Source organism: Gorilla gorilla, chromosome 12 (genome assembly GCF_029281585.2).
Source record: "Gorilla gorilla gorilla isolate KB3781 chromosome 12, NHGRI_mGorGor1-v2.1_pri, whole genome shotgun sequence".
Lineage (NCBI taxonomy): Eukaryota > Metazoa > Chordata > Mammalia > Primates > Hominidae > Gorilla > Gorilla gorilla.
In genome coordinates this window covers 32,391,093-32,458,415 of record NC_073236.2, presented here as the reverse complement: position 1 = coordinate 32,458,415, position 67,323 = coordinate 32,391,093, and the positions used below count along the sequence as shown (strand labels likewise).

General features: G+C 39.5%; 1 protein-coding gene across 1 annotated transcript; it reads left to right on the top strand.

The window, feature by feature from the left end:
* Positions 1–9,740: 9,740 nt before the first annotated feature.
* Positions 9,741–62,610, top strand: LOC101134651 (ankyrin repeat domain-containing protein 18B-like). The gene is made up of 16 exons (XM_063695523.1): positions 9,741–9,849; positions 11,262–11,441; positions 12,609–13,532; positions 15,081–15,230; positions 20,064–20,176; positions 22,175–22,304; positions 29,568–29,849; positions 30,446–30,657; positions 32,569–32,791; positions 36,221–36,266; positions 37,437–37,490; positions 38,292–38,410; positions 39,955–40,125; positions 52,362–52,604; positions 57,992–58,164; positions 62,546–62,610. The coding sequence occupies exons 2-11, from the start codon at positions 11,406–11,408 to the stop codon at positions 37,481–37,483; spliced, it is 2,163 nt and encodes a 720-aa protein (XP_063551593.1). The 5' UTR covers positions 9,741–9,849; positions 11,262–11,405; the 3' UTR covers positions 37,484–37,490; positions 38,292–38,410; positions 39,955–40,125; positions 52,362–52,604; positions 57,992–58,164; positions 62,546–62,610.
* The last annotated feature ends 4,713 nt before the right edge of the window (positions 62,611–67,323 follow it).

Sequence of the window (67,323 nt, the reverse complement as noted above, 5' to 3'; positions counted from 1 at the left end):
CCGATGTTCTAACGAGCAAGACTGTGTGTGTAGGTGTATATATAGCTGTGTGTATGTGTGTGTTTGTGGCATCTTTGACTATTAAAAATGAGGAAAGTAATGATTCATTTATAACTGGTAGACACAGTCTTTTAAAATGGTGATTTTGAGACTTTTTGGTGTTAAGGTTTTTAAAACATGATTGCATAGAGGCTACCGACATCATAAGTTGGTTGTTTTTCATTTCAATGCCCTTTTGAAATCTTTAACTATATTGTGATGCTCAGAAATAATATGCAGAATTTTTTATTTGTGCCCCAAAATGGTATGTGAGTGGTTATACACTTTACATACCTTTCTGCCAGTTTGTTTGGTGTATTTTGTATTATATTTTCCAGATGTATCCACATTGATATGATTATCTCTGGTTTAATTCATTTTACACTTTTCATTGTATTCCCTTATACCACTTTACCACATTTAGTTAGACTCTCCTGTTGCTGATAAATGAAGAAAGAAAGAAAGAAAAAAAATAATGTCAGATTAAGTGGGCTTTTCTTTAATCAGTTTGTATCTATTAATATTTACTATATGAGAGTTTAAAGTTGAAAAGTTCAGAATACAAGCATGCACCACCATATTTTATAAATGCCCTTAGAACTGTGACTCATGAGCCTTTAGCCTATGAAGTTAGGACAATTCATTTCTCTGAAGAAGTTTGTTGTGCTGTTCTCAGAAAAGAAAACTGAAAAAAACAAATGATATTGTCTTATTTGACCTCTTGGACATCTTTGAATGAAACTGCAACTCCAGGGATACTCAGATCAAAATTCAGAACTAATGTTTTGAACAATATAGTTTGTGAATGTCCAGTGGATCATGAGCCCTTGATGGGAAAATGACCTTTCAAGTTTCACTTTTGCATTTTTTGCTCTTTTTCTTGACTTGTCTTAAAAGCTTAAATTCAACCGTTTTATTTTTACAGAAACCAGGAATATAACTTTTAAAATTTATGTCTGTCCTGTCTCACGCTGTTGTGTACTCTTCAGATCTTGTGTGAACATAGACTTATGTGGAAACAATTAGGTTTTTTGTTTGTTTGTTTGTGTTTTTGAGACAGAGTCTTGCTCTGTCACCAAGGCTGCAGTGCACTGGCTCAGTCTTGACTCATTACCACCTCTGCCTCTCGGGTTCAAGCAATTCTCCTGCCTCAGCCCCTCGAGTAGCTGATACTACCTGCATGTGCTACCATACCCTGCTAAATTCTCTATTTTTAGTAGAGATGGGGTTTCACCATGTTGGCCAGGCTGCTCTCAAACTCCTGATCTCAGGTGATCTGCCTGCCTCAGATTGCCAGTATGCTGGGATTACAGGCAGGAGCCACTGTGCCAGGTACAAATAAGATTTTTAAGGCTATTATATTTTATACAATTCTTTGGTCTATGTGAATTCTGAAGGTATTCATGCATTGAGGGAAGATCATCTCAGTTTAATGAAAGCAGTTTTTAATGTATATTCATTAAAATTTTTTTGAAGTTTTTGTCTCTAGTACACAGAAACACACAATATTGTCATGGGTATTTGACCTTAATGTGTTTATGCACAAACTTAGTTATTCAAATATTTTCTTATCCCTGAAGAATCCTAATTATTAATAAAAAAATTTCTCATGGAAAACAACATATATAATAGAGATTGTTGAGTGATAAAGTAAATTGCAGTAAATAACAGAAGCTTAGAACAAGTTAAGTAAACTTGTCTGAGTTAATAGCAATTACAGGACTTTTAAAATACATTAGACCATGAGGGAGTAGTGTGTTTGTGGGGTAGAGGACATCATGGTCCTGCTTCAGTGAAGAAAGAACTTTTACACCTTATTACAATTTGTATTACTATTTACATTCTAATAAAACTTTATTTTCAGATATTTTAGATTATGTTTCTACTAGTTGAACCATCAATAGTAAGACTTTTCAAAGATTTGGGAAGTTGTGAGTTGATGATAAATATCTGTATCACCATCCGTGATCAAAAATCAGACAGCAACTACAAGACTTTGGACACGCGAACTTCATAGTTAAAGAAAGGATTAATCTTGGAGCTGTGTTTTTATCAGGGAATTATACTCTTCATTACCTCTGTGAATCGCAGTTATTAGAGTAGAAAGAGAGCAAAGAAGGGAAACAAACATAGAAAATTTTATTCTAGATTACCTCAGTTGGCTTCATGCTACCATAGTTCTGGCTTTTAAAAAGTCATTTTGTGGTCAAATGTACTTTGTGTTTACTCCCTTTATGCAGCCTACAACCAAACAGAATGCTTCTTAGCAAGGCATTTGTATTCTTCCCTTAAGGAAAGCAACATATAAATAACAAAGAGAATGAGGAGAAAGAGTAATTTCATTGAAGTTGGTATTTAACATAAATTTGTGTGCGGGTACCATGATTATATTTAGAATTTTGGGCCTGGAATAGAAAACCAGCTAGACGTCTACAGATTTCCTACTCAAACACAATGTGCCTTTGTTTTATTTTTACATCTCTAATTTTGCAATTATTAGGTACAACTGTATGCAGTGTCACTAAAAATACCTTCCAAAACCAAATATTAAATAATGCCTATGGCTTTCTGTATTATAATGTTGATTTCCCCAATATTAATGGGAACCATTGAGCGTTTGCCTTGTGGTGTCTCCTCAGCTGTATTCACACATTCCATCACCTTGTCTTAATGGATAATCATGCACTATGAGTATGGGTTTTCAGAAGAGCTGTATCATTTAAAGATAACACAGGAGCATCAAATTTAATTCTGCTAGAATACCTGGTCTATTGATTAACTGCATCTAATATGGGGTCTACTTCACATACAAGTTAAATTCAGTGCCCTTAATCAGTCATATGGTCAGGTCAACAGTAATAAATTATGCAATATTTTTTCACCCCTATAGTTTTAATTTCTCTTTCCCCTTATGTCTAGAATTAACATTTTATTTTAGAAAACATGATGATAATCTTCTAGAGTAGTGATGACAAAGTATAAATCCAAAGTTTCTTACCTATGCAAATGACTTGTTTGCTTCTATTTTCTCATGAGCTTGGTAGATCCAGGAAACAGAACTTTTAAAACAAAATCCCCATATGTGGCTGGGCGTGGTGGCTCGTGCCTGTAATCCCAGCACTTTGGGAGGCTGAGGTGGGCAGATAACCTGAGGTTGGGAGTTTGAGACCAGCCTGACCAACATGGAGAAACACATCTCTACTAAAAACACAAAATTAGCTGGCCATGGTGGCACATACCTGTAATTCCAGCTACTCAGGAGGCTGAGGCAGGAGAATCACTTGAACCTGGGAGGCAGCAGTTGTGGTGAGCTGAGATTGCACCACTGCACTTCAGCCTGGGCAGCAAGAGTGAAACTCAAACAACAACAACAACAACAACAACAACAACAACAACAACAGCAACAGCAACAACCACCACAAAACCCAAATGCATTTCCTTGGCACAGTAAAACTGAAACAGAAAAAGTGTAAAGTAAATACAAGTAACTGAAACAGTTTATGTATATTATTTTACTTCTCATTTGATAAAATTTGTAAAGTAATGAGCACAGTGTATTTCTCCAGGGACCCAGATATATACATTTATTCATTCAATAAAAATTCATTCTTATAATGGCCACTGATACTTATATCCTAAATATTTCTGAAAACATCTCCTCAGGCCTGCATCATCTTTGCAACACTGCCTTATATTTTATCTTTGTTCATTGATTTATATGCCTCAGAATTTTATGCTCCTCACAATAATTAATTATCTCTAATGCAAATAGATCTGTGAACCACTCCTGAATACCTATGTCCAAGCATCTTAAAGTTTTATATAAGGATTTCAGAAACTGATTTCTGAGTTGGGCATGGCGGCTCATGTCTATAATCCCAGCACTTTGGGACACTGAGGCAGGTGGATCATTTGAGGTCAGGAGTTCAAGACCAGCCTGGCCAACAAGGCGAAACCCCATCTCTAATAGAATACAAAAATTAGCAGGTGGTAATGGCACATGCCTGTAATCTCAGCTACTTGGGAGGCTGAGGCAGGAGAATTGCTTGAACCTGGGAGGCCGGGTTGCAGTGAGCCAAGATCATGCCACTGCACTCCAGTCTGGGAGACAGAGTAAGACCTTGTCCCAAAAATAGAAAAGAAAAGGAAACTGATTTCTGCCCAAATCTCCATCTGTAGCCCTTTCCCCATCTGCGTTTTTCTCTGGAATTACTGAGCTGCTGGTAATGGCCCCCTCACCATTCCTCTTTTGCAGAGAAATACATACTCTCTGGGAGGCTTCTCTCCCTCTCTTGTTGCTGCCTGGCATGTGCTCACCCTTTCCTGCCCTCTGCCTCACTTAATCTGGCTAACCTTACTCTCTAAGTCTCAGCTCATGCATGATCTTTAGGAAAGCCATCCCTGACAGCTTTTATTTTCCTTCCTTATACCCCATTGCCTAACACTTAGCAGGAACTCAATAAGTAATTATTTAGCAAAATTAAGACTGTTTATACAAAGATGATTCAAAAGATTGTCCTCTACAGTCTAGCAGCAAAGGGGATCGACATGTAAAGACATGATGTGCAGTTCAGGTGGTAAAGTGACACTGGAAAAATTGACAAAGTACTAAGGGACTCCAATGAAGCAGACACCTGTGTCTGTGGAGAAAGATAGCTAGAATCAAGGAAGACTTCACACAGCATTCTGAGCCTTTTTTTTTTCTTTTTCTGTTGTTGGAGACAAGTTCTTACTCTATCACCCAGGGTGGAGTGCGATGGTGTGATCGAGACTCACTGCCACCTCAAACTCCTGGGCTCGAGGGATCTTCTCACCTAAGCTTCTTGAGTAGCTGGGACTACAGGCACATATCACCATACCTGTCCAACTTTTTGTAGAGTCAAGGTTATCTGTGGTTCCCGGGCTGGTCTTAAACTCCTGGCCTTGAGCAATTCTCCCATTTTGGCCTTCCAAAGTGCTGGGATTACAGATGTGAGCTATTATGCCCAGCCTACTTTCTGAGTCTTAAAAGATGAAAATAAATTTTTCAGAATAGTAGGGGAAAACATTTGCGATGTAAAAAATGGGGTGCACACTAATTAAGGTATAAACAACAATAATTTGGCAAATTATTAGTAACTGCCAACTCAATTATTGTCTTGTTAAAAAGATACTGTTATGAAGTATAGTAAAGTGTTACATTGTATATTTTGACTGTATTTCAAAATTTTGTTTTGTTTCTAACAGTTTTGTTGATTTATGTTGGGTGGAACAATTTGTGAGTGACCCTGAGATTTCATATGGCTTGAACCTGGTGATATCTAGTGTCTCCCCAAGTGGTTTGTTGAAGTTTTGGATGATTAGAAGTATTTCTTAAAGAACTAAATATTTCAGTAAACATTAAGCTTCATTGAAACTCTCAAAATATAAAAGACAAAGAAATGTTATTCTCTATTTATTTTTATATAGATTATAGTCTTTATCTAACTGTTCTTAGTTCATTTGAACTAAACCAATGAATTTGTCAACAGAACAAGCCTTACCAGTGGCTTCAAAGGAAGAGCAAGAAAGGCATGAAAGAAGTGAAAAGAAGCAACCACAGGTATATGAAAATTTAAGTTTCTTGTTTAGTATTGGGTTTTGTTTTTTTGCTTTAGTAACAAAGCATAGTCCAAATGACATGACCTTTTAGACTATACCTTTAGAATCCGATAGATCATAATTTTATATTTAATTTTTAAAACATTTTAACCAGTTATGAAACTTAAGATATTCTTACTATCTCTAGTAACTATTAGTTATTCTGGTAATTCTTACTATGTCTAGTAACTCATAGCTGTCTTTACCCTTGGAATTGAGGCAAGACATTTTCAGAATTATCTTGCTCTTGTATTTTTATAACCTTACTCATAATACAGAAGGTAACATGAAATATTGGGTCATATTATTAAGGAATAGAAATTATGAACAGTTTAACAACAATGGCCACTGAGTTAAAGTAGTGTTAAAGGAGTCATCATTGCCAGTGGTTCAAATGTTGCAGTTTTATATTGCTGGTCACCAGTGCCGAGGTTAAAGATTTTTTCTGTTTTGTGGTCACCATTTGACTTCTGTGTCTGTGTTCAGGGAGTGAATGGGGTCATAAAAGTCAACCCAGTTGCCTATTAAGAGAATCCTACCTTGTGGAATGGGACCTTTGGTGTCAGGGTACAAACGATAACTTTATTTTGACGTAAATACATAGTAAATGTTACTAAAATTTTAAAAATCCATCCACTATCACTAGTGGAACTTAAAATATATTAGAAATGGATATAAGCAGATAATCCATCTAGATACATAACACTATCATAGTATATTATTTGAATTAGAATTTAAAATTTTGCTTCCCTTTCTTATTGGTGTTCAGTTTGGCTCTTAATAATTCAGTGTTTGCCTAGTCTCTAGTTAATCTTCAGAAATATACACGTACTGTAGGGGCTCACTTTTTCTGGTATGCTGAGGTAAAATCTTTGTAAGAGAGGAAGATTTTATAATACTACCTATCAGCTTTGAATTCATTTCTGGTAGATTTTACACATAATGCATTAAGTTTAATCCAAACAAATGCTAAGAGTTCAGCTTGCCGGTTCATATTTCTGTCCTATGTTAAGCCAAGGGAAATTATTTTTCACTTTTTAGTTACAATCCCATAATTTAAGAGTGGCAACACATAGATTAAGTTTCACAGTTAAATTTTAATTATTTTCTAGTATTTTTGTTTATACTTGATTAAAGCTAATTTTAAAACATGCACTCTGACAGAAAAGACATCTGAGAAACAAAACAAGCAAATTTGTTTTCCATTTTGCATCTGCCCAAAAAAAAAAAAAAAAAGTCTCAAGAACCAGAACTGGGTAAGAATTGTGATAAAGGGAATAATCTGTCTGTATATTCATGACTTTCTTTAAAATTTATTACAAACAAGTTCAAGCTGAATATTGGTGAAAGTTTTGAAAACTCCAGAATTACTGCTTGCCCTGAGGAAGAGCTCCTACATAGTAACTCTAAAGAGGGAGGAACAAAAAAGGAGTGCCCCCTGATCTGATGAATCAGGTCCCTGATTGTGAGGAGGAAGATGCATCTGGAGGGTCTAACTCTGTGGCATTCCAGGCAGCGCCTGAACAGAGGAAGCCCATGTCAAATGTCTTTTTATTCCATTCTCACTCCAGGTCCCTGAAATACACTTACCAGTCATCTTCTAAGCTTCATTTAAATGAAAATAAATCAGACTATAAAAATGATAGCAAACCAGACACATAGCTTGTTTCTAACATAGATGATGAAAATTTTTGTAATGATACAGAAACCAAAAAATTAAGGAACCCAGTAATTATGATTGAAATGAAAGATGATTAAGAGTTTGACATGCAAATGGCAAAAAATGTAAACCCAGATACCACTAATTGGAAATTGGACATTAGGCATTGGCCTCAGTCTAGAGATCCAGAAAGTCTTTTTGATTTGTTGTTTACCCGCCCCAAAGAAATGAAGCACATGATTCAGATAGAAAGCCACAGTATTTCTGCTGCTACAGATACTTATAAAAACAGAAAACCAATACAGTGTTTATTCCAGCAGCCACTATATGGCAATCCCAGTGCTAACAACTACAGAAGCATGAATCTTGAATTATAAAATGTGAGTTATTCTTTGCCACATAGTGAGAGAACATCAAAAATATAGCTAGAAGACTTATGGGAAGATATTCCAAGGTCACCAACATGGCACATGAATACATATGTAACAAACCTGCATGTTGTGCACAGGTACCAGAACTTAAAGTATAATAATAATAATAATAAAAGAATGAGGTAGGCATGTTACAAGTTGAGTTCCTGGCTTTGGAGAAAAGCAAGTCCAACTTCAAAAAGACAGAGGTTCACTTGCTGCTTCTTTTTCCTCTTTATCAATTATTTGATTTAGTCAAATTTTCTATTCAAGAAAATCTCATGTGCACAGTTACAGTGGGGTTATCTAAATGTGTAATTATGTGTCAAAGTAGATTAGTTCTGCTATCTAAATAATGGTTCTGGAGAATGTTCTCATAATGTTTGTTCATTAATCAACCTATGTCTCACTATCAGTCTTCCAAGTGGCATATGAGCTGGGAAACTAAGTCAGCCATATACCATGTGACCTTCTGAACCAGATCAACATAAAGAAATTGCTAAAGAAACAAGCTCTAGATTCTAGATTCTTTTCTCTGTATTCATTTAGAGATGATTTACATTTATTTAATGATAGAATGGGAATACAATGGGAGGGAAGCAATGACTGAGACAAGCCACAAAAACACGTCTAGCCTTGAGAGTTGCAACAAATATTCCCAGCCAAATGAGTCTGTTTAATGTGTTTTCATGCATGCAAGTTTATCTGCTTAGCTCAAACTGTTTGAGCTTACAGTCCCATCATGGTTATTTCCAATATTTTTGAAAACAAACATATACTTACACATATTTTAAAAAATCACCACTCTGCAATATTTCTGTTGAATCAGATCTTACATTATGTTGTTTAATAAAGTATGGTAAGTTTTGGCATGTATGATTTTTATCATATAAGAAGCATAATTTCTTAGCCAAAAATTTAGCCTTTGACTCTTTAGTAGAAAGTTGAGTTCTGTACATTGTGTTCTAAAGATAGACAAAAATCTAGAGATTTTCTTCTTTCAAAGTAAAAGCAGATGAGGCCTTTTTCCACCCTCTGAGGCATTAAATTGCTTTGCTCAAGTTAGACTTTTAATATATCTGACTAATTTGATAAATTTATCTGGTAATTTATGTAATTCAGCAATATGGAATTGTATCATGTTATATGGTGCCATGAAATGCTAGTGAATGCTACCTCAAGAGCTCTGGATGAAACATTTAATATGTCTTGGTTGGTTTGACTCCCATTATCAGTAGATAATGGGGTTAAAGTAGGTAACTGTACCATACGTTTTCCACCTATAAACTTTTGTGGTAATTGAATGTGAAATCTGGGAAGCATCTTATTTTCCAGAATTCTGCACCAGAAACTCAGCAGTTTCACTCTGCTTCTTTTGTTGAGGCAAATGTTGGTTCCCATAATTCAAATAGAACCTTTACTTTTTTGATATCACAGGATTCAAAAAACAAAAGAGAGATAAAAGGCAGTGGGGAAAAGAGTAGCTCAGTACAGAAAAGGGAAAACTTCTTTACTGTTCCTGAAGGCCTACAAGGTCACATCCTCTTAAACTGGCTATTTCATGTAAAATCCGGGTAGTAAAGACAGAAGACATATGTTATGCCTGTGTCTTTTTATTTCTCTGTTTCTGCCAGCCAGATAGCATAAAAATTTATACCAGATAGCAAAGAGTGGATGGGAATAAAAGCACAAAATGGAGAAGAGCCCTTTTTGAAATTTTAGAAAATTCTTCTATTCCCTCAAACAGAAATGAGCAGATTTGACAAAAATTTCGATGATAAAATAAGAGTATCTTATAATTATAATAATTATGTATAATGATAAAATTAAAGTAAGGACAAAATACTTTTATCATTAAAGTGATAGTTAACCTGAATCAAGTAAAAAAAATCAGGGAAAAAGTTCTTTTTATTGAATAAAATAATAACAATTATTATTCATCTTACTTTTATTAAAGGTCAAAGAAGGAAATAATACAGACAAAAGTGAAAAAATACAACTTTCAGAAAATATATGTGATAGTACATCTTCTGCTGCTGCTGGCAGATTAACCCAACAAAGAAAGATTGGGAAAACGTATCCTCAGCAATTTCCCAAGAAGCTGAAGGAAGAGCATGATAGGTAAGCCTATAGCAGTGTTTTTTTTTTTGGTTTGGTTTTGCGTTTTTTTTGTTTGTTTTTGTTTTTTTGAGATGGAGTTTCTCTCTTGTTGCCCAAGCTGGAGTGCAATGGTGTGATCTCAGCTCACTGCAACCTCTGCCTCCTGGGTTCAAGCAATTCTCCTGACTCAGTCTCCCTAGTAGCTGGGATTACAGGCATGTGCCACCATGCCCGGCTAATTTTTTGTATTTTTAGTAAAAATAGGATTTCACCATGTTAGCCAAGCTGGTCTCGAACTCCTGACTTCAGGTGTTCTGCCCACCTCGGCCTCCCAAAGTGCTGGGTTTACAGGAGTGAGCCACCGTGCCTGGCCGCCTATAGCAGTATTTCACAGGAGATAATTGTCATTGTGCTATAAACTAATTCAAAATTGGAGTAATATTCCTTATGATTGACAAGTTTTATATTTTTACCAGGGGTATTTAGCCCTGCCTGGTAATCAGAAAAATGCAAATTAACATAAAATAAGATATATTTTGTAAAGTCATGCTGATATTTAAAAAGTAATTATTAGTGTTGGCAAATGTGAGGAAAGAGGCATTCTCATACACTGTTGGTATAGGAAATTAGTAAATTATTTCTGAAGGGTAACTTAGTGCTGTGTATCAAAATTTCAAATAGCCTGACATCCCTTTAACTCAACAACTCCACTTCTGGGACTAGATTTCACAGGAAAACATAACTGGTGTAAACATACACACACTTATTAAGGGCATTAATTATATATTACACATAATGAACAATAGGTTAATGAATATATAAAATATATGTAATAAGAAGGTGAATTGAAAGTATTAAGAAAGAATTATAAAAAGTGTGGGGAAACAGATGTTAGACTCTTTAGCCTAGTTTTGGATGACAGTCATCTGCAGATATAGTTTGTGTGAGAGACATCTGAAGGTGGCATCTCACTCTGTAAATCATTTGGAGAAACACCTGCAATATTTCATAAAGATGAAAATTTATTTCTAGTGAACTTGTACGCTTGTCAATAAATAGTAACTTTAAAAATTTAGTTGATTGTAAATGATCTTTTCTAATTAGGGAGTAATTATGACTGTGTGATTTAAAAAGGTAATTTTGAACCTGTAACTTTACTGAATTATCTCCGGTATCCTTTTTTATAATATATATTAGAGTGACTAGTAACAAAAACTTTAGCAGAATATTCTTTCCTTACTACTTTTCAAGTATATGCATTCTTTTGAAGATGTTGAAGTGAGAAATTAAATATCTGAGAACTGCAAAGGAGAAATAATCCAGAACATAGAAATTTTATTAGGATAATAAACAACATCTGCAGAGGTATATCACAGGATGAAGTCTTTATTTTTTAACAAAATGAATTTTAAGATAAATGTCTTTATCTGCAGATGCACCTTAAAACAAGAAAATGAAGAAAAAACAAATGTTAATATGCTGTACAAAAAAATAGAGAAGAATTAGAAAGGAAAGAGAAACAATATAAGAAAGAAGTTGAAGCAAAACAACTTGAACCAACTGTTCAGTCACTAGAGATGAAATCAAAGACTGCAAGAAGTACTCCAAATCGGGTAAATCAATCTTTGGTAAAAATTCTATATTTTAAACTTTATCTTATCACTGTTACTTATAATATCCACTTGATTTAATATATATTGTTTAGGTCTAAAACCAGAAATGTTATCTCATTTTTAAAAATGAATGATGACACTTACAGGTACAATTCTTAATATTTATTATAAATCTTGGCATCCACATAGGATATTATTTTATTACAAAGAGCTTTTGAAAACAATAATATGCCATAATATACACTTAGTGATAACCTATTGATAAAAATTTTGTTCCAGGTAAAATTTTTCCTTGTACTTTCCCCTATTTCATATTGATCACTACACCTAATATTATAAAGAGGAAACAGAAATTATTGCAATCACAAATAATCTCATGATATTCTAAGAAGAGCTCTATAAATTTTATCTTACTTACTATTGGTGTTTTGAAATAAAAGTTTTCTTTAGTATTGATGTATTTACACCACAGAAGTAACTGTGATCTGTTGTAGAACTAGAAGTAGAGTCAGAAGTCCTGGAGAAAATCCTGTGGCTTGCTTATATTTTTAACATTTCTTTTTCAAAATTGTGGTAACTAGATGAGTTCATCAATGAATGTATATAGGAGTGACTAGTATAATGTCTAGTTTATGATTTAGTGAATGTAATTCTTATAACTGACTATAAAAGTGTTAAAAGAGTCAAACTGAAATAGGATGTTATCAGTGAAACAGAACTGTAATAACTCTGGGAAATTTTATCTGTCCAAATACGTGTGAACAAAAGTTCTTACTATAGGGTGGTGTATGGGTTAGATATCAAAGTGTAAATGCAATTTTTTGATATATCTTAATTTAGTCAAATTTGTTAATGCTTTAATTTATGCTTTTGAGTTTGTTGTAATTCAGGGAAAGGCTTTTCCAATTCTGATATTCTTAAAAATTCTCTGGTGTGCGTGTGTGTGTTTACTTTTATAAATTCATTGACTCTAAATACATTTCTGAACTTTCTGGAATTTATGCTCTATAAGGTTCAAAGTTTTGCTTCAACTTTTTCTCCAGGTGGATATCCACTTATGGTAAACTTTTTAGTGTATGGATGTGCAGGTTATTCTTTAACTTCAGAGGTAATCATGATATGTTATTTTATTGAGTACTAGCTAAAACTTTCTTTTGTTTTATTTAGGATTTTCATAATCATGAAGAAATGAAAGGTCTGATGGATGAAAATTGCATTTTGAAGGCAGATATTGCTATACTCAGACAGGAAATATGTACAATGAAAAATGACAACTTGGAAAAAGAAAATAAATATCTTAAGGACATTAAAATTGTTGAAGAAACAAATGCTGCCCTTGAAAACTATATAAAACTCAATGAGGAAATGATAACAGAAACAGCATTCCAGTATCAACAAGAGCTTAATGATCTCAAGGCTGAGAATACAAGTCTCAATGCCGAACTGTTGAAGGAAAAAGAAAGCAAGAAAAGACTGGAAGCTGACATTGAATCTTATCAGTCTAGACTGGCTGCTGCTATAAGTAAACACAGTGAAAGTGTGAAAACAGAAAGAAACCTAAAACTTGCTTTAGAGAGAACACAAGATGTTTCTGTACAAGTAGAAATGAGTTCTGCTATTTCCAAAGTAAAAGATGAGAATGAGTTTCTTACTGAACAACTTTCTGAAACACAAATTAAATTCAGAGCCTTAAAAGATAAGTTCTGTAAGACAAGAGATAGTCTCAGAAAAAAGTCATTGGCTTTAGAAACTGTACAAAACGACCTAAGCCAAACACAGCAGCAAACACAGGAAATGAAAGAGATGTATCAAAATGCAGAAGGTAAAGTGAATAATTCCACTGGAAAGTGGAACTGTGTAGAAGAGAGGATATGTCACCTCCAACGTGAAAATGCGTGGCTTGTAAAGCAACTAGATGACGTTCATCAGAAAGAGGATCATAAAGAGATAGTAACTAATATCCTAAGAGGCTTTATTGAGAGTGGAAAGAAAGACCTCGTGCTAGAAGAGAAAAGTAAGAAGCTAATGAATGAATGTGATCATTTAAAAGAAAGTCTCTTTCAGTATGAGAGAGAGAAAGCAGAAGGAGTAGTAAGTATCAAGGAAGATAAATATTTTCAAACTTCTAGAAAGAAAATTTAAACATTTGGTTCTGGATACATGTTGAACTTAGTTGAATATAAAAATCTAGATAAAAAGTGTGTTTACCATACTGTATAATTCCATTTACATGAAGCATCCAGAAAAGATAAATGTATAGGGACAAAAAGTAGATTAATGTTTGCAAGGGGCTGGGTCTGGAAGCTGGTAGTGACTGCTAATGGGCATGAGGAATCTTACAGAGATGGAAATGCTCTAAAGTTGGATCGTAGAGATGGCTGCACAACTCAGTAAATGTACTAAAAATCTTTTAACTTTAAGTTAAAACAGATACATTCTATAGTATGTAAATTATATTTCAACAAAGCTGTTTTAATAAAAAAAGGAAAAATGTGTTTACTATATCAGCTTAGAAACATGCCTCATTTCTAGGAAATAAAAGATAGAGGTGAGAGATGATTTACTTTGAGAAAAGACATTGTGTCACCTATGAATTTTTATTAGGCACAGAGTCATATTTTAAGGTAGGTAGTTCTGTACTGCTGAAATAGTAATTTTAATGTCTTTATGTTGCCACATGTTAAGATCATAATGTAGTTATAAATGGAAATGTTTACACCTGAAGTATTTTCAAATTAAAATTTAATTAAGTGATTTTCTTCGACACTTAATTCTAGATTCCCCAGATGAATTGAAGTGTATTGCTGTGTCTTGTAATACCTTGCTTTAACTAGCTTTTTATGTATTTTAGTTGGTATAGCTTTGTTATTATTCATATTAATTTAACAAATCTGAAAATATGTCAAATTATGAATTTTTATGACCACGTAATGTTTTAAAGGCATCTACTTGTTATAAAATCATAATTTAGGATAAATGTGGTAAAACTTAGCAAAACTATATTTGGTTTAGTCTTCCCACTGGTATTTATAGTTTACTTTGAATATTTATATTAATAATTAGCTCATAATTTTTATTTCAAGGCTCAATGACTATCATTGGAATATAATTTTGTTCAGTACAAAGATACTTGTAGCTGTCTGTGATTTACGAGTTAGGCATTACATCTCCATTTTCAGACTGAGGGGTGGCAGGCTTCACATACAGTGGGAATGGAGTAATTACAGGAGGGAGTTGTAGGAGCTTTGAAGTCAGAGAGGGAGGTAGAGGCCTTTTTACCTAGGGCCTCAAAGGCCATTGGAATTTTACTTTTATTCTGAGATAGGAATCTGTTGGAAGGATTTGAACAGGTGATTGAATATGTTAGGAACTTTGAGGCTGAGTTGAGCTTCTGAGATGATTGAATGTTGGAATGAATCTGGTGTGTAAGTAAGAGAATACCAATTTGGCAGGAAGACAACATATTCTGCATCCCTCACTGAATTCAGTAATAGATAAAAATGTGTACATGTGATTGAAAGAAGCTGAATTGATATGTGTGGTGATAATTTTCAAAGTAGATATGTTAGAATTAAACATTATTAACATAATTTAATAATAAGGCAATTTATAAAATCAGTAACAAAAATATTTTATCAGGTGGTTGTGAGACAACTTCAACAAGAAGTGGCTGACAGCGTAAAAAAATTAACGACGTTAGAGTCTCCACTGGAAGGTATATCACGTTGTCACATTAATTTGGATGAGACACAGGCCTCAAAGAAGAAATTATTTCAAGTGGAAAGTCAAGTATGTATGGAATTTAACATGTCAACAGTTATTCTGTAGCTAGTTGAATTATATAACATGTTTTAGGATACTAATTTTGGCAGAAGCTTGATTTTTTATTTTCATTATAATGAATGATTTCCATTTTACTATCTTTATAATGTACTTATTTTTTATATTGTGACTTTCATTCTACCATTTTGAAAAACCATTGCATACCTTTTCTCTTACAATATGTACCCTTGGAAAAGTTGAGAATTATACATCATTCCTCATAGAAAATGGACTTTTTTCCTGTTAAACAGTATTTTTAAGTAATTTTTGTATTGCTCTGATGAGGCAGGCCAGATTAAATCAGAGGAGAATGTTTCATGGAATGTTCCAGAAAATTGTCTTATTTCTTCACTTTTGCGAAATGGACACAGAATCTGTGTCTATTTGTTTCACAGATTCTAGCTTAACTTGTACAGAAAGGCCATTATACTATTCTTTGAAATGTGCATGTTTTAGGTTAATTTACAAACTATTTGAAAAGTTAGGCATTTTCTTTATCTATCTTTTATTTAAAATATACTGTAAAACTGTAGAAATATTTAGATTTGATATAGCATGTACATCAAAAGTTAAGAGTTGAGAAAATTATCTTGATCCTGCCTTTGGATTTTAAAAAGATTCACTGAGATGTCATTCACATATCAGACAGTTCAACCATTTAAAATGTACAACTCAGTGTCTATTAGTATGTTCACAGCATTTTCATCACCCTGAAAAGTGACCCCACATCTCCTAGGCATGACTGCAGCCTTCCTCCATGTCCCTCCACCTACCCCTGTTGTAGGCAACCACCGTCTACTTTTGTCTCCATATGTTTGCCTGTTCTGCATATTTCATATACATAGAGTTATACAATATGTAGTCCTTTGTGACTGGCTTTTTCACTTAGCATAATGTTTTCAGAATTCATGCATGTTTTAGCACACATTCGTAGTTTATTTCTTCTTATAGTTAAATGATATTCTATTCCATGGCTATACTGGTTTTCCATTCATTCATCAGTTGATGGACCTTTAGGTTAGTTTCCACTTTTTAGCTATTACGAAAAATGCTGCTGTGAACATTCACTTACAGGTTACTATGTGGACACGGGTTTTTATTTCCCTGCCATTGGACTTTATCCTCAGAGTTAATTGGGCAGATTTCAGCACTTGTCTTGCTCATGCTATCCTTTCTGCCTTCTCAGTTTCTGTTCATCTAGCCTCATTCACTCAGACCTGGCAGACAATTTTTTGTTTTCATGAAGCTTTCTCTGACTGTTCTGTCATTGACCTTATGTGTTAGCAATCGTTGTCTAGTCTGTGCTGAAAAACTTAGTCCTTAATTTTACATGGCTTCTTTTTTATGGAAGATAATTTTCTCTCATTATAAATTTGCTTAATGGGGGAATAATATATAATATGTATGCCACCTATCCTTGCATACATTGAAAATATTTTAGCTTAGAAGTTTGTAGCATACAATTCAATCCTTTATACCATACCAATTATTTCTTCTTTGAGACCTTGACACAGTAAGGTTATATTCTAAATATATTTTTAGCAATTAAATATCAAATCTAACCTAATTGATATTAAATATCAATTAGTCTAATACAGGAGATGCGTTCAATCACGTGTTTATGTTTTTCTCTCTATGAAAAAGAATCTAAATTGGCCTTTTTTCACTATGCAACCATTACTGTGTTTCTGGACTGCTCCCAGTCTGTCAGCTGAACAGTTCTGGGTGCAGCTTGTCTGATGAAGGATAGCACAGCCCCTCAATCTGAGTGCTCAGCAGAGTGCTTGTGAAGGCAGCACCACAGCAACAGTTGCTCAGAGGGAATGGATTCAGGAGCCTTGACTTAGCAATAGAGTCCAGGGTTTTCAGCTCAGTGTCTTTAGCCTGTTTCTGCTGGTCATGTCAGTTATGTACTATTCCATCCAGGAGGTGCTATTTACATTGTAGTACATACATAGTCATTGCCTAATGAGTCATACAGAGAGAAAAGTAAGTTATAAATTATGTCCCCCATTTGCTGCAACTCTCAGTGTTAAGAATGATTCAGTGCAGCTATAGAAGACTACTTCCATTGGCATGCCACCTGCGTAAAATACACAATTTTGTTAAGATATACAATAAAATTATTATGCTAATAGCAAATATTTTATGTAGCTCACTATGTTCCATGTAGTCTTCTAAGTGCTTCATGTTAGTCCCCAGTTAAACACCTGGTTTTGGAAGGCTGAGGCAGGAGGATTGCTTGAGCCCAGGAGTTTGAGACCAGCCAGAGCAATATAATGAGACCCTGTCTCTAAAAAAAAAAAAAAAAATTTTTTTTAAACACTTAGCTGAGACATGGTGGTGCATGCCTGTAGTCCCAGCTACATTGGGAGGCTGTGGTAGGAGGGTCGTTTGAGCTTGGAATATTGAGGCTGCAGTGAGCAGTGATCAAGCCACTGCACTCCAGCCTAGGTAGCAGAGGGAGACTCTGTCTCATAAATAAAACATGCTGTATAGATTCCCATAGAAGTGAGTTAGATATCAGACATAGAATTATTAGCCACTTTGATGTCTACCTTGGGAGTAAAACATATAATAAGCGGCAGCTTTAAACCGTCTCAATCCATAGCCTCTAACTTCTCGAGAAGGTTCTTATTTCATGAATTTCTAAGCAAGGGACTACCTGGATTAAGACATTTGGTAGACACCATTTTGAGATGAAGAATCTTGAATGGGCAGAAGGGAGATCTCTACTTACTGAAGCTTCCCAATGACATAGTTAAGTGTCCCCCAAAAGGAACTTTAGAACAAGATGTTCATCGTGCCATATCTCTATGGAAAAGGAAATTCTTTAAAAGAAAACAAAGGCAAACAATTGATAATCTGATTCTCATGGGAAAGTTTTCATTATCAAAGAAAAACAGGGCTGGGTTCCATGGCTCACATCTGTAATCCCAACACTTTGGGAGGCTGAGAGGGATGGATTACCTGAGGTCAGGAGTTAACTACTGAAAATACAAAAATTAGCCAGGCGTGGTGGTGTGCACCTGTAGTCCCAGCTACTTGTGAGGCAGAGGCAGGAGAATCACTTGAACCCAGGAGGTAGAAGTTGCAGTAAGCTGAGATGGCACCACTGCACTCCAGCCTGGATGACACAGTGTGACTCCATCTCAAAAAAAGAAAAAAAGGGACAAAGTATATTGGTCCAAAAAAGAAGAAAGAATGAAAAAAAGACAAAGTATACTGGTTAGTATCGTAACAGTGAGATAGTCCCCCTTTGAGATTAGAAAATAACAGTATGCTCAAGTAACATCAATAAGAACCAACATAAAATAGACAAGATTCACTATCTACAAAAGTAATCTGCACCAAGTAGCAATGTATGATCATGTGGTGGAGAATATTGTCTATAATATGTGTACTAGAAGGAAGAGACCTCAAGAAAAAGGTCAGAGCTGGAAATGTAGATTAGGGAATCTAGGTCAAAGTTTTGAGATTTTAGGAGTCCTGAGAGAATTTAAAAAGTGAAATAGCCGCCGGGCGTGGTGGCCACACCCGTAATCCCAGCACTTTGGGAGGCCAAGGCAGGCAGATCATGAGGTCAGGAGTTCAAGACCAGTCTGACCAACATAGTGAAACCCCGTCTCTACTAAGAATACAAAAAATTAGCTGGGTGTGGTAGCACATGCCTGTAATCCTATCTACTTGGGAGGCTGAGGCAGGAGAATCGCTTGAATCCAGGAGGTGGAGGTTGCGGTGAGCCGAGATCATGCCACTGCACTCCAACCTGGGTGACAGTGGGAGACTCCATCTCAAAACAAAAAACAAAAACAAAACAAAAAACCAGAAAAGGATAGGGCTGAAGAACAGAGGTTGCTAAATTTAGAAATGAAGTGGGGTCAGAGGAATAGAAAGGGATAGGGCTGAAGAACAGAGGTCGCTGCATTTAGAAAGGAGCCGGGGTCAGAGGAATAGAAAGGGATAGGGCTGAAGAACAGAGGTCACTGCATTTAGAAAGGAAGCGGGGTCAGAGGAGCAGAGGGAGCATTTGGTCACTGCTCTGCTGAGTAAAGCAGGATAAAGTCCTTCAAGACCGTTGGACTTTTTTATTGGAATTATTAAAAATCAGATTTCAGTATAAAAAACACAGTAATTGATGAAAAAAGATTTCTGAATGAGACCATGTGTCATAGAGTCCAATGGAAGGGGAGAAACAGGATAATAGAAAAGCCACAAAAAGTAGACAAAAGTTGTTTTTGTTTATTATAGACAAAAAAATAAACTTTATTTAAAGAGAAATGGTTAAGAGAAAGGGAAAAACTGAAACCTCTGGGTGAATACTTAGAATGACAGTATTTAGCTCAGCCTGAAGACAGATGAGGATGAAAAATGAAATGGGAACTAGATAAGAGTTTTCTAAAATTTGTCTTAGTAAGATATAATTTAAGAAAACTTGGAATATCTTAAACTATTAAAAACAATATTTCTAGAGCATCTTTAAACACTAAAGTGTAAATATAACTACTCTTTTTTTTTAGCTAACCCTTAGTATTTTGTGTGTAAAAACCCTCATTTGTAACAAACATTGGTGGCAGTTTAAATTTCAGAAAAGATAATGATGAAAATTTGAATCATTTTTAGCAGTTTTAAGAAAAGTGACTATTATTGAACTCTGACCTTATTGGCATCAGGTTTATAAAATGCACTTTATACACCTGCCTAAATACATATTACTCATCCACTTATGAGAAATAATATTTCTGAGATAAAAGAGGGTCTCCAGATTTTACAAAAATAATTTTAAACAGTTTTTTTAAGCCTAAAAAAGAAAATGAAGAATTAAGAAAACTTTTTGAGTTAACATCATCACTGAAGTATAATGTGAATCGAATAAGAAAGAAAAATGATGAATTAGAAGAAGAGGCAACTGGGTATGGTTTTCATATTGTAGAACATGTTAGCCATTTATTAATTGATTTAACTCTAATTTTACTTAACTAAAACCTAGATACAAATTCATTTTATGTTTGCATTTTCATAATTAAATGAATTCTATTTTAAAATGTATTTCAGAAACTCACAGCACAACTTTTTAGATGTGTGTCATGGGGGCGGGAGTCAGCTGAGCTGCTGGGGCAAGGTGAAATTTTTTTTGAATGCCAAAATATTCTTTTTTTTTTTTTTTTTTTGAGAAAAAGTCTGGCTTTGTTTCCCAGACTGGAGTACAATGGCGTGGTCTTGGCTCACTGCAACCTATGCCTCCAAGCAATTTTCCTGCCTCAGCCTCCTGAGTAGCTGGCATTACAGGCATGTGCCACCACACCCGGCTAATTTTTGTATTTTTAGTAGAGACGGGGTTTTGCCAAGTTGGTCAGGCTGGTCTTGAATTCCTGACCTCTTGATCTGCCTGCCTCGGCCTCCCAAAGTGACATGAGCCACCATGCCTGGTCACTTATTCTTTAGTGATTTTGAAAACAATGACCATGCCTTGGACATATAATGTCCAGTGCACTCTTCATTATGTAGTTTGAATTTTTATTTCTGAAGATATTTTTTGCTGTCTGTGGTCATTTTTTCTTCCTTTTGTAGTACCCTCTGCTGCATTCAAATTGTTTAAAGAAGACCTGTTTGTGTCATTCTTTAACATCAAATTTATCTTGATATGTAGCTTATATTTTGTTTCTGCTTCTTTTTCTTTTAGATATAAAACGTGGAAATTTACTCATTGTACATGAGTACGTCTGTTGTATACATGAAGTATACATGTTATTAAACTTGTTTTACATAAATAAATTTCATATATATAAAAATATATGTATAACTTAAAGAAAAAGTAAAATGAACATTCATGTTTTGATCACAGATTTTTTTTAAAACAATGGAATCTGTCTTTGAAGCCCTGAACACAGCTACTTTTCTATTTATTTACTGAGCACTTAATTTGGTTTTCTGATTAGAATCAACATTTTTCTGTCATTGCCTTTCTCTACATGGTTTTGTATCTCTTTCATTTTGTTGACATTATGTCAGCAAAGTTGTCTAGATCTCTTCTTCAAAGTCTTTAAATTGTCACACATCTCTCCGCCCCTTTCCTTTTTTCTAAAACTGCCTGTATCCTTTTTCTCCTCAACTCAGATATTAAAGATGTTTTCTTCTCTTTTTCTACATTGAATGATCTCCTTGATGCTTTTTGTGTGTACTTTTTTTTCTTCTGATAGACTGTGGTCAGTGGGTATCAAAATGTACTTTTGTGTCTTTTTAAACGTATGTGTTTTACTTTTTTATCTTGGTTACTCATCTCTGGGTTATGGCTTATATTTAGTAATAGGTTATTTTACTTAGCATACCAACATGGATATGAGTAGTTTATTTACAAAAAGTGTATGGTTAGGCCAGGTGTGGTGGCTCACACCTGTAATCCCAGCACTTTGGGAGGCCAATGTGGGTGGATCATTTGAGGTCAAGAGTTCAAGACCAGTCTGACCAGTGAAACCCCGTCTCTACTAAAAATACAAAATGAGCCGGGCGTGGTGGTACACACCTGTAATCCCAGCCACTTGGGAGGCTGAGACAGGTGAATCACTTGAGTCCAGGAGGCAGAGGTTGCAGTGAGCTGAGATCACACCACTGCACTTTGGCCTGGGCAACAAGAGTGAAATTCCATCTCAAAACAAAACAAAAAACAAAACAAAAACACTGTATAGCTATAATATCACTTTACCTGCCATATATGCCATAAAATGGTTCTTCATATTATTTATCTAAGATTATAATTTCATATAGAATGCTTTCAAACTATGCTCAGTTGAAACTGAAAGGAACATAGTTTATAGATTTGTTTCTTTGATATGCCATAACAGATGTTTAAACAATTATTAAATATTTACTCTTAAAAATACTTGACTTACTAATTCTGTACATTTCTGCAGATACAAGAAACTCCTGGAAATGACAATAAATATGTTAAATGTATTTGGAAATGAAGACTTTGATTGCCATGGAGACTTAAAAACAGATCAACTGAAAATGGATATTCTGATTAAGAAGCTAAAACAGAAGGTAATTTTAAAAAATTATTTTATCTTAAGGTCTAGATTACATGTGTGAGACGTGCAGGTTTGTTATATAGGTAAACGTGTGTCATGTTGGTTTGCTGCACCTATCAATCCATCACCTAGATATTAAGCCCTGCAGGCATTAGCTATTGATCTTGATGCTCTCCCTCCTGACCCTAACAGGCCCCAGTGTTTGTTGTTCCCCTCCCCTGAGTCTATGTGTTCTCATCATTCAGCTCCCACTTATAAGTGAGAAGATGCAGTGTTTGGTTTTTCCTTCCTGCATTAGTTTGCTGAAGATATCAGCTTTGAGCTCATCCATATCCCTGCAAAAAGCATGATCTCATTCATTTTTATGGCTCCATAGTATTCCATGGTGTATAGGTACCACATTTTCTTTATCCCATCTATCACTGATGGACATCTGGGTTGATTCCATGGCTTTACTGTTGTGAATAGTGCTGCAATGAACATACAAATGCATGTATCTTTATAATAGAATAATTTATATTCCAACATATGGTAATTTTAAATCGGTTTTGGTATTAAAAATCGTGTAATTTTGGAAAATATTGATAATGGAAAAACCCAAATTCTGCCAAAATATGTTGAGAAAATAGAGGGTAAATATATCTTTTCAGACTTTAAATGCCTCAGGCTCTTAGTTAATCTTCCCCAGATCTGGGAAGACCTAGAAGGGGAGAGATTGGGCTACGTTAATGAGGGCCATTTCAATCTCTTGGCCCTGCAGCAGCCATTTCAAAATATGACAAAAAAAAATATTTGGGGGTAAAATATTTTGATTTCCTTCAGCTTCTTCTCTCTGTGATGCTGCACCAGAATCAGGTTAGAAAGGAAGCCACATTATAAGAGTTAACAAAACCCATCTGATGAGATTTGATAGTTTGAAGGGTGTGATTCCCAGACCCTTTAGATAGAAATTGGGGCCAAGGAAAACAAGGTCTTATTCCTCAATATAAATCTGTCAGTGCTTTAAGCAGTGAAAGATTTTTCATTTAATTTTACAGACTTGAAACTAATGAAAAGGATAGCTTTTAAAATATAAATCTCTTTTTCTATGAAAAGGACATGCTGTTGATTCTCTTAGGCCTTGAACCCTGGCCAGTGATCTGAAACCAAGCAGTACCTGTCTCCAGATCACTAGTACCAAAATCACTAGTACCAAATTAATTTGGGGTGGGGGGTAACAGGTTTATTGAGAAATAATGAACATACCATGCAGTTCACTCATTTAAAATATACAATTTATTAACTTTAGTATTTTCAGAGAGTTATGCAGTCATCATTACAATCAATTGTAGAACATTTTCATCACCCTAAAAACAAACCCCACATCATTTAGCTATCTTCACTAGTTTTCCCTTCCTCCCTCAGCCCTAGGTAACCACCCACCTTCTTTGTATAGATTTGCCTATAAGCCTCTGAAATGAAAAGCAAGTGGTCTACCGTGACTGGCTTATTTCACTTAGCCTAATTTTCCATGCTGCATCTGTGCTGCAGCAGGTATTGATGCAGGGTTTTTGCTCCTTAGTTCAGCTCAATCTGGGTTCTTCTCTCATGACCAGGAAAAATTAAGCACACAGACACATTGAAGGGTGAGGAGGACAGAATTTATTAAGTGAAAGGAAAGCTCTCAGCAAAGAGGGGCGTCCTGCAAACAGGTTTCCACCTCACAATTGAATACCAGGAGCACAGGAGCTGAAGCGGCCAGGCTCCTGCTCTGCATAAGGCGTGAATTCCTGGTGACTCCACCCCATCCCCCCAGTGCTTGTGGGCCTCGGGTCTGCTGCCAGCATGTCCAGGCAAGACAAGTCCAGGTTCCCTTATCTGCACATGACGTCTGGTGTAAACACTTGTGATGCTTGTTGGGGATTCTCCGGGGACCCTTCCTTATCTGCCTAGGCATTTTGCTGTCTCCTCCTAATACAGTATCAGTACTTAGTTTCTTATTGCTGAGTGATATTCCATTGTATGGATACATCAAACAGTTTATTTATCCATTCACCAGGTGATGGAACTTTGGGTTCTTTCCCACCCAAAGGTGATGGACATTTTGGTTCTTTCCACTTTTTCACTCTTATTAATAATGCTGCTGTAAACATTTATGTATGAGTTTTTGTGCTTGCATATGTTTTTGATTTTCTGGAGTATATACTCATGACTGGAATTTCTGGGTCGTATGGTAACTTCATGCTTAACCTTTTGAGGAGCTGCCAGTTTGTTTTCCAAAGTGGCTGCACCACTTTACATCCCCAGCAGCATTGGATAAGGGCTTTAATTTCTTTACATTTTTCCTAACACTTATTTTCTCTTTTTTATTGAATAAAGGTTTCATCCTGTGGTGTGAAGTGATGCCACATGTGGTTTTGATTTACTTTTTCCTAATGACTAATTACATTAAGCATCTATTAATGTGCTTATTATCCATCTTTATATCTTCTTTGCAAATATATCTATTCAAAATCTTTGCCCATTTTTTAAATTGGGTTATCTTGTTATTTATGAATTGCAAAGGTTCTTTATGTATCCTACATATGTAAGTCCCTTATCAGATACATGCTTTTCAAATACTTTCTTCTACTCAGTATCTTACCTTTTCACTTCTTGATACTGTCTTCTCAAGCACAGCAGTTTTCAATTTTGAAGTCCATTGAATCCATTTTTCCTTTGGAGTCATAGCTAAGAAAACACTGCCAAATGCAGTCACAAAGATTTATGCCAGGGTTTTCTTCTTACTTTATTTATTTTTTGCATGTGGATATCCAGTTGTCGCAGCACCATTTGTTGAAAAGACTATTCTTTTCCCATTCTGTTCTTTTGTTAACCTTGTATAAAATCAATTGACTGTAAATGTGCAGGTTTATTTGTAGATTATCAATTCTTAGTTTGTTTATATCTATTATTATGCCAAGGCCAAATTGAATTTAATGAGAAGTTTTTTTCAAGCATGTTGCATATTACCGGTTGTCTTATATCATAATAAAAATTAAATTTAGTGGAATATCTTTAACTTCACCTTTTGTGCCTCAAAGGAATCTCTGGCCAGCTTATACCTTACTTACTCTAAGACATGATGGCAAGTCAGGCTTACAAGACACTCTTTCTTTTTTTCTCTATTCAAACCTTTAATCTCTTTTCCATTGCCTCCCTCTATAGTTATATTTTCAGCAAGTTTTCATCACAGGATCTGCTGATGTAGTCTAATATTTAGTGCCTTATGTTTTGCTAACTCATTATAATTCATAGAATCTTCCATAGATGTTTACCATCCAGGAAGGAGAAGTCTGAGCTGCCAGCTTTCCTCAGTGGAAATCATGTGAAGTCATCATGTTGTAGTTCGCAGATCCTCTTTCCACCTGGTAGCTGGTTCTCTTGGGTAGCACTGCATCTAATCCTTTACTTGGTGCAGATCTTGCATTCTCAGAAACCACAGTTCCCTGTATTGACCTCCTTTTACTGAAACAGAGATGCACAGCTCTGCTTTCTAGCTCAGTAGAGGATTCTTGGGATATAAAGTTTAACTCATTCCAAGAAAAAGTCTTAGGAGTGCAGCACTTCAAAATCAGGTAATGTTCAGGCAATTTATCAGAGACAAATAGTAGATTAGTATTTTGACTTTTGAAATTTCAGAGCCAAGTTGTGTGCTGTAGAGAAGCATTGTAGTATAATACAGAGATGGGATGGTCTTAACTTCTCCATACAAACAAGCTTGAAGTAAGATAAAGGAGAAATTGCATTTGATGTCTTAACACTCAAAGCATACTGTGCTTATTTTACTTCTGTGAAGACTAAAAATCATTCCATAATGTTCTCCTTATTTCCTCATTGAGAAAAGGAAAATGAAAATTGAATACTAGATTGATTAATAAATACTCAAAGATTATTCTTTTAGAATTTTCATTAACTGAAATCAGGCAAGTGTCTGATTTTGGTTATCTAACCAAGTATTTCTAGTTGTTTTTCAAATCATACATCTTCTTTCTTTGCAGTCTTATTTCCTCCTTTGCAGGGAAATTGTAAGGAGACACCCTTGCCTTGTTATGAGAGTTCATAATTGAAGGGGATTTTAGGAAATGTTCGTCCTCAGCAGATTATGTCTCTCTCCTGGTTATCTACTGCTTCTCAATAATGTTTGCCATCAAGAAATTAATCTCAACATTTATTAGATCCTACTTTAAAGGAGACTCTTTTCTCTGCATAAGTTATGTTTCCTGTTGTCTCTTTTTAAAACTTATTTTTCTAACAATTATCCAGGGTTTTGTGGCTTAAAAGAAAAACATTTATTTTGTTCATGAACCTGTGGTTTGAAAAAAGCTTAGCCAGGACAGGTCATCTCTGCTCCCCTCAGCTTCCCTAGGAATAGCTGATCAGTTGGGGAAATGGAATCCTCTGAAGCTTTGCTTCCCCATGTGTTTGATGGTTGATGCTGGCCATTGGCTGGAACCTTGGTTGGAGCAGGCAGCATGAATATTGACACTGACACTCCCAGGCTGTCTCTCTGGCCTGATCTCACTCACAGTCTGGGGGCTGAGTTCAAAGGGAAAGCAGTCTGAGATAGGGAAGCCACATGATATCCCTTTTACTGCATTCTATTCATTAGAAGGAAGTCAGTAAGGATTGCCCATATTCTGTTTTTTTAATGGGATAAATATAGCTTCTCTTTTGTTTTAATTGACATGTATATACATAATTTTGGCCAATGGAGTGATATTTTGATACATGTATATAGTGTGTAATGATCAAGCTAACTAGCACATTTACTACTTCAACCATTTTTCATTTTTTGAATTGTGAACATTCAAAATCTTCTGCCTTTTTAAAAATATACAATAAATCATAGTTAACCATATTCACCCTACAATGCCACAGAACACCAGAACTCATTCCTCTTATCTAACTGTAATTCTGTATCCATTAACCATCCTCCCCCCCCGACCTCTGTGAGCTTTTTTGTTGTTGTTAAGAGACAGGGCCTTGCTAGTCTAGTCTGGGCTCTGGGCAACTGTAGTCACCCAGACTAGAGACAGTGGCTTGATCATACCTCACTGCAGCCTCAAACTCTTGGGCTCATGTGATCCTCCCACCTCAGCCTCCTGAGCAGCTAGGATTATGGGCATGCACCGTTGCACCTGTCTGATTTTTGACTTTGTAGAGCTATCTACCTATGTTGTCCAGGGTGCTCTGGAACTTTGGCCTCAAGTGATTCTCCTGCCTTGGTCTTTCAAAGTGCTAGGAAATTACAGGCAATAGCCATGTTGCCCAGCCCTCAGTTTTTCTTTAGCTCCCACATATGAGTGAGAATGTGCAGTGTTTATCTTTCTGTGTCTGCACTTAACATACCATCCCTCAGACTGGTCCACATGGCCACGAATAACAGGACTGAATTCCTTTATACGGTGAATAGTATTCTACTGTGTTGGTGTGCCACAGTTTTTTGTCCATTCATTTGGTTATGGACATGCAGGTTGATTCCATACATCAGGAATTGTGAATAGTGCTACAATAAACATACGAGTACAGGTATCTTTTTGATCTATTGTTTTCTTTTCTATTGCCTGAATACCCAATAGTGGGTTTGCCGGATCCCTTGGCAGTCCCATTATTAGCTTTTTGAGAAAACCTCATGTTGTTTTCTATAGTGGCTGCACTAATTTACCTTCCCACTAACAGCATGTTAGAGTTTACTGTTCTCTGGAACCTCACCAGCATATGCTTTTTTTTGTCTTTTCAATGATAGCAATTTATTCAAATTGAAGCAAGATTGTATCACATTGAAGATTTGACTTTTATTTCCCTGAGGATTAGTGATACTGAGCATTTTTAAATTTATTTATTGGCTATTTGTATTTCTTTTTTCTAAAGAAAAGTATAGTTAGATATTTTGCCCAATTTTGAACTCAGATTTTTTTTTACTGTCAAGTTTTTTGAGTTTCTTGTATATTTTGGATACTAGTCCCTTATTAGATGAATAGTTGACAATATTTTCTCCCATTCCACTGGTTTTCTCTTCACTCAGTTTGCTGGGCAGAAGCTCTTTATCTTAATGTAATACCATTTGTCTATCATTTGGTTTTTGCCTATGCTTCTGATGTCTTACCCATAAAAATCTTTGTGCAGACTAATGTCCTCAAGCATTTTTGCTACATTTACTTACAGTGGTTTCATAATTTTAGGCCTTAAATGTCAGTCTTCAATCAATTCTGAGTTTATTTCATTATGTGCTGTTACATAGGAAGCTAGTATCATTCTTCTCCATATGGATATTTAGTTTTCCCAGTGCCATTCATTTGAAGAGACTGTCCTTTCCCCAGTGTACGTTCTTGGCACCTTTGTCCAAAATCAGTTGGCTGTAAATATGTGGATTCATTTCTGGGTGTGTATTCTATGGCTTTTACCCCAAGAATCATTACTTCTTAAAATGCAATTCAAATTAGCATGAAACATTTGAAGTTTAAGGAAAGGCTTATGGCATCAGAATCCTTATTTACAGGATTCGTTATTTTGTGTTTTTTTGAGATATGGTTTTTGTCTGTCATCCAGGCAGAAGTGCGGTGATGTGGTCATAATTCACTGCAGCCCTGAACTCTGGGTACAAGCCATCCTTTTGCCTCAGTCTCCCAAGTAGCTGGGTCTACAGGCATGAGCCACCATGCCCAGCTAATTTAAAAAAAATTTTTGTAGACATGGGGGTCTCACTATGTTGCTCTGGCTGATCTCAAATCCCTGGCCTCAAGTGATCATTCTGGCACAGGCTTTTAAATTGCTACAATTACAGGAATGAGCCACCATGCCTAGTATAGAGTGTTATATTATTTTCAAAGTCTTATTCTGAGAGCCATTTATTGACTTTGGCCTAAATAACTCAATATGATATCTCTGAAACTTTTTTTTGACATATTATGGGGAATGATAATGAGGAAAGGTGGTTAGACACTTTTTACTAAGAGATAACTTAGTGCCATCTAAGGAGGAACAAAAATGAATTATCAGAAAAATAAAAGTAAGATGAAGTGCAAAAGTTCTGTGGCAAAGATGATGATAGCAAATAATATATTTTTGTGACTCATGGTAGCTTTAACTTTGTTCTTAAAATTCTGAGTAATTTAAGGGTTCACATTTGAAGAATCCACTGCATTACAGATAACATTTTATTGCAAGTAAATGCATTTCAAAATTTGCTATTGGTTTTGTATTAGATTATTCTCAGCCTACTTCATTATCAAGCTATATTATTTTATTCATGCAGTTTGTTGATCTTACGGCAGAGAAGGAAGCTTTATCTTCAAAATGTGTCAATTTGGCTAAAGACAATCAAGTTCTTCAACAGGAGTTTTTATCTATGAAAAAAGTACAACAGGAATGTGAAAAACTTGAGGAGGATAAAAAGATGTTGAAAGAAGAAATATTAAATCTTAAGACACATATGGAAAACAATAGGGTAGAACTTAGTAAACTACAAGAATATAAATTGGAGCTAGATGAAAAGGCAATGCAGGCAGTAGAAAAATTAGAAGAAATCCATTTACAGGTTAGTTTTTTAAATCAGGTAAGTTTATCTGTAATGTGCTTTCATTTATTTCACCGCAAATTATATTTTGGATATGTATATATTATGTTTCCTCTGCCTCTCTTGTAGCAATTTGCTTTGTAGAGTTCTAGAAAAAAAAAGGCATCTGTTTTTTCTTTTAAATATTTACATTTCCATTATTATTATAACAAAATCAATCTTTCAGAGTAATGATTCTCACTGTGGAGTCATTTGATGATTAAGATCAGTTGGCATAAGAAACCATTGTGATTTCAAAATTATGTGATACTTTTGAATTGGTCTTAAGCTACATTGTTCATTAATCACTTTTTAAAATTATGAATGGATTCTATTACTTTTTATATGACCAGATTACATTTATACTAACATAATTATGATTTCAAATTTTTATAAATCAGACAATTCTGAATTCAGTTATTAGTTTTGATCTTGTGGATAAATATTTTAAGCTTCAGCCTCTTTTACTAATGTATCCACAATTGCTCTTTGAATCACTGACTCAAAATGAAAGGCAACAGACATATAATAATTAGGTTATAATTGTTTTAAAAGTGTATTCTTTTCCTTTGTTTTAGGAACAAGCACAATATGAAAAACAATTAGAGCAGTTAAACAAGGATAATATGGCTTCACTAAATAAGAAGGAACTCACACTTAAAGATGTGGAATGTAAATTCTCAGAAATGAAAACTGCTTATGAAGAGGTTACAACTGAATTAGAAGAATATAAGGAAGCCTTTGAAGCAGCATTGAAAGCTAACAATTCCATGTCAAAAAAATTAACAAAGTAAGTCAAAACATACACTCACAGAAAATGAATTAAGCTCATTAATTTGTTTTGAAAGCATAATTTTTAGTGAGATGGCTTCAGGAGATTAGTAGGAAGTGAATGCTAATCTAATAATGTAATTTCAGAAAATAATGTTAGTAAATAATCTTACCTTTAAAATGTTAGTCAAGGATAGTTTCTGTCCCATTTCTTTCTCTCTCTTTTTTTTTTTTTTTTTGCTTTTGTATGGCTTTTTTCCCCTGAAAAGTCTCATGTAGTTAACCTGATCTGTTAGTTTTTGTCACTAAGTATTTTCGAAGCTTTATAATTAATAATGTGATCTTGTTATAAAATTGCTTGTCAGAATTTTCCTAAATAGAAATATTAATGGGTTTAATTTATTTTTTGGTAGATCACAACCTAAACCCAGACTTTCAAGTAGTACTGCTACTCTAGGCACAATCATTTATGATTGTGATCTTTAGTATTATCACTAGAGGGTGCCTCAAGAAAGACTATTTGTGTAACATTTTCAAGATGTTACAGAAAGGCATCCTTGTGAAATAGGGAATAATTATCAAAGAATTTAAAGAAGTGTAATTCACAAAGTGGTTAAAACATAACTAGAAATACCATTTGACCCAGCAGTCCCATTACTGGGTATATACCCAAAGGATTATAAACCATGCTGCTATAAAGACACATGCACACGTATGTTTATTGCAGCACTATTCACAATAGCGAAGACTTGGAACCAACACAAATATCCAACAATGATAGACTGGATTAAGGAAAGGTGGCACATATACACCATGGAATACTATGCAGCCATAACAAATAATGAGTTCATGTCCTTTGTAGGGACATGGATGGAGCTGGAAACCATCATTCTCAGCAAACTATCGCAACGACAAAAAACCGAACACTGTATGTTCTCACTCATAGGTGTGAATTGAACAATGAGAACACATGGATACAGGGAGGGGGGAACATCACACACCGGGGCCTGTTGTGGGGTGGGGGGATGGGGGAGGGATAACATTTGGAGATATACCTAATGTTAAATGATGAGTTACTGGGTGCAGCACACCAACATGGCACAGGTATACATATGTAACTAACCTGCACGTTGTGCACATGTACCCTAAAACTTAAAGTATAAAAAAGAAAAAAAAAAAAACCTTGTTCAGCCTGAAGGGGTGTGTGGAAGGCAGAAGGAAAAAGCCCCACCTCCAGTGCCTTGGTCACAGTGCTGGGGGCTAATTGCCTTCAGACATGCTTTAGTTCTTTTTGATCACCAACCAGCCAATCTAGTTCTCCCCCAGGAGTTGTTGTTCTGAATTATTCCTCAGTGCCAAATGCTTAATTGTTCCTAGATAATGGGTGAAATGCACAAGGGTGAAACCTAAAATTTGTTTGCTAAACACAAGTATTCCTAGACTTTTTTGTTGTTGTTCATTTTAGTTTTCTTAACCTACATTAAGGAGTACAACATGATGTTTTGATACAATTATTTCTAGTGAAGTGGTTCTTATAATCAAGCAAATCAACATATTCTTTTCTCACATTGTTACCCTTTAAATATGAGTATTTCTAATGGAATCTTCAGAATCTCACAAGTAGAGCCCTTTTAGAAGGCAGCAAGTGTTACCTGTTGAGCCATATATCACTGATAGCCATTTCTCTTCCCTGTCTACTTTGTTTGTACTGCTTGTTCAGCATAAATCACCTTAGAAACACAGGTGCTTCTTTAGAATGATTTTAAAATTATACTTGCTTACAACAGGTATGCTCTCACCTTCAGTGTGAAAACACTGTTTAGTGGATAATTTGGTTTGCTCTCAGGGCAAGTTTTTAAAAACTGCAAGTCATTAAGAATCATTAGAGGAAAAATGAAATACTAAGCGTGTGTCTTTGCTATCTTTACAGATCAAATAAGAAAATAGCAGTGATCAGCATGAAGCTCCTTATGGAGAAAGAGCAGATGAAATATTTTCTCAGCACTCTTCCTACAAGGCGAGACCCAGAGTCACCTTGTGTTGAAAATCTTACTAGTATAGGACTCAACAGAAAATATATTCCCCAAACACCCATAAGAATTCCTATTTCAAGCCCACAGACTTCAAATAGCTGCAAGAACTCCTTGACTGTGGTTAGTTACATGACCATTTCCCTTTTGGGTTTCATTTCTCTAATATAATTCTTGTTTTTAATTTGGTGAAATACTGAGTTCTGTTGACTTATGCATGTTCAGTAAAGATCATAATTAGCTGTGTTAACACAGAAAGGAAATGGGAACTTTACATTTTTTAATTCCCTGGAGCTCTCATTTTCAAGAGATACCCGTTTACTAACTTTATTGAATAAATGTGACTAAACTGACACATTTAAAATGTCTTTAAAAGCTGCATTTAAGTTAGGTTTTAGAAATTGCATATTATTGCCTGATAACTGATGATATAGTTTGAGATGCTTTGGCTTACTCTCTAATTGATTATAGTTTAGCTGTGGTTCATACTGCCCCCCCCTTTTTTTTAATTGAGACAGTGTTTCACTCTATTGCCCAGGCTGGAGTGTTGTGGCACCATCTTGGCTCACTGCAACCTCCACCTCCCAGGTTCAAGCGATTTTCCCGCCTCAGCCTCCCAAGTAGCTGAGACTACAGGCACCTGCCATTACACCCAGCTAATGTTTGTATTTTTAGTAGAGACAGGGTTTCACCATATTGTCCAGGCTGTTCTCAAACTCCTGACCTTGTGATCTGCATGCCTCAGCCTCCCAAAGTGCTGGGATAACAGGCATGAGCTACCACATCCAGCCCATGCCACTTTTAAAGTTTCTTTGCACCAGCCAGGTGTGGTGGCTCATGTCTGTAATCCTAGCACTTTGGGAGGCGGAGGCAGGTGTGTCACAATGTCAGGAGTTCAAGACCAGCCTGGCCAAGATGGTGAAAGTACAAAAAGTAGAAAAAAAAAATTAGCCAGGTGTGGTGGAGAGCACCTGTAATCTCAGCTACTAGGGAGGCTGAGGCAGAGAATTGCTTGAACCCAGGAGGCAGAGGTTGCAGTGAGCTGAGATCGTGCCACTGAACTCCAGCCTGAGTGACAAGGTGAGACTTCATCTTGAATATAAAAAATTTAAAAAAAAGTTTATTTGCACCATCTTAACTCTTCCCACCCATAATCACAACTGAATGATTGGCATCCAAACAGTTTACCACATATAGATGTTTATTATTTAGTAGAATCCAAAATAATTGCATTTTATGAATTAAACAAAACACTAAAATGTTCATTTCCATTTTTATGTTCAAAGCTTTGTGCTTGGCCAGGTGCTGTGGTTCACACTTACAATCCCAACATTTTGGGAGGCCGAGGCAGGTGGATCACCTGAGGTCAGGAGTTTGAGACCAGCCTGGCCAACATGATGAAACCCATCTCTACTAAAAGTACAAAAATTAGCAAGGCATGTTGGCAGGCATGTGTAATCTCAGATACTCAGGAGGCTGAGGCGGGAGAGTCACTTGAACCCGGGAGACAGAGGTTGCAGTGAACCAAGATCATACCACTGCACTATAGCCTATGTGATGGAGACTCTGTCTCAAAAAAAAAAAAAAAAATGTTTGTGCTTTTCTTACATAAGAGTACATCCTCTGACTATAAAAATCCTGGAAGAAAACCTAGGAAATACTCTTCTGGACTTCATACTTCTCAATTAATTTATGGCTAAGTCCTCAAAAGCAATTGCAAGAATAACAAAAATTGACAAGTATGATCTAATTAAGCTAAAGAGCTTCTGCACAGCATGAGAAACTATCACAGGATTAAACAGACAGCGTGGAGAATGGAAGAAAGTATTCACAAACTATGGATACAGCAAACGCCTATTATCCAGAATCCATAAGAGATCTAAACAAATCAACAAGCAAAAAATAAATAACACCATTAAAAATGGGCAAAGGACGTGAACAGACACTTATCAAAATAACACATGTAAGTGGCCAACAAACATATTAACAAATGCTTACCATTGTTAATCATCAGAGAAGTGCCAAACAAAACATCAGTGAGATACCATTTCACACCAGTCAGAATAACTTTTGTTGAAAAGTAAAAAGAAAAAAAAAAGATGTTGGGGAAGCAGTGGAGAAAAGGGAACACACTCCGTTTGTGGCAATGTAAATTAGTTCAGCTACTATGGAGAGCAGTTTGGAAATTAAGAACTAAGGATGACCGTTGGATGCAGCAATCCCATTACTATACTAGGGGTATACCTAAAGGACAATAAATCATTGTAATAAAAAGATGCTTGCACATGTGTGTTCATTGCAGCACTATTCAAAGCAGCAAAGACATGGAGTCAATCCAGGTGCATCCAAGGCAGATTGAAAATCCAAGGTAGATTGGAATGTTCCATACATACCATGGAATACTATGCAGCCAAGAAAAGAACAAAATCATGTCCTTTGCAGCAACATGGATACAGCTGGAATCCACTATCCTAAGCAAACTAACACAGAAACAGAAACCAAATATCTCATGTTTTCACTTATGTGGGAGCTACACATTGGGTGCACATTGTCATAAACCTGGGAACAATAGACACTGGGAAATAAGAACAGGGAGGGACAGAGTGGGCCAGGGTTGGAAAACTACTTATTGGGTCCTATGCTTACTACCTGTGTGATGGGTTCCACTGTACTCCAAACCTCGGCATCCCTCAATATACTCTTGGAAGAAGCCTACACAGGTACCACCTTAATTTAGAATACAAACTAGAAAAAATCAAACAAACAAAAAAAAAAAAAGAAGAAAAATTTACTATTAAAAGAGTTTACTATAAGTAGAGAATAGAAATTTCTTTTTAAGATAAAATTTATTGATGTAAAAAAATTGGATTAAACTTGTATAAAGGGCAGAGTTTTGCTAAGAATTTCAAAGCAATGCATTCATTGCAAAAGATGACTTTAATTATTTAATTTTTTTTTTTTTTTTTTGAGACAAGGTCTCACTGTATCACCAGGCTGGAGTGCAGTGGTGCAATCTTGGCTCACTGCAACCTCCACCTCCTGGCTTCAAGCAATTCTCCTGCCTTAGCCTCCTGAGTAGCTGGGACTACAAGTGTGCACCACCATGCCCAGCTAATTTTTGTATTTTTAATAGAGACAGGGTTTCCCCATGTTGGCCAGGATGGTCTCGATCTCCTGACCTCATGATCTGCCTGCCTTGGCCCCCCCAAGTGCTGGGATTACAGGCATGAGTCACCACACCTGGCCATTGTTTAACCTTTGTACTAATAAAACACTACCTTTCTAAAATCATGTATATGCAGTAGACCAATATTAACTGTATTTTTGTCTGATTACTCTAAACAGCATTACACAGGTGCATCCTCTGTTATCTAAACTTAAAATAAGTAGAAATTTTACTTTATTTATGTGATTATTTTTCTATTTAAGCAAACTTCAAGTTATGTCTAGTCACTAAAAATACTAAAGGCCACATTTTGTAAGTGATACATTATTTGCATGATAATGTTTCTTGTTTAACTTAAACATTATTATAATTTTTACTTATTTTAGATGGAGCTGGACTGTGTAGAACAAATAACTAGAGAAACAAAGAGAAGTATGTTGCCAAAATTTATTAATTACATTTAGGTTTATTTTAGAAATTAAGTGTAAATAACAAATGGCATTCCTTTTCATTGTTTGGTTAGTAGATACTATGTCAAGTATTTTTTTTCTTACACACATCTAATGCAAGATGTGAAAACAAAAACTTTCACAGAGAAGACTGTACTTATGCACCATAAATTCATCATGTTCCATAGCTTAAAAAATTCCCAAGAAGTCTATGCATCTGTTTTTTACTGGCTCTACACTTTCTTAAGTTTTGCCATCGTCATGGAACTGTCAGCCAGCACACTGAAACGATTCTCAGAAAACAAAGGCATCACCAAGTTCTCAGGGTTTTGGTACAGATTGAAGGCCAACAGACCTCAGACTCATTTTGAAATCCTTAGCTGGGCAATAACCCTCCATAAGCAGTCACTTGACAGGTGACATTTTAAATCTCCTATCATTTACTGTGTCATTGGCTTACATCTGTTCTCAGGAAAAGTTCCAAATTTTTCACCATGAAATAAAAACACCCACGTCAATGTGATTCTTGTCAAGTTACTCAGCCTTGTTTTTTGCCACTTACCGCACTCTACCCTTTGCTCTAGCACCAAAGTGGAGGAGAGTAGAACTCCGCAGGGCTCTTCCTCACCTCAGGCTCTTTGCCTTCGCCTCTTCCCTCTATCTGGCAAGCTTTTCCTTGTCCTTCAGGTATCAACCTATGTTATCTCCTCTACCAGAAAGCCCATGATATTGACATAAAAGTGGGATAGATGTCCCTTTCATGTGTTCCAGTAGTGCCCTGCTGTATACCTGTCATGGTATCTATGACACTCTGTGGACCTTGCCTACCTGTCTGTTTTTTTAGGTTATAGCATATGACTATTGGGAGGTGGACCATGCCATCTTCATCTTGGAATTCCAGTGCTGGTTCTAGTACCTTAGCACGTGGCTGTTGATTACATGAATGAAGAATGAAAAACCTCTGATATTTAAACACAATAGAATTAATGCCATGTGTAAATTATTTAATAGTAATTTTGTATTGTAAATGTACATAGATATTTCTCATTCTTACTAACTCTGATAAAGTTCTCAACTCTTTAGTATTTAAACTCACATTTAGTTAACTGAAGTGTTTTAGGTAAAGAACATAATTCTTTCTTTTTCTTTCCAGTTGTTGCTGTGTTGAACACTTGCTCCCGTCTACTTACTTCTCTATAATCCACTGGTAAGCCACAGCTAATGAAGAGAATGTTTAACCATAAAGTCTTAAGGAAAAAATTTATTATTTAAAAGATTATAAAACTTTATTACTGGGCTGTTTACACAAGATTTTAATTGTTTCTCATAAAACATATAACATTACAATCTTTACTGAAGTAGGATGTTTTTGTATCACATGTGTGATGATAATTTATAGGGTAATTTAAATGATGTTTTTTAGCCTCCTTAAGTTTTAAGTGGATCTTGCAAATGAACACCAGTATTATTGAGTTTGACGTACTCAAATTGCCCAAATGTCAGCTGTTTAAACAGCCAAACAACCAAGTCATCATTGATACTTTAGTAAAGGTCATCGAAGGCTTCTTTGCATTTTACAGCTTTTACTACTTAGGGGAGTTAAGGAGTACCTGCCAGGATTGTCCACGCTAATGTGACAATTTTCTTTTTGTAGTTGAACCGTATTTTGTGGGGAGATACTTTGAGGCTCTGTAAATATCTAGTTACTTCTCAGAACCCACTAGATTTAGCATTTCATGGATGACTTGTGTTTGAACAATTATTACTATGATGGTTGCCAGATGATTATTTTCTTCTCTTCTTTGCTGTACATGGAGAAGTAGAACCAATAAATAACTGAGAAGGGAAAGCTCATGATTCTGGTGCTCCAATTCCCCAAGATTAGGCCAGTGGTAGACATTTCAAGCTGACTTCATGTCTTTTTTATTTGTCTTCGTTACTCTGTCAGCACTTTTTTAGTTTCTGGAACAAGATGTTCTAAGCTAATGTTGTATTTTCTCTGCTCCAGCCATGGAATGAGTGATTTTTCTTAGAAGCAGAGGTGGAGCCACTGAGGAAGCACAGGTGAGCCCTCCCCAGCACGTGCTCACTGGTCCCCAACAGAAGAACCGCTGCTGCATCCATGAGGTACCAAGAAACTAGCAAAGGGCCTTCTGGCTGTCTGGGCACAGTCCTCATGTGGTCCCTGGCTCAGCCTCAAGGGTTCTGCATTAGTCTTCCTGTGGCCTCTGTGCTGTGTCTGTAGATCGGGACTCTGTGGGTAGGGCCCTGGGATGCCCAACAGCACAAGATGTCTCATCTGCCAAATGTCCCTGTCTTCCTCCCACTCTGACACTCAGGAATAGGCTACATGGCATGTCCAGGCAGTGCCAGGCCACCTCACTATCTCCTTTGAGATTGGCCCAGAGGGCTTTTGGGGTGAGTGTGGAGCTGGGAACCTGGAGCCTGAGGCCAGCTGTCTCTCCCTCTGTCTTGGAGGAAAAGCCATGTCCCAAAAAAAACCCCAGGGCCTGACCTCTGGACACACATACAGGGAGGGAGGGTCTGTGGGCTCAGGGGGGCATTGTAATGAGACTTTGAGCACGCTGCTCAGGGGCCTGGTCAGTGGACCATGCTCAGAGATGACCTGGTCATCAGGACCTAGTCAGTTGGGACCTGGTTAGTGGTGGCCTCCTCAGTAAAGGCCTCATCAGTGGGGACCTGGTGACCTAGTCATTGGAAGCCCGGTTCATGGGGACCTGGTCAGTGATGGTCTTCTTAGTGAGGCCTGATGGGTTGGAACATAAACAATGAAAAACTGGTTGGTGGGGCCTATACAGTATACTAGGGGCCTGGTCAGTGTGGGGCCTTAGTGGCTTGGAGCCTCGTCAGTGAGGGCCTGGTCAGAGGGAGCTCGGTCAGCTGGGGACTGATCCATGGAAAATTGTTCAGTGGGGGTCAGGTGAGCAGCGACCTGGTCAATGGTGGTCTTGTTAGTGGGAACCTGGTCAGTGGGGACCAGGTCAGTAGGAAATTGGTCAGTGAGGTCTGGCCTATGAGGCCTATTAAGTGTGAGCCTGGTTAGGAAGACATGGTCAGTGGGGACTTGGTCAGTGGGAACTGGTAAATGGAGGAGTGGTCATTAGAGGCCTCATCAGTGGGAAACTGGTCCTGGCGGCTGGTCAGTAGGAACCTGGCCAGCTGGCCACTGTGTGACCTCAGGCAGGGGGTTTGTCTGTGGAGTCTCCTTGCCTCCATCTGCAGGGAAGGTGAGTCAGGGCACCTTGGAGGGTGGCTGGAAAGAGAAGGTGAGAAGATGTGTTGAACCCAGCACCACTTGGCAGACCTACAACTTTACACATGACTTGTGTTCCACCTAGAGGGGGTGCCAGCCCTCTCTGCTGTGCCTGGTGCCCCTCCTCTCTCTGCATCCCCAGGACCACCACGGGTGGGGAAGGCAGAGATTGGGGAGCACCTGTAGAAGCTCTAATGCTGGCCATGAGCCCTCAGTGATGACCTGGGTGCACCTGTGAGTGGAGAAGCTAGGCCTGGCCAGAGAAGCAAGAGAAACACACATACACATATGTGCACACACACACACAGGCACACACGCATGCACAAACACACTGCATCCACACATGTCAGTTCAGGGGATAGAGGACACTGACTCTGGTCCCTGTTGACCCATGCAGGCTCCCATTGTGGTGGGTTGTGTCACCCCACAATGTCACTGTTGCTGAGCCCCCATCGCCTCTGTGTTGTGGAGCAGTTAGAGACACACTGTGGTGTCTGAGTGGCTCTGCATGAAGGACCATTTACTAGGTGAGAGGCACATCTCAACACAGCTGACTGATCAGACTCAGGTGAGTGGGATCTGCTCTCTTCTCTTCCTCCTAGCTTGGGGACAGTCGCTATCAGGTGGGTGGTTTTGGCCTCTGGGCAGCTACTGAGGGTAATCCCTGAACACTCACCGGATGCCTATTCTGTGCTGACAGTCATCTCGTTCATCCTCACAGCAATTCCATTCTGCATCTTTTCTGATCACCCCCATGATTACGCAGGACAACCCCATCAGGCCCTCTCACCCAGGCCCAGTCCAGCTCCATGATAACCAAGACGCAGGTCCAGAGACAGCTGCCCTGCATGGTGCCTGCATCTGACCCCCCCTTGGTGGGTAGTGACCAGCACAACATGGAAGAAGCCAGGGCAGCTTGCAGCCAGCTGCCCTGCAGCCCCAGATGGCTCCTAGGCCTTGGGAAGTCATTCTCAAAGGGGAAGCTGGTCATTTTGAGGTCCCTGGAGGGAAGGGTGAATGTGTCATCCCAACAGCCCTGGAAGCCAGCAGCATGCCATACATCTTACCCAACCTGTGTGACAGAGGCCCTCTCCTGGGGCACAAGTCCCATACCTAAAGGGTCCTGTCCCAGTTGAACCTCATCCTGAGCCCTGGGAGGGGAGGAGCACCATGGGCCTCCCTGCAGCAGCCAGGATTACCACCCAGGGGACTCAGCCTTCTGTGGCCCTGGCCAGACTTAGAATTTGGCCCAAGACAAGACAAGCTCACTCGGAGCAGCTTGTCAGTACCCGGGTCCTGTGCATGCCAAGTAAGTCCAAGCTGGCTCAAAGAGCAACCAGCCACCTCTGCAAGGGTGTGCCAGGAGCAGGTGGACCAGCCACCAACCTCACCCACTCAAGGAAACAGGGATGGCCAGGTTCCCACACCCCGAGTGACCACCACCTGACAGCTGATGGAGTGGAGGCCTGAGGAAAAGCAGATGGCACTGGGGCCCTACCTCCAGGGCAGAATAACTGATTTACCCTGACTGGCAGCAAGTGAGGTTGGTGGCTGGTCCACCTGCTCCTGGCACACCCTTGCAGAGGTGGCTGGTTGCTCTTTGAGCCAACTTGGCCTTGCCTGGCATGCACAAGCCTCAGTTCAACAACCGTGCTGCAAATGGAGCCACATAGAGGAAATGAGCAGCAGGCTCAGGAGCAGGGTTTGCGCTGCCTTTGGGGCTCCAGTCCATGCATCAGGGCTCCTAGAGCATGGCCAGCTTCTGGGTGCAGGCACAGTGCCACATCTTCCATCACTTCCTGATGTGCCACACCAGCACTGAAGAGACAGCCTAGAGACAGGGCAAGAGGAAGGCTGAGAAGGATGAGATGGTGAGTGCCAGATTCTCCCTGGCTGTGAGCCCACCTCCAGGGTGACACTCAAACTTTAGGAGTGGGAGAGCAAGATTGACAGCTTCAAATGATTCACCAAGAAGATGAACAACAGGGCACTCGGCTCGGCTTCACAGCCAATGAGTTGACATGCAAGCAGGTGGTGGTGACAGGCTTTAAGAAAGAGCATCAGAAGGCTGCCAGTTCTTCAGCCTCAGCCAGGCCTTGGAGCTGGACCAGCCCATCCACTTCACCACAGATGCCTTCAACACTGTCACTGAGCTTTTTGCCAATCATCCCAGGCAGAACCTGGACCCAGTCATGGACCTGTTAGTGCTGTCTCAGGGACACCAGACCAACATCCTGAACATCATCCACATACACAAGCAAGTTCTTACCAAAGTCGCGGAGGGCAGGCAACATGTGGCAGAAGGGAAGATAGAGATGCAGAGGCTGATGACATCAGAATCACAGGAACAGGAATTCTTTCACCACTTCAGTGGAAATTCTCCACTTCCATCCAATTTGAATGAGAGACATGAAATCACAGATGCAGCATTTCTTGCAACAAGAGATACTATTTTTTCAAAAATCATCCAGGAATTGATAGTGTTGAATGACTAGATATTTGATTGTGGACTGTTTCCAGTTCAAGGATACTTTCTACACAGAATAATAACACTAGCAAGGAGCTAGTGCCAGCTATCCGTGGTAGCACAAGGATGGTTTTGTGCTCAGCTGAAATCCAGCTGAATACAGAATTGTGTAGGAAACAGTTAATATGTTGACAGAATAGAAACAGTAGCAAACATGAACTAAATCATGCCATGAATGCCTAAACTACCATTGTAACTTTTGGAAGAATGATAATACCACTTTACTGCTTTTTGAAGTATGAATATTTTAGTGTATATGCTGTAGACCACAAACCCTATAAAGAGTCCCAAATAAGTTGGCTGGATAAAGCCTGCTGTGCATGTCTTTATACTCAAAGACTGATGATGCAATTCGAATATGTGTCCCCACCAAATCTCATATTTAATTATATTTCCTAATGTGGAAGGTGGATCCTGGTATAAGGCAATTGATTTATGAAGGAAATTTCTCATGAATGGTTCAGCACCATCCCCTTGTACCATCCTCACAATCATGAGTGACTTCTCGTGAGATCTGGCCACTGAAAACTCTATGTCACCTCCCTACTCTGCATGTTTTCCTCTTGCCATGTGAGACAACTCACTCTTTCTTTGCCTTGTACAAAGATTGAAAGATTTCTGAGGCCTCCCAGAATCAGAAGCCCTGTGCTTCCTGTCCACCCTGCAGAACCATGAGCCAATTAAACCTCTTTTTCAAAATGAATCAAACAGAAAATGGCAAATGACGATTGCAGCATTGCTATAAAGATACCTGAGAATGTGGAAGCAGCTTTGGAACTAGGTAATGGGCAGAGGTTGGAAGAGTTTGGAGGGCTCAAAAGAAGACAGATGACAAAATTTTTGGACTATCTTAGAGACTGGTTAAATGGTTGTGATAAAAATCCTGGCACAAACATGGATAGTGAAGGCCAGGCTGAGGAGGTCTCAGATAGAAATAAGAAGCTTTCTGGAAAAGGTCTTCCTTTTGAATATGGAAAGCTTACACAATGCCTGTACCATCATTATACATTAGAAGCTGTGAACTTGCTTTTTATTTCAGAGGCTCATAGAAAAAAGAGACTGTAGCCTTGACTCAGATGAGATTTTGGACTTTGTAAGTTTGAGTTAATGCTGAAATGAGTTAAGACTCATTCTGGCAAGGCATGATTGTATTTTGCAATGTGAGAAGGACATGATATTCATGGGATCAGGGACAGAATAATATGGTTTGTCTCTGTGTCTGTATCAAAACCCATGTGGAATTATACTCCCTAATGTTGGAGGTGGGGCATAGGTGGAAAAAGATTTAGTTATAAAAGGGTGCGGGTAGGTTCTCCACGAATGATAAAGGACCATCACCTTGATGCTGTCCTCCTGATAGCGAGTGAGTTCTCATGAGATCTGGTTGTTTAAAAGGCTGTGGAACCTCTTTCCTCACTCTGTCTTCCTCCTACTCCTGCCTTAGGAGATATCTCATTGTCTTGGCTTTTGGTATAATTAGGAGGCTTCTTGATTCCTCCCAGAAATGGAAGACACTATGCTTCCTTCACAGCTTGCAAAACCATGATTCAATTAAACCTCTTTCATTTACAATAATAGAGAAAATTAGAACTGCAGAGAGAGATGTGAAATGTCTTCAAGGCCTTTTTCCCTTTGTCTTGGCTATTAGCACAGGGCTTCTTTATATGCCAATTTCTGAAGTCTTCTTGAATTTTTCCCCTTAAATGGGGTTTTGTGTTATTGCTACATAGCCAACCTGCTATAGAGATACCTGAAAAAGTAAAAGCAGGCTCAGTAGTGGGTAGCAAACAAAGACTGGGAGGGTTTGGAGGGATTAGAACATGACAGAAAGATGAGGGAGAGGGAGGAAGTGATTTAATCATGGATGGGCAGGGGTGGGTGTGGATGGGAAAAGGGGTGGGTAGGGTGGGAATGAGTAGGCTGGCTGTAGGGTGGTGGGAGGGTCATGGGTAGTAGGAAGGGGGAGTAGCGTGCTGCAGAGGCAGAGCCTCATGTAAAACCATTACTAGGGCAGTGCACCTGTGGTTTTGCAGGTTTGAGCCCCCATGGCTGCTCTCATGGACTGGACTAGTGTTCAGTGCCTGTAGCTTTTCCACACTGAGGGTGCAAGCTGTTGGTGGGTCTCTGAATCTGGGGTCTGGAGGGTGGTAGCCCTGTGTGGGGGCTCCAAGTCCATATTTTCCTTCTGCACTGCCCTAGTAGAGGTTTCCCAAGAACTCTGCATCTGCAGCAGGCTGCTGCCTGGAAACAGTGGGAGGTGGGGGTGGCAGGCAGATCCTTCACCAATGGTTAAGCACCATCTTCTTGATGCTGACCTAGTAACAGTGAGTTCTTATGAGATCTGGTTATATAACAAGGTGTGGCACCTCTTTCCTCTCTCAGTCTTGCTTCTACTCCAGCCATATGAAACATCTCCTTGCCCCTTGGCCTTCTGGTATGGTTGTGAGGCTCCCTGAGATGTCCCAGAAGCAGAAGCTGCTCTGCCTCCTTTACAGCCTGCTGAACCATGAGCCAATTAAACCTCTTTCTTTATGATCATACAGAAAATTAGTGCTATGAAGTGGAGCTATGAAGTGCCTTCAAGGCCCTTTCCCCTTTGTCTTGGCAACCAGCACTCAGCTTCTTTTCATGCAACCATCTGGAGCCTTCATGAATTTTCCCCCTGAAAGTGGACTTTTCTTCTTTTACCACACTGCCAGGTTGTGATAAAGATAGCTGACAATGTAGAACCAGGTTCAGAAGTGGGTAAAAGACAGAGGTCAGGAGAGTTGGGAAAGCTTGGAAGACAGCAAGATGAGGAAAATTTGACCGCTGCGGAGAACTGTTAAATTCTTGCGATCAGAAGGCTGACAGAAGGATAAACACTGAAGTCCAGACTTAAAGGGTCTCAGAAGAAAATTAGGAATTTCCTGTGAACAGGAGCCATGGTTACATTTGATTGGCCTTAGCAAAGAACGTGGCTGCACGGGGACCCTGCCCTGGACATCTATGAAACTATGAATTTGGGGGTGATGATTTAGGATGTACCTGGTGGAATGAACATCTAGGCAGCCTAGCGAGGTGTCCTGTCTGCATCGAATAGCCTGTGTTCTTATGCATGACCTAAGAAATGACTTCAAGTTGGAACTTGTATTGAAATGAGAAGTGGAGAGCTAAAGTTTGGAAAATCTGCAGCCTGGCCAAGTGGTCAAAAAGAAAAGCTGGTTTTCTGGGGGAAAATTGAAGAAGGCTTAGAGTATCTGCATAAAAAGAAGCCCAGTGCAAATAGCCAAGACAATGGGAAAGAGGCCTTGAAGGCATTTCACGGTCCTCTGCAGCAGCTCTTGCTGTCACAGGCCCTAGGGCCTGGCAGAGAAGAATGGTTTCCTGGGCAAGCTCCATGGCCCCATTGCTGTGTGCATCCTCAGGACACTGCTGGCTGCATCCCTGTAGTTCCAGCTCCAGCCATGGCTGAAAGATGCACAGGTACAGCTTGGGTTACTGCTTCAGAGGTGGCTCCAAGCCTTGATTGTTTCCATATAGTGTTAAGCCAGCAGGTGTACAGAGTAAGAGACTAGAGGCTTGGGAGCCTCTGTGTAGACTCCAGAAGATGCACAGAAAAGCCTGGATGTCTAGGAAAGAAGCTTCTCCAAGAGGCAGGGCCTCCTGGGAAACCTCTACTAGGGGAGCAAAGAAGGGACATATAGGGTTGAAGCCCCCACCACAGGGAGGCATCATTCTCCAAACCCCAGATTCATAGACCCACAAGCAGCTTGCACCCTCAGTGTGGAAAAGCTACGAGGCACACAACACCAGCCGTGTGCATGAGGGCAGCCGCAGGGGCTGAACACTGCAAAGCCACAGGTGCAGATTGGCCCAAGACCTTGGGAGCCCAGCCCTCATACCCCTGTACCATGGATGTGGGACAGGGATTCAAAAAGGATGATTCTGGAGCTGTAGGATTGAGTGACTGGCCTGCTGGGTTTTGGACATTTATGTATCCTATGAATCCCGTCTGTGTTTTGTGCTTCTTTCTAGCAGTTTTTTTTTTTTCTTTTGGCTGAGAAGGCTTACCCATTGCCTGTACAATCATTATACCTTGGAAGTAGTGAAGTTGCCTTATAATGCAGAGACTCATGGGCAGAAGGGGCTGTAGACTTGTCTCAGATAAGACTTCGGGCTTTGGACACGTGAGTAAATGCTGGAATGAGTTAAGATTTGGGGGACTGCAGGGAAGGCATCATTGTATTTTGCAATGTGAGAAAGACATGAGATTTGGGGGACCAGGGACAGAATAATATGATTTGGCTCTGTGCCTCCCCCAAAACTCATGTGGAATTTTAATGGGGAATGTTAAAGGTGGGGGCTGGTGGAAGGTGATTTAATCATGGTGGAGAGTGGAGGTTGGATGGGGGGGATGGGGAGAGTTGGAGGGTATTGGAGGGTGGGGAGAGTTGGGGGGTTTTTCGGGGGATGGGGAGAGTTGGGGGGATTGTGGTGGGGTTACGGGTGAAAGGCAGGGGTGGAGGTGGATCCTTCACAAATGGTTAAACGCCATCTCCTTAATGCTGTCCTTCTGATGGTGAGTTCTCTTCATAATTTTGGAGCCGTGAGACTGAATGAACACTGACCTGCTGGGTTTTGGATGTCCATTGTGCCTGTGGTCCCACTTGTGTTATTTTTCTTGGAAATTTCTTCCCTTTGGATTGAGAAAACTTACCCAATACCTGTACCATCATTGTTCCTTGAAAGAAACGAGTGTGCTTTTAATTTCAGGGACTCATAGGCAGAAGGGCCTTGTCTCAGATGAGACTTTTAACTTTTCACATTTGAGTTAATGCGGGAACGAGTTAAGGCTTTTGGAAACTTTTGAACAGGCGTGATTGTATTTTACTGTGTGAGAAGGACATGGGATTTGGGGGGGTCAAGGTCAGCATAATATGATTTGGCTGTGTGCCTCTAGAAAAACTCACTTGGAATTGTAATCCCAAATGTTGGAGGTGGGGCCTGGTGGGAGATTATTTAATCATGGATGAGAGGTGTAGGGGTGGAAGGACAAAGGGGTGGGTGGGGTGGGGAACAGTAGGCCGGCTGTAGGGTGGTGGGAGGGTGGTGGGTAGTAGGAAGAGAGAGTAGCCTGCTGCAGAGGCAGAGGCTCATGGAAAACCTCTACCAGGGCAGTGCACCTGTGGCTTTGCAGGCTTTAGCCCCCATGGCTGCCTTTATGGGCTGGGCTGGTATTGAGCGCCTATGGCTTTTCCATACTGAGGCTGTGAACTCTTGGTAGGTCTACGAATCTGGGGTCTAGAGGATGGTGGCCTCCTGCAGAGCGACTCAAAGCCCTTGTTTTCCTTCTGCACTGCCACAGAACAGGATTTCCAAGAGGCTCTGCCTCTGCAGCAGGCTTCTGTCTGGAAACAGTAGGGGGTGGAGGTGTGTTGGGGAGAGGATCCTTCACCAGTGGGTAAGCACCATCTTCTTGATGCTGACTTAGTGATAGTGAGTTCTCATGAGATCTGGTTGTATAACAGGCGGTGGCACCTTTTTCCTCTGTGAGTCCTGCTCCTACTCCTGCCGTATGAAACATTTTATTGCTGCTTTCCTTCTGGTATGATTGGGAGGCTTTCTGAGTCTTCCCAGAAGCAGAAGCCACCATGCTTTCTTTACAGCCTGAAGACCCATGAGCCAATGAATCCCCTTTTCATAATGACCACACAGAAAATAAGTACTGCAAAGTGGAGCTATGAAATATCTTCAATGACTTTTCCCCACTGTTTTGGCTGTTAGCACTAGGCTTCTTTGTAACGCAAATATCTGAAGCCTTCTTGAAGTTTCCCCTGGTGGAGAGTGGAGGTTGGGTGGGGGGGGATGGGGAGAGTTGGGGGGTATTGGGGGGGTGGGGAGAGTTGTGGGGGATTGTGTTTGGGGTTACGGGTGAAAGGCAGGAGCGCCAGGCTCCAACAAAGATAGCTGAAAATGTAAAGCAGGTTCAGAAGTGGGTAACAGCCAGAGGTTGGAGAGTTTGGAGAGCTTGAAAAAGACAGGAAGATGAGGGAAAGTTGGGACCGTTATAGAGACTTGTTAAATAGTTTTGATTAAAATGCTGACAGAAGGAAGGCCAGGGAAGGCCAGGCTTACAAGGTCTCAGACGAAAATGAGGAACTTACTGGGAACAGGAGCCATGGTTACTTTTGTTTTGCTGTAGCAAAGAACGTGGCTGCAGGGCGACCTTGCCCTTGAGATCTGTGAAACTTTGAACTTGAGGGTGATGATTTAGTGCATATCTGGTGGAATGAACTTCTAGGCACCATAGCACAAGAGGGATCCTGTCTGCATCAAACAGCCTGCGCTCTCATGTGTGACCAAGGAAATGACCTCAAGTCGGAGCTTATATTTAAATGACAAGCAGAGCTCAAAAGTTTGGAACATTTGCAGCCTGGCCAAGTTGTCAAAGAGAAAAGCTGATTTTCAGGGGGAAAATTCATGAAGTCTCCAGAAATTTGCATAAAGTGGAGGCCAGTGCTAATAGCCAAGACAATTGTGGGGAAAAGCCTTGGAGGCATTTCAGAGATGTTTGCAGCAGCCCTTGCTGTCACAGGCCCTGGGACCTAGGAGAGAAGAATGGTTTTCTGGGCCAGCCCCATGGCCCTGCTGCTGTGTGCAGCCTCAGGACACTGCTGCCTGCATCCCAGCAGCCCCAGCTGGCTGACATGCCAGCCCCTTGGCCCCCTTTGGACTGTGGTAGGCTGACAAGCATGGGAAGGAGGCTGAAGTGGGGCTGAGGACAGCTTGGCACTGGCCTGCAGGTACTCCTTGGCATGAATAACCTGGGTGCCATGAACAATGCCAGGAGGCAAACAGGCTCTTGGGTGGAAGGGAGCAGGTTCCCACTGAAGCCCCACCTGCAAGCTGGGGTGGGGCTGAAGCCTGAGGGGTGGGCTGCCAGTCTTCAGGGAGGAGCTACCCTCTCTGCTGAGAGCTGAAGAGACAATGGGATGACCTGCCTGCAGAGAGGAGCTGCCCTCTCTGCTGAGAGCTCAGCACTCAACAGGACACCCTGGCTATGGAGAGGAGCTACCCACTGCGGGTCTCCTCTGAGCTGTCTTATCTCTCAGTAAAGCTCCTCTTCATCTTGTTCACCTTCCACTTGTCTGCATATATCATTCTTCCTGGTCACAGGACAAGAACTGGAGACCTGCTGAATGGCGGAGCTAAAATAGCTATAACACAAACAGCGCTGAAACATGCCCCTTGTTTGTCACATTGCAGGCAATGAGAGGAGAGAAGAGAAGAGCTGTGGCTCTTCAGGGAGCCCAGACCTAGGAACTCAGAGCCAGGGCTGTGACACCCTGTTTAGGGCTCTGTGGGTTCCTGGCATCTCCAAGGTTCTGGGCACCAGCGCATTCCCTGGTGTCAGCCGTGGAAGCTGCTTATGGTATGCCTGGTCTAGCTGCAGCCTTGCATGGAGCTGGCACCCATGCCAGTGCCTAAAGCTGCCTGCCCATCGCCTATCCCCCCTCAGCCGGCATGCCTGGCTGTGTGCAGTGGCTGGACCCCATGCTTGCTCACACACCCCTTGCTCCTCCGTGCCTGGCTCACCCTTGGCAGACAGTCGATCCAGGCTCATAGTGGGAACTGAGCACAACCTGCCAGGCCGAGTGGGTGGAACAAGACCAGAGATCCAGAGCAAAACTCGGGCAAAGGAGCCACTGACCATAGAGGCTTTTGGCTGATGAAGTAATACCCCAAGGATCCCGTAACAATACCAGATGGAAATCTGGATCCACACAAAGAAATGGTCTACACCAGAAATAGTAACATCGTGTATCTATACCAGAAATAGTAACAACATGGATATATACTTTACTATTATTTAAACTTCTCTAAAAGATAATTGTTTAGAAAATAAAGTAATATGCAGTTTATAATATATGTAAAAGTAAAATGGATGACAATAAGTGCTTAAAGACTAAAAGGGGGGAAGTTTACTATTCTCAGATTCTTAAACTGTACATGATGTGATCTACTGTCACCTGAAGGTCGGCCGTGATCCGTTAAAGATGTACACTGTAAACCCTGAAGCCACCACTAAGATAACAAACCAAAAGATTACAGCTATTAAACTAACAAAGGAGATCAAATGGAATCATAAAAATATATTGGGTAAATCCAAAAGAAGACAGAAAAAGACGTAAAAGAGAATAAAGGACAGATGGGATGAGTAGAAAACAATAGCAAGATAAGAGACTCAACCATATTAGGAATTACATTACATTTAAATTGATTTAGAAGACAGGTTGTCAGATTGGATTTTTTTTAAAGTTGGTTGTATTTTGCTTACATGAAGTGTACTTTATTTATTTACTTATTTTTGGAGATGGAGTTTTGTTCCTGTTGCCCAGGCTGGAGTGCAATGGAGTGCAATGGCGCGATCTCACTGCAACCTCTGCCTCCCTGGTTCAAGCGATTCTCCTGCCTCAGCCTCCCAAATAGCTAGGAATACAGGCCCCCACCACCACACCCAGCTAATTTTTGTATTTTTAGTAGAGACGGAGTTTCACCATCTTGGCCAGGCTGGTCTCAAACTCCTGAAATCAGGTGATCCACCTGCCTTGGTCTCCCAAAGTGCTGGGATTACAGGTGTGAGCCACCACACCTGGCCAAGAAATGTAGTTTAAAGATGCAAATAGGTTAGATGTAAAAAGGTGGAGAAAGATATACCATGCCAAGACTAGTCAGAAGAAAGCTGAGGTGGCTATACGAATGCCAAAATAGACTTCAGACCAAAGACTATTACCAGGGATTAAAGAGATTATTTCTTACTGATAATGTGGTTAGTTAAAGAAGAAGACATAAAAAACCTATGTGTTTTTGTACCTAATAACAAAGCTTCAAAATGTATGAAGAAAAGTAATAAAACAATACGGAGAGATAGAGATAACCATCAGAGATTTTAATCCCACTCTCAACAGTTCATAGAATAAATAGGCAGTAAATCAGCAAGAATGTATTGGACTTGAACACCATCAACCAACTTGACCTGATTTATGTTTATAGAATACTCCACCTTATAAAAGCAAAATACACATTTTCTCAACTGTGCATGGAACACTTATGGAGATAGACCACATTATAGCCCATTAAAAACCTCTATAAATTAAAAAGTATTCAACTACAAAGTATGTTCTCAGACCACAATGGAATAAAATTAAAAACCGGTAACAGGAAGATCCTTTAAAAATTCCCAAATATTTGGAAATTAACTCACTTCTAAATAACTCATAGGTCAAAGAAGAAATCTAAAGGAATATTAGAAAAACTTCATTTGAAGTTATTGGAAATTGAAAAACAACATAGAATTTGTCGGTTGTCACTGAAGCAGTACCTGAAGGGAAATTTATGATATTACTGTATTAGAAAAGAAGAAGAGTCTCAGATCAGCAACCTCAGTTTCTAATTTAAGAATATCGCCCAGGCATAGTGGCTCATGCCTGTAATCCTAACACTTGGGGAAGGTCGTGGTCGGCAGATCACCTGAGGTTGCGAGTTCGAGACCAGCCTGCCCAACATGGTGAAACTCCGTCTCTACTAAAAATACAAAAATTAGCTGGCTATGGTGGCTGGCACCTGTAATCCCAGCTACTTGGGAGGCTGAGGCAGGAGAGTCACTTGAACCCAGGAGGTGGCGGTTGCAGTGAGCCGAGATTGTGCCACTGCGCTCTAGCCTGGGCAACAGAACAAGACTCTGTCTCAAAATATATATGAGGAAGAGCAAATTAAATCTAAAGTAACCAGCAGAAAAGGAATAATAAAGATCAAAATGGGAATCAATGAAATAGGAAAAGGAAAAAAAATCAACGAATCCAAAAACGTGTTCTTTGGGAAAAATCAATGAAAATGACAAATCTCCAGCTGGATTGACTGGGAAAAAAGAGAAAATTATGAATATAAAAAGGGGATGACTGACATCACTAAAGATCTGGCAGAGGTAGTGCTCATCAGGATTCTCCACTGCAGTTTCTCTTTTTCCCTCTATTCCATACCGTCCTCTTTGGAGACTAAGTCACTGTGTGCAGCCCACACTTAAGGAGTGGGGAGTTATTCTCACTCTCCTTTGGGATGGAATATATAACATAATTCATTTGAAATCCTGCATGGGAAATTTATCTCCTTTCCCTCATTCATTAACTTATTTAATCATTTATTTATATCAGTATGCACTCAAGAATATTTATTTTATTTAATACTGCTCTATTTTGTTGCCCTTTACACACATGGTATCTTCCGTATTGCCACAGGTGCCATCAGATCTCCAGCCTTTGCACATGCTGTTTCCTCTCCGCGATTCCCACATGCCGGGCATTAGGTCAAGCTCCACGGGACTCCCTGAGATGGATCAGACATATATCCCACCATGAGTACCTCACAGTCCAGCTGGGAAGATGAGACAGGGACCTAACTATCTACAGAACAGAGTCACCAGCTTATAGGTACAAAGGAAGGGCATGGACAGCACAGGACACACCTGCCTACTGCTAGAGGTATCAGGGGCAGCTTCTGAAGTTGGTGGGTCTCATGGGGCTCAGTGCAGAGGTGTGACCACAGAAAATAGAAAGGAGGCATTCCATGCAGAAGGAAGCTAGAGTGACAGGAGCACACAGTACAGAGGTAGGGAGCATGGTAGGGGACTGAAGACTCGGACCAGCTCGCCATTGGTACATTTTGTGCTAGGTGTCCACACTCAAACATCCTGCGGCTCAGCTCCAACGACTGAAAATTCTGCTAATGAGAATTTCTCTTCTGCGAGCTTTAGGCCTTGGCTGGTTGGGCCAGTGGCTGCCTCTTATGTCCCCCACCAGTTGAAGCTCAGTTCCACAGGAAGAGCTTTGTGTTTTGCTCTAAGTAGCAAGGAATCCACTGGTGGGGAGTCCAACAGGGAGTGAGTGAAGGACTTACATTCCATGGGAGGCCTCTGGCTGTGGGCACAGAAGGGGCTCTGGGCTAAAGAAGGAAGCTTGGAGCCCCTCAAGTAGCAGAAGGACATTGGGGTCATCCCTGAGAGAGGAGACCTAGTGAGAATGAAGTGATGGCTGGGTAAGGTGGGGTGGGAAGGGGAGGGACAGGAGCAGATAGGGAGAGGAGGGAGTAATAGGGGAAGGGAGATGAAGAGAAGGGCAAGGAGGGGAGGGAGTAGATAAGGGACAAGGAGGGAGGAGAGGAAGACAAGAAAGGGGGAAGGTGAAGATAGGGAAGGGGATGGCCCAGAGATATTCATTTGAAAGCAGCCCCAGCAGGACTGATTGTAGCAGTGGCTGTGCAGTGAGAGAGAAAGGAAAGAATCAAGAACAAATTCTAGATTTTTGACTTGAGAAACTGGGAGAACATGGGGACTTTTCCCATCTCAGTGCTTTTCACTGAGAGAAGAAAAGGAAGAGCCATATTTGAGTGTGAAAACAAGAGTCGCCTTTGAGATCTATTAAGTTTAATATGCTTCATTAGGAAGCTCCCTCATTTCCCCCTTAGCATCAACATTCTTTCTAAAACATTTGGAAAGCATTATGATTTTTATTGTAGAGTCCCCCCACCTCAACGATTTTCTTTACTTTTTTCCTATTCATTGGTCATGGAAGCTGCTTCGAATTTTCAGCTATTGTGAATAATGGGCTCTTTAAAGCATAGAACAGAGCTGGTTTGCAACGAACATTCTGTACACAGGTCTTTGTCAGCATCTCTGAATATTATATTCCTAAAAATTCCCAGAGGTATGATTTGTAGGTCAAAGGCTGTAAACATTTTACAGCTTCTTAATACATATTGCCAAATGATGCTGCAAAAAATGGCACCATGTACATTTTTCAAGAGAAGCATCAAAGGATCTCACTGGTCCTGACCACCTGGACTATTGTAATGGTCCTGAATTATTGCTAATTAGATGTGCAGAAAATACTATTTTATGTTCATATCTGGATAAAGTACCCATGAAGGTTTTGACTAATGTATAGAGAAGAATCCTTTTTAAGGATTTAGATGTGATTTTACTGAGTTGCAGATGTCTTCTTCCCCACAGTACCTTGGGGGACTGAATACAGGTGTGGAGGCCACCCAGCTTGTATCTGTGTTTACTGTCCTTCTCTGATTGGAAGCCTCCCCGTCTTATTCCATTATACTTTGCTGCTGTTCTCCCACTTAGCTGACCTGTCACCTCTTGCCCGAGAGTCTCAGGGTTAGTAATGGATTTCATGACTGTACACTTTAGTAATGAAGAGCTCCACTATCACTGGAAGGGGATTGATCCTTCTGTGGTGTCTGAGCCAAGACAGGACAACATGGAAGCCCAGCATGTCAAGGTCCAGGAGCGTGTTCAGTGGCTGGGCCTGGGGACAGGAGGAAGAGAAGAGACAGATGCAGGGAGAGCCCCCCCATTCTGCCCCCACCGTGATTACTCATCCTTCTTTGTAGTTACATTACTTCATTGTATTACCTGGAAATAACCTGTCTCCCTGGTTGATGGTCTATTCTTTGGGAGACAGCTTTAGAGGCCGGCAGACCTAAATTCTAATCCTTCTGCCTGATGTTGAGCAAGTCATTTGTGGCTTTGGAGCCTCAGTTCCTAATCCGAAGTGAATCTCACAGTGGCCACCTCCCAGGGATGCTGTGCTAGATGAACTGCCTGAGTTGGGTAGCTGGGCCAGGCTCTAGGTCACTGTGAGATGCTGCAGCTGTGGCTGTACCCTGTTAGTGCTGGGTCTGGAATCCCAGCCTCCAACACAGCTGTGATTAAAGAATGCCTGGAAGGAGCAATGCACGAGGAAGGAGAAGGATGAGAAGTTCGAGGTTAGCATCAGATGACTGCGGACTTGGCTTTCCTCTGGCTACTTCCCAGCTACTTTGGGCTCTGACACCTCTGGCCGGCCACACACACACCCTGAGCTCTCACCATCTCCCGGAACTCAGTAGCCTGATGGCCCAGGATGACTGAGTGCCGGCAGATCTGGCAGGAACAGCTTGTGAATGGCATGGGTGGCCAGGGTCTCTGCCTGATAAAGGGAATGTTCTTCCCTCAGGAAAGTGGCCCAGGTGTCCTGGAGCAAAGGACTATACTGGAATAGGTTGGTGCCTGCAGCCTAGAGCTTGGACAGTTTTGGCAGCCAAATGAACCCTGGGGTTCCCAGTATTTGGGAAGAGGTTAAGGTATGTGGGAAGAGGCCAAAAACATAGTCTTCAAAAGTGAAGGAGAAATAAATTCTTTTTTTCTTTCTGAGATGGAGTCTCACTCTGTCACCCAGGCTGGGGTGCAGAGTGCAATGGCGTGATCTTGGCTCACTGCAACTTCCGCCTCCCAGGTTCAAGTGATTCTTCTGCCTCAGCCTCCCGAGTAGCTGGGATTACAGGCACACACCACCACGCCCAGCTAATTTTTGTATTTTTAGTAGAGGTGGGTTTTCACCATGTTGGCCAGGCCGGTCTTGAACTCCTGACCTCAAGTGATCCACCTGCCTTGGCCTCCCAAAGTGCTGGGATTACAGGTGTGAGCTACTGTGCCTGGCAGAGACTTTTGTAGAAAACAAAAATTGAGGCAATTTGTTGCTGGTAGACCTGCATACAAGAAATGTTGGAATAAGTTAAAAGAAGTTCTTAAGAGAAAAGTAAGACATTTGGATCTACATAAAGGAAGAATATAAAAACTGAATATATGAATGTGAGGTAAAAACTTTGCATTTTGTTATTTTCAATTGACATAGCAGCTAATAAATAATTTGTTCAAAATAATGATAGCAATAGTTATTAGATGTTTATAATTTATTGATAAGTGAAATGAATAATAGCAATGATATAAACTATAGGAGGGAAGAGTTAGAAATATTTTATTATAAAATACTTTCACTACTCATAAAGCAATATAGTATTACTTGAAAGTAGATTTGTACTAATGGTAAATGTACATTGCAAAATCTAGGGCAACCAATAGAAAGGTTTTTTAACAGTAAAAAGAAAGGAAGAATTTACATGCTTAAATGGGAGAGAAAATGGAAACATATAAAATGCTCAATTAAAACCACAAAAGGCAGGAAAAGAGTGGAAGGCAAAAATAGGAAGAAAAAAACAGGACAACAAATAGAGAATAATAACAGACATGATAAATACCAATCTAACTGCATCTGTAATCACCTTTAATGTCAGTGGTCTACATACACCAATTAAAGACTGAGTTCATCTGAGTTGATCCCCCACAAAAAAGACCCAACTATACATTGTTTACAAGAAACTCACTCTAAATGCAAAGACACATAGATTTGAAGTTGGAAATGGAAAAAGATATACAAGGTTAACCATAATTAAAATAAAGCTGAAGCAGCTATATTAGTTTTCAGACACAGTAGACTTTGGAGAGAAAAGATAATTCTGGATGAATATAGGCACTGCTTGATAACAAAAAGTGAATTATCTGAGAAAATATAACAATTCTTAATGTGTGTGCCCCTAACAAGAGTGTTAAAATACGTGAGGCAAAAAACTGATAGAACTGCAAGGATAAATAAAAGAATTCACAATCATAGTTGTAAACATCAACACCCTCTATCAGAAATGGAGAGATCCAATAGATAGAAAATCAATAAAATATGGTAGAACTAAACAGCATCATCAAACAACTGGAAGTAATTAATATCTATAGCCTACTTAGTGTAATGACAGCAGAATACATATTCTTTTCACTCTCACATGGAGCATTCACCAAGATAGGCCACATTCTGGGCCATAAAGCCCACCTTAACACATTTCAAAGTATAAAAACCATGCCATACCTGCTCTCCGAAAACACTGGAACCTATTATACAAACCAGTAATAGAATGATAGCTGGGCAGTCTCAAAATACTTGGATATTCAGAAATACACATCTAAATAACATAAGGGTCAAGAAGAAATCTCAACAGAAATTAAAATAATTCTTTGAACTATATGAAAACAAAAATACAACTAATGCCTCCAAGAGTTTCTCACTTTCCCTATGGGAATGTCTATATTTCCTACAGAGATCAGTCAAAGCTGGACAGGGAGCCTCCAGGAAGGGTCTCTGACATGGCTACAGTTTTGCGTGGGGCACAGTTGCATACGGCACTCCCTAAAATGTTTCTCTTTCCCAATTAGCTAGCTGAGACATTCCCTAACTAGTCATGGAGACCAGGGAGGGCATCCCTTCCACCTGGTGGACTGAGTGGGGATTGGTCATAGGAGGCACCCTGCAAAATTGTATCTAAACCCCTCTCTGGAGGCCAGGACAAATCTGAATGGACCATGGAACTGGGGAGAGCCTGGATGGGAGCCAGTGGTCAGGAAGGCCTTGGGGGCTGCTCAGATGGGGCCAGGTGTGAAGGCCTGAGAAGGGTACCTTGTTGCATGGGTCTGGTTGGCCCGATGAGTCTCCAGAAAGTTTCTTAAGACCCTTGGTTGGGGGGGAGGACTGCATCTGGCTAGAAAGTGAAGGCCCCAGGGATGGTTTTGGTGCCCTACTTTCCACTCCAGTCCAAAGCAGTGCCTGTCATCAGAGGCACCAGAAAATACGTTCTAAGTACTCACTGTTTGTGGGCACCAGGTAAGGATGCCCAGTAATGCCTGGGAAGGGTTGTGAATCCGGTCACAGTTCTTCCTGGCTTTGTCTATGGCATGCAAATTCTTTGAATGTTTGCAAGTCCCTCTCCGGAGGAGCAGCAAAGGCCTGAGTGGCTGAGGAGGCCTATTATATTTATTTATATTATTTTATATGAAATTATTGCTTCTGTTATTTTTGTTGTTATAAAAAGATGTAAAGTGTGACATCAAAAACATCAAACATGGGAGAAAAGGAAGTTAGAGTGAAAAGTTTGTGTATGCAATCAAAATTAACTGTTATCAGCTTAAATTAACCTGTTATAACATGTTTTATGTAAGCCACAGGTTAGTCACAAAGCAAAAGCCTGTAATGGATACACAAAAGATAAAAGGAAAAGAACCAAAACATACTACTACAGAGAGCCATGAAGCCACAAAAGAAGAAAGCAAAAGAGGAAAAAAGGACCAAAGGCTCTACAAAGCAACTAGAAAACACTTCAACAATGGCAAGAGTAAGTTCATATGTGTCAATAATAACCTAGAATGTAATGGATTTAATTCTGCAGTTAAAAGATACATAGTGGCTAAATGAGGTATTTTTTTAAAGACCCAGCTATATGCTGCCTACAAAAGACTCACCTCACCTGTAAAGACACATGAAGATATTCCATGCAAATGGAAAGCAAAAGAAAGCAGCAGTAGTTGTAGTTTTATCAGATAAAAGAGACTTCACATTAGAAATCCTTAAAAGAGACAAAGGAGGTTATTATATAATGATAAAAGGATCAATTCAGCAAGAAGGTATAACAATTACGAGTATATACCCACCCAACACCAGAGCAAATATTAGATCTAAAGGGAGAGACAGACTGCATTTCAATAATAGGAGACTTCAACACCCTACTTTCAGCACCGAACAGATCATCCAAAGAGAAAATCAGCAAAGGAACATTGGACTTAAACTACACTCTAGAGCAAATAAACCTAACTTTTACAGAAAATGTCATTCAACAGCTGGAGAACGTGTATATATTCTTCTCATGAGCACATGGAGCATTCTTCAGCATAGACCATATGTTAGGCCACAAAACAAGTCTCAACACATTTTTAAAAATTAAAATCACATCAAGTATCTTTTTTGACCACAATGGAATAAAACTAGAAATCAATAACAAGAGGAATTTTGGAAAATGCACCAATACAACATGCTCCTGAACAACCAACGGGTAAATAATGAAATTAAAAAGAAAATTTAAGAATTTCTTAAAACAAATAAAAATAGAAACACAACATACCAAAATTTATGTTATATGTCAAAAGCAGTAGCAGTACTAAGAGGGGTAGTTTATGGAAATAAATGCCTATATAAAAAGGTAGAAAGATTTCAAATATGATGATTCACCTCATGAAACTAGAAAAGCAAGAATAACTCAAACCCAAAATTACAGGAAGAAGAAATACTAAAGATCACAACAAAAATAAATAAAATTGAGACTAAAAATATGAAAGATCAACCAAATGAAAATATTGTTTTGAAAAGGTAGACAAAATCAACAAATCTTTAGGTAGACTAATGAAAATAAAAACTCAATGGAATAGAATCAGAGATAAAAAGGAGACATTATAACTGATAAAACAGAAATACAAAAGATCATTACAGACCATTATGAACAACTTACATCAACAAATTGAAAACTTATAAAATAGATACATTCTTGGACACATATAACCTACCAAGATTGAACCATGAAGAAACAGGAAACCTGAATAGAACAATAATGAATAATGTGATTGAATCAGTAATAAAAAGTCTAACAAAGAAAAGTCTAGGACCATATGGCTTTACAGATGAATCCTACCTAACTTTTAAAGATAAGCTAATGCCAATTATTCTGAAACTATTTTGAAAAATCAAAGGTGAGAGAATGCTTCCAAATCTTTTTTAAGGCCAGCATTACCCTGATACCAAAACCAGACAAGGACACAAGAAAAGAAAACTATAGGCCAATATTTTTAATGAGCATAAATGCAAAACTCGTTTTAAAAAAAACCCTAGAAAACAAAATCCAACAGCACAGAAAAAAGATTATACACCATGATCAGGTGGTATTTTCCCCCAGGGATGCAAGGATGCTTTAACCTACAAATACGAATAAATGTGATACATCACATACATCACATCAAGATAAAAAAGAACAAAACCTTGTGATTATCTCAATAGACACAGAAGTAGTGTTTGATAAAATTCAACTCCTCTTTGTGATTAAAAAAAAAAACCCTCTCAACAAATTAGGTATAGAAGGAACATACCTTAAAACATTAATGTTCATATATGATAAACCCACAGTTAACATGGTACTGAATAGGGAAAAGATGAAAGCCTTTTCTCTAACATAGAACAAGACAAAGATATTCACTTTTCCCTAAGATCCTTCCTCTAAGATCTAGAACAAAACAAGGATATTTACTTTCACCACTTTTATTGAAAAGTGGTCAATCACATCGTTTTCTTTTATTGAAAAGTGGTGAAAGAGTCCTAGACAGAGCTATTAAAAAAGAAATAAAGGGCATTGGAAAAGAGGAAGTCAAATTGTCACTGTTTGCAAATGACATGATCTTATATTTAGGATAAGCTAAAGACTTCTCTAAAAAGCTGTTACAACTGGTTAACTATTTCAGCAAAATGGCAGAATACAAAATCAACATACAAAAACCAGTAGCGTTTCCATATGCCAATAGTGAACAATCTGAAAATCAAGGAAGCAATCCCATTCACCATAGCTACAAAAATATAAAATGCCTAGGAATAAATTTAACCAAAGAGGTAAAAGATCTGTACAATAAAAACTGTAAAACACTGATAAAAGAAATTGAAGAGGACACAAAAAATAAAAAACTCATATTCATGAATTAGAAAAATTAATATTGTTAAAATGTCCATACTACCCAATGTTAACTATAGACTCAAGACAATTCCTATCAAGTGACATTCTTCACAGATATAGAAAAAGCAAGCCTAAAATTCGTGTGAAACCACAAAAAAGCCTGAATATACAAAGCAACCCTGAACAAAAAGAACAAAGCTGGAGACATTACACTATCTGACTTCAAAATATACTACAAAGCTGCAGTGATAAAAAATAAAAAGCATGTTTATGGCATAAAAACAGACATATACACCAAAGAAATAAAATAGAGAACACAGAAACAAATCCATGTATTTATAGCCAACTGATTTTCATCAAAGGCCCTAAGAACATACAATGGGGAAAGAACAGTATCTTTAATAAATGGTGCTGGGAAAACTGAGTAACCATATGCAGAAGAGTGGAACTTGACCCTGATCTCTCACCATATACAAAAATCAACTTAAAATGGATTACAGAGTTAAATGTAAGCCTCAAAACTGTGAACCTACTAGAACAAAACTTAGGTAAAATCCTTCAGGACATTGGTCCGAGCAAAGATTTATTGAGTAACACCTCAAAAGCACAGGAAACCACAGCAAAAATTGACAAATGGGATTACATCGAGTGAAAAAGCTTCTGCACAGGAAAGGAAAAAATCAACAACGTGAAGAGACAACCTACAGAATGGGAGAAAATATTTGCAAAGTATTCATCTGATAAGGGATTAATAATCAGAATACACCATGATGCTCAAACAACTCAATAGCAAAAAAAAAAAAAAAACACAAATAATCTGATTTTGAAATGGGCAAAAGATCTGAATAGACATGTTTCTCAAAAGAAGAAAATCAAATGGCCAACACATAAATGAAAAAATGCTCAGCATGATTGATGACCACAGAAATGCAAATCAAAATCACAACGAGATATCCTTGCACCCCAGTTAAAGTGGCTATTATGAAAAAGACAGAAAATGACAAATGATAAGGAGGATGTGGAGAAAGGGAAATGCTCATACACTGCTGGTAGGAACGTAAATTCGTACAGCTACTGGAAATCTCCACACTGGAAAACAGTGTGGAGATTTGTCAATAAAACTAACCGTAGACCTACCATATGATCCAGCAATCCCACTAGTTGGTAGGTATATGGCCAAAAGATAAGAACTCAGTGTATCAGAGAGATATCTGCATTCCCATGTTTATTGCAGCAGCACTATTCACAATAGCCAAAATATGGAATCAACCTAAGTATCCATCAATGAATGAATGGGTAAAGGAAATGTGGTATATATACACAATGGAATATTATTCAGCCAGAAGAATGAAATTTTGTCATTTGTAGCAACATAGATGGAATTGGAGGACATTAAGTTAAGTGAAATAAGCCAGGTACAGAAAGACAAATATCATGCTCTTACTCATATGTGTGGGCTAAAAAAATGGGAGGTAGTGAACAGAATGGTGTTTAGCAAAAACTGGGAAGGGTAGTGGGAGGAGGGCATGAAAAGGGGTTGGTTAACGGATATAAAAATACAGTTAGATAGATAGAAGGAGTAAGATCTAGTGTTTAGTAGCACAATAGGGCAACTATAGTTAACGGTAATTTATTTTGTATTTCACAACTTTCTCAACACTAGGAAACAATAAATGTTTGAAGTAATGAATATCCCAGTTACCCATATCTGATCATTACACACTGTATGCTTGTATCAAAATATCACAGGTACTCTATAAATATGTACAACTATTATGTTTTCATAAAAATTAAAAATAAAAACTAAACTATTAATTGTTCTACTTTGTGGACATAAAATATCTTTCCATTTATTTGTGTTTTCTTCCATTTTCTTTCATCAGGGTTTTATAGTTTTCAGTATACAGTTCTTTCACCTCCTTGGTTAAATTTACACCTAAGTATTTTATAAGTTTTTTGTTGCTATTGTAATTGGATTGCATTCTTTTTTTTTTTTTCTGCCTCCCAGGTTCAAGCGATTCTCCTGCTTCAGGCTCCCGAGCAGCTGTGATTACAGTCACCCGCCATCATGCCCGGCTAATTTTTTTTGTATTTTTTAGTAGAGACAGGGTTTCACCATGTTGGTCAGGCTGGTCACTCTAACTCCTGACCTCAGGTGATCTGCCCACCTCGGCCTCCCAAAGTGCTGGGATTACAGGCGTGAGCCGCTGCATCCAGCCGGGATTGTATTCTTAATTTCCATTTTGGATAACTCACTATCAGTTTATAGAAATGGTAACTCACCCTTTGTGGATAAAGCATGGGTACTCAGCAATTAGGAATAAACCCTTCAGCTAATGTCTAAGTTGCTTTCATTGTTACTTTATCTGTTTGATTTCTTGTCTAAAGTTTGATAATGGCAACTAACCCATTTTTAAGAGAAATTAAAATGGATAACATGCATGTGATATTCTGTGAAAATTGCATGACTTCTTTTAATTAATTTAAGGAAACTATAGATGTGTAGTTAGGGCTTTAAACCAAACTGGTGTAATTTATTTTCTGCTAAATTACAAAGTTATTTGATTGAATTGACAAGTAATATTGTTTTGTTTTATTTTTAATTCATTACTGTGCAAATTCACATTTGGGGAATGTAAGATTATATAGGAAACCTTGAACCACCTTTAAATAACTATATTTTTATTTATTAAGCCACAAACAGTTTAGTTATGTTGTTATGAGCAAATATATTTACTATTTTTTCTCTGCAATAGGAATAGAGATTTCTTTTGCTCTCCTATCTCAACTGAAAAGGATATATTTTCTGGATCACTGCCATTGGCTCCTTCTATACTATTTAATAAATATATGCATTTCATAGTGTTAGGCTTCTATAAATACACTACTAACTTCTCTTCACTATAAATGAACTTGAGCAACTCTCATATTTACAATTTCTGGCACCAGGAAAGTGACGTTTTCCTTTGAGATGGGGAATAGGCCTTTTGAGGTCATGGTGGAGTCATATACCAGGTAACACATTACCAGTCATATACCGCATTACCTCACATATTTTTCTGTGGTGAGAACATTTGAAACCTACTCTCTTAGCAATTTTAAAGAATGCAATACATTATTATAGCTATTGTCACCATGTTGTGCAACAGATCACTCCTGAATTTATTCTTCCCCGCTGAAATTGTGTATACTTTGACTACTATCTCCTCAAAGTAACCACCATTCTACTTTCTGCTTCTATGAGTTCAACTGTCTCGGCTTGCACATGTGAGATCATACGGTATTTGTCGGTCTGTGTCTAGCTTATTTCACTTAGCATGAAGTCCTCCCGCTTCCTGTGGTCTCTGTAACTTGTGCTCCATGTCTGGGATCTCTTTTACGTTACTTTTTCTAACTGGCCATTGCTGGGGCATTGGCCACCTTATGATTTTTTATGGGGTCACCTGTATCGGGCCACCTTGAGCCTTACTTGCATTTGCTCTAAGAGTCTGCCATTGATCCTCTTGGATTATCTGTGTGGACAATCATGTCCCCTGGAATGAAGACTGCTTTGTTCCTTTCTGTCCCTCTTCTTGGCTTGCTGTGCTGGGTCAGCTCCCAAGACAGAATTGAGTGGTTAACGAGCAGGCATGCATGCCCTGTTCCCTACAGCAAAAGAAGAAATGCTTCTAAGGTTTTACCATTCAGTCCCAGGCTTACTCTAGTAAGCACATTTATCTCAACGAGGTTCCTTTCTACTCCTAGTTTGCCAAGAGACTTATCAAGAATGGGTGTGACTTTTATCAGCTTTTAGGGTCTCTCTTGGAGCAGATCGATCACAAAGCTTTCTTCTTTTAAACTGATGCCCTAGAAAATTACAGTCATAGACTGTTGTTCAACCAGTCCTGGGGCCATTGTTCTGGCAGCCCTAGGGACACCCCAACCCCCTCATATGAGGATTTTTCCTTCTCAGGGAGAAAGGCTGAGAGATCAAATCAGGACCCATGAACTCAGGCAAGTTCCACCACGATCTGTGATCCCTTTCCTAGGAAGGTCAGCTCCCACAGCCTGGGAAGGCTATGGCCCAGACCTGTGCTTTCTGCTTTAAAGGCTATAACCAAGAGCCAGAACACCCCATGCCCACTGGGTCCCACTCTCAGAGCCTGCTTGTGGATTGCAGCCAAACCCATCTGTGTCCACCTGTGGGGCCACATGAGCCGCCAGTTCTGGAGTCCAGGACATTCAGGCTCAGGAGAAATTGCACCTTGAAAGACAGATGACCAGAGATGAGCAGCCTTTTAACTGGCCTCCATCTGTTGGTGTCTCAAAACTTCATCTGTCAGATACCAAAGGAATCAAAGAAAAGCTTCACCTAGAAAAAGGAATAATTCTTATTTCAGAAGTTTCCACCACAGGACTACTGTAATGTTCTATAGAAGTGCCATAATTTTGGGGGGATTTTCGCCTTTGGATGCATCCATGGAATTGACATGCCATTTTCTTTGTGTGTTGCCTGGACTTGGGAGCTTTAAAAAATACAGCCCAGGACCCAAGCCTTGGAAATTCTGATCCAGTTGCCAGGTGATGGACATTGAAATCTGCATTTTTTTTTTTTTTTTTGAGACAGCGTCTCTCTCTCTCTCTCTGTTGCTGAGGCTGGAGTGCAGTGGTGCAATCACAGATCACTGCAGCCTTGAACTCTTGGGCTCAAGCATCCTCCTGCCTCAGCCTCCTAAGTATCTGGGACTACAGGTGCATGCCACCATGCCCAGCTAATTTTAATTTTTTGTAGAGACACGGTCTCCCTATGTTGCCCAGGCTGGTCACAAACTCCTGGCTTTAAGCAGTCTCCCTGCCTCAGCCTCTGAAAACGCTGGGATTCCAGGGGTAAGCCACTGCATCTGGCAAGAAATCTGCATTTTTAAAGAGCTTTTTCAGAAGGTTCATTTATGGTCAGCCAGGTTTGAAAACCACTGACTGAGAAGGTACTGGAAGGTTCTGGCCTCAGCCTCATCATCATTGAGATCAAAGGGTTCCTGGAAGGTCTCAGAGATGGCATGGTCACCATGCTAATTCTAGCCCAAGTGGAGCAGGAATGTGTGTGTCTGGGTGCACACTGCTGAGTCCAGCTCTCACTGGGAACTCAAGGGGACTCTAAACCTGTGGCTTCCATCCTGAGGGCTCTGGGAACCAGCTTTGCACATTCATATGCAGTCCAAGCCCCTTATACCCTCCAGTGTTGTTTTTCAAAATGTATACCTGTGCTCATGGTGCCTACGTTAAAAACACCGCTAACCTCAGAGCAGCTTTTTACAAACTTATATCTCCATCGACAGTTACTAGTGTGTACCTACTATTAACATGCGTATTGGGTAGAGGACCAATGTGCAAATTTAAAATATATGTATATTAAACAGAGCTCTTCAAGCATGGACAGGCTGGGAAGTCCTGGGGAGAGGGCCTCCCTGAAGCCAGTGGCTGCCTCTGAGTTAATGAGCAGCTGGGTGGCTGCTGCCCTGACCGCTGGGCAGGCAGTCACCCCACTCCCACCCCACTCGGGTGACAGCTGGCACGGCGGCAGTCCAGGACTTGAGTCATCCCAGTCTGTGACAGGGAGGGCAACGTTAGAGAGGAGGGCCTGGGACAGAGTGAGCCTTTTGACCATGGAACTGCCTGGGGTGAGGGTGAGGGCACCGTGGCTGCCATCCTAGTGAAGCCCCACCCTACCCGATACTTCAGGCTGACTCTTAGATTCTTAGAAGAGTTCTCAGCCTGCCCAACATTGAGTGGAAGGGTTTGGGTGTTAATGGCCTCAAAGGCTTCTGTCAGGCCCACAAAGACATCATGAACAAGCCCTCAATACCTGGCCATCCGCATGGCTGACCCCATGGTCCTTCCCTAGGCGTGGGCAGGGGCTGTGGAGGGTGATCTGGCCAGCGTCTGATTCATAGGCGCAAATCAAAACGGCCACTGAAGCCCACGTGGCTTCCTGCGGGCAGGAAAGGAGATTTCACTCCTGCGCAGCCCAAGGACACAAGAAGCCCTGGCCACATGGCCATCTGGAGAGGAGAGCACACCGGACACCTGAGGCTGTGTGAGGTGAAGGCCAGCAGTGTCCAAATGCTCTCGGATGCCCCTGTGCTCAACAGCACGATCCCCAGTCCCCAGGCGCCCAGCTGGGAAATTCTGCTTGGTCTGTGGTAAATGCCCTTTCTGAGAAGCAACCATGACCTTCTCAGGAATACTTCAGAGGCACTTTTGCTCCTTCTCCACTAACCGACATCCTGTTTTGCTGGAACACATGGGGCAGAGCACACACAGCTTTGTTCCTGCACCCGCCCTCAGAGCTTTGCCACCTGTTTTCAGGCTGCCTCCGCCTCCAAACCCTGCGGAGCCCTCCCTGCCCCGTGCTTTGAAGCAGTTTCTTTGGAAGCTGCTGCACAGGGGTTAACAACAAGCAACAACTCAGGTCACGTTCTTGTCAACAGAAGGGAGGGCCAGGTGGAACCGCCAAAGGGGCCATTTTTGGCTCTGCTGGAGGCTGTCAGCTTCTGGTGGGAGCCACAGCCTGAGGGCAGCCAGGATGGCTCTGCTGGGAGGGACACCCTGCCCAACCCTGGGAGCAGGTGATGAAGGCTCCTGGAGGCATGGTCACATCCCTGGGTCCCAGAGGCAGGAACAAAGCCCCCAGGGCAGGTGGGTGAAGGCTGCTGGGGGTCGGAGGGGAAGCCTTGCTGCCCAGGAGCTCAGGCCGGGCTGAAAAGGGCAATGCCACAGAACCCCTGGAAGGATCAGGACAGCAGACAG

What these genes read in the sequence shown, in the direction of transcription:
- LOC101134651 (XM_063695523.1), top strand. Translation starts at nt 11,406, where the DNA reads ATGAAATCAAAGACTGCAAGAAGTACTCCAAATCGG. An exon ending in TAGAAGAAATCCATTTACAG is followed by an intron (nt 29,850 to 30,445) that starts GTTAGTTTTTTA and finishes CCTTTGTTTTAG; the next exon opens with GAACAAGCACAATATGAAAA. An exon ending in ATGTCAAAAAAATTAACAAA is followed by an intron (nt 30,658 to 32,568) that starts GTAAGTCAAAAC and finishes CTATCTTTACAG; the next exon opens with ATCAAATAAGAAAATAGCAG.